General features: G+C 39.1%; 5 protein-coding genes and 2 pseudogenes across 5 annotated transcripts in view; 6 read left to right on the top strand and 1 right to left on the bottom strand.

Moving 5' to 3' along the window:
- The window catches only part of LOC118827711 (H-2 class I histocompatibility antigen, Q9 alpha chain-like), a 4,898-nt gene extending 2,933 nt beyond the window's left edge, over positions 1-1,965 (top strand). The window contains exons 3-5 of the mRNA XM_036599149.1: positions 730-1,002; positions 1,421-1,714; positions 1,829-1,965. Coding sequence (XP_036455042.1) covers positions 730-1,002; positions 1,421-1,714; positions 1,829-1,965 — 704 coding nt within the window. The remainder of the gene's footprint in view (positions 1-729; positions 1,003-1,420; positions 1,715-1,828) is intronic.
- Positions 1,966-4,093: 2,128 nt separating this feature from the next.
- On the top strand, positions 4,094-9,341 carry LOC118796661 (H-2 class I histocompatibility antigen, Q9 alpha chain-like). The gene is made up of 4 exons (XM_036555669.1): positions 4,094-4,142; positions 6,472-6,738; positions 8,527-8,796; positions 9,219-9,341. The coding sequence occupies exons 1-4, from the start codon at positions 4,094-4,096 to the stop codon at positions 9,323-9,325; spliced, it is 693 nt and encodes a 230-aa protein (XP_036411562.1). The 3' UTR covers positions 9,326-9,341.
- Positions 9,342-15,154: 5,813 nt separating this feature from the next.
- Positions 15,155-20,771, top strand: LOC118827710 (annotated as a pseudogene).
- A 1,220-nt stretch (positions 20,772-21,991) lies between these two features.
- LOC118827709 (H-2 class I histocompatibility antigen, Q9 alpha chain-like) lies at positions 21,992-28,679 on the top strand. Its single transcript, XM_036599148.1, has 5 exons — positions 21,992-22,152; positions 24,024-24,290; positions 25,572-25,844; positions 27,196-27,489; positions 28,654-28,679. The coding sequence occupies exons 1-5, from the start codon at positions 22,104-22,106 to the stop codon at positions 28,677-28,679; spliced, it is 909 nt and encodes a 302-aa protein (XP_036455041.1). The 5' UTR covers positions 21,992-22,103.
- Positions 28,680-32,715: 4,036 nt separating this feature from the next.
- LOC118827708 lies at positions 32,716-40,897 on the top strand (annotated as a pseudogene).
- Positions 40,898-44,298: 3,401 nt separating this feature from the next.
- LOC118827793 lies at positions 44,299-50,757 on the bottom strand. Its single transcript, XM_036599266.1, has 3 exons — positions 50,648-50,757; positions 45,813-45,940; positions 44,299-45,377 (listed from the first exon to the last, which is right to left on the bottom strand). Exons 1-3 carry the CDS (start codon positions 50,648-50,650, stop codon positions 44,678-44,680), a joined length of 831 nt encoding a protein of 276 aa, XP_036455159.1. The 5' UTR covers positions 50,651-50,757; the 3' UTR covers positions 44,299-44,677.
- A 2,884-nt stretch (positions 50,758-53,641) lies between these two features.
- Positions 53,642-62,887, top strand: LOC118827774. The gene is made up of 8 exons (XM_036599239.1): positions 53,642-53,753; positions 58,453-58,719; positions 59,357-59,629; positions 59,884-60,177; positions 60,884-60,970; positions 61,281-61,547; positions 62,185-62,457; positions 62,606-62,887. The coding sequence occupies exons 1-8, from the start codon at positions 53,705-53,707 to the stop codon at positions 62,884-62,886; spliced, it is 1,791 nt and encodes a 596-aa protein (XP_036455132.1). The 5' UTR covers positions 53,642-53,704; the 3' UTR covers position 62,887.
- Positions 62,888-72,089: the final 9,202 nt, after the last annotated feature.

Below are 72,089 nucleotides of genomic sequence, written 5' to 3'. Positions count from 1 at the left end.
TTCTTATAATTACTCATGTGTTCGTAATTTTTATTAGTTCTCTTGATAGAAAACAATATTAAACATGTTTGTCTTTGGTTTACCATGATGGTATTTTGTACTGTATTTGCCAGGACAGCTTGACTTGCTGCACTAAAAGTAAACACCTTGTGTCTTTAAGCTTAACAGTGGCTAACTGGTTCCTCAGTGGCACCTGGCAGAGCCACAGCCAAAACCATGCTAATTGCTGGCACATTATCGATGATGTGCTCATTGATACTACTAAATTTGCAAGACCTCAGTAATGGCTAGTATTATCAGCCATTATCAGAGTTTTCTCTTTTGAGTTGAAGGAAACATACAGTATATGATTTTTTTTTACAGATAAAGCTGTAAAATTAACAGAATCTTCTGTTAGAGTGACATAATTGTCTGTTAACTTTACAGAAAATGTACTAGTGATTTTCTGACAGTACATTTTCTGTTTTCTTTACAACAAAAAAATGACAAAATGAAACGTCTGCATGGTGACGGCCCTAATGAGCGCACTGCTTTAAATAACTAGGATAATTTAGCAACGTTTTTTATGATAAACCTCAGCCTGACGGTTATTTACCTTATAATGCTACAGTAAATAACCATTTTTAGGAACTGTGTAACGTGATACGCTGAACTGACTTTTGCCTGCTTTTTTTTGCCGGTTTTATTTCCTGTATTGTGCATCAGTTTGAAGGCTGTGTGTCTGTGCAGGAGTTCACACAGTGCAGTGGATGTACGGCTGTGAACTGGATGTTGATGGAACCAAGAAAGGTTCATACATGCAGTACGGCTATGATGGAGAAGACTTCATCAGTCTGGATCTGAACACTCTCACCTGGACAGCAGCCAACGCTAAAGCTGTTATTACCAAACAGAGGTGGGACAGTGAAGCCTGGGCGGCTCAGGTGAAGAACTACCTGGAGAACACCTGCACTGAGTGGTTACTGAAGTATGTGCGTTCCAGATTCACTCTGGAGAGGAGAGGTAAAGTGCACTCACTCCCATTACTGAAAACTTGCTGCACATTTACTAATTATTAGAGACGTCCTGTTTTCCCACCTGATCCAATCAGAGTCCTTTAATATCGACCAATAGTTGTTAGATGGTTGCGGTGGTATTCCAGGTTTTTACTCTGGTGCTGCTAGGTGGTTGCTATAGCATCCCAAGTGGTAGAAAGGGTGTTGCTAGGTGGTTGCTATGGTATCCCAGGTGGTTGAATTAAGGGTGGACACACAGCCTCCCAATGTGTTCCTGCTGCTGTAGCCACGTTCTTCATTTGTCAGCCTAAACATTCTGTACATCAGCGTTTTCAGTATCATTTTAATAAGATGTAAGGAAATGTAAACATTTCCATTGCATTTTCTCAGAACATTACAGTACAATGCAATGTATTTCTCTCCAGTGTTTCCTGAAGTAGACCTGTTCCAGAAGAACTCTTCTTCTCCAGTGGTGTGTCATGCTACAGGTTTCTTCCCCAAAGCAGTGATGATCTACTGGCGGAAGAATGGAGAGGATCTGGATGAGGATGTGGAGCTCAGAGAGACGCTACCCAACCAGGATGGAACCTTCCAGAAGAGGAGTGTTCTGACTGTCTCACCTGAGGAGCTGGACAGGAATTACTTCGCCTGTATCATTCTTCACAGCAGCCTGGAGATGGAGATAGAGCTGCCGGTGTCTGAGCGCAGAATCCTTCAAGGTAGTAATCTGATTCTGGAAAACATATTTAAAAAATAATTTATTTTTTTCATATCGATTTGACTGGCGAAGTAGAAACAGGACACTGACCCAGATTTAACACACTGTGTTTCAGACGGAAGCTCAAGTTTCAGAATCATCATCATCATATTTGCGGCTGTTCTTCTGCTCTTTGCACTGTGGATGATGATGAAAGACTGCAGTAAGGAAACACTGGAATCTGATATTAGTCTGTATGGAGAGACACACTGACAGCGTAAACACACAGTACTGTGAAAAAGTGTTCATACCCTTCTGATTCCTTCTATTTTTGCATGTTTGTCACATGAAACTGTTTCATATCTGAAAATTATCTTAAGCTAATCTATATACCTTACATGTGTTGCATTATGTGTAACAATGTTTATCTGTATTGTCCCTGTCAAATAAACACATAAAATAAATAAAATAAACAAAATTGAACATAAGACAGACAACATAAGTAATAACAGAATACAGCTTTTAAATGATGGTTTCATTAATTGAAGAAACACCCACCAGCCCTGTGTGAAAAAATAATTGCCCCCTCAATTACTCAGTCATCCAGTTAGCCAAATGTGGTTGATAATTGGGATCAATAGATGGGTTTCTGTGCAACGTCATCACAGAGATGCACCCACAACTAGGGGGCAGCAAGCAACAGAAAGCAGCACTGTTCACAGCATAAAGCAACAATGACAAGGAGTTGTTGTGCAGTAAACTCAACCAAATCACAGAGAAGACGGTTGGAGAACTTTTAATATTACGCCCATCACTGCAGATGACAGATTACTGATCCAAACAGACTCAGGTTATATCACAATACCTACATTTAGAGCTGGTTATTCATTCAACCTAATGAGAAACTGTAGAACAGACTCAGTTTATATCACAATACCTACATTTAGAGTCGGTTATTCATTCAACCTAATGAGAAACTGTAGAACAGACTCAGTTTATATCACAATACCTACATTTAGAGTCGGTTATTCATTCAGCCTAATGAGAAACTGTAGAACAGACTCAGTTTATATCACAATACCTACATTTAGAGTCGGTTATTCATTCAACCTAATGAGAAACTGTAGAACAGACTCAGTTTATATCACAATACCTACATTTAGAGTCGGTTATTCATTCAACCTAATGAGAAACTGTAGAACAGACTCAGTTTATATCACAATACCTACATTTAGAGTCGGTTATTCATTCAGCCTAATGAGAAACTGTAGAACAGACTCAGTTTATATCACAATACCTACATTTAGAGTCGGTTATTCATTCAACCTAATGAGAAACTGTAGAACAGACTCAGTTTATATCACAATACCTACATTTAGAGTCGGTTATTCATTCAGCCTAATGAGAAACCCAAAATCAAAATAAGACAACAGGGCAAACTAATGTAAAGCACTCCTGACAACAAAAGCCCACGTGACCAGGAAATATCACCTCAGTGTATCAACCACAGCAGCAAGAAAGGACAAACTGCTGCAGTCACAGCAGTTCACTGGCCAGGTTGGATAGCAGATAAAATGGTGATATCTGCAGTGTAGACACAACGATGTCTGGTTCCTATTACTACAACTGTAAACAACTTTGACCTGGTAAAATTTCTCTAGAAAGACAATAACACTCTAACACTGGTCTCAGCCAACATCAGACCAACATAGTTCCATCATCTAACACTGGTCCCAGCCAACATCAGACCAATATAGTTCCATCATCTAACACTGGTCCCAGCCAACATCAGACCAATATAGTTCCATCATCTAGCACTGGTCTCAGCCAACATCAGACCAATGTAGTTCCATCACCTAACACTGGTCTCAGCCAACATCAGACCAACGTAGTTCCACCATCTAACACTGGTCCCAGCCAACATCAGACCAACGTAGTTCCAACATCTAACACTGGTCTCAGCCAACATCAGACCAACGTAATTCCACCATCTAACACTGGTCTCAGCCAACATCAGACCAACGTAGTTCCACCATCTAACACTGGTCTCAGCCAACATCAGACCAACGTAGTTCCATCATCTAACACTGGTCACCAGCCAACATCAGACCAGCGTAGTTCCACCATCTAACACTGGTCACCAGCCAATATCAGGTCAATTGATAGATAAAGATAAATTTTATTTTGAGAGTTGATGTCTTTGCCTTGGTCCTTGTGCTGTCTTCAGCACTGTAAACTAAATTATGGGTAAAAGGAAGTGATTCTCATCATGTGCGGCTGGAAACCTCAACGTTTAAAGGAAATCCACATTCTGCTGTTCATGGTATGAAGAGCTGGACGGTTCTGCTTTCTATTTTTTGGCTGAAGTCTGCAGGGAGAAACACAGCACAGGAACCTAATCATGAAATCTCTCCTTTTTCTTGCACTTACTTTTAATCTGACATCAGCAGGTGAGTTCATGCTAATTACAACATACTGTATATGTAAACCTTAAGATTTAAAGGTTAAAGTTTTTTTGGAGGCTGTAAAGTTAGATACTCAGTGGTGTAGCCCTTAACTTCCTGATTACTGCTATTGCTGTAGAGCAGACCACAAACTGGTTTAATATTCCCACAGGATTTGAACAACCAGCCCTTAACTCACAGCTAAATGTACAAGAACTAGTTCTTTAAAGCTGCACTATGTAAGATGCCTGCAGCATGTTCCAAAAAAGATCATTTTTTGAAAATTCCTTTGGGCAGACTGCGCAGAATGTGGCTTGGTGTCACGCTGAAATAATCAGGGACGTCTCTGAAAAAATGCTGCATATCACTGCTGTCAGAAACAAAACCTCGTATCTCTGAAATGAAACCTTTACAATTTTTTTCCAAAATTAACACCCTGTGTAAAGGGCAACAGGCAGTTTATGTCAAAAACTGAAAAAGATGGAGATGCAAGGTTTCAACAGCAGTGATATGTTGTTCCCAAATGTGTTCTGCATTGATGGTGCTTTAATAGATGTGCAGGTTACCTGCTAATACCCTGTATACAATGACAGACCCTGGCTTAGACTTTACGCTGGTAACAGTCTGGATGGTCTTTTTTTCTCTTTGGCCCAGAGAACACAACATCCATTATTTCCATAAACAATCTGAAATGTTGACTCATCAGACCACAATACGTGGTTCCACCAAGCATCAGTCCATTTCAGATGAGCTTGAGCCCAGAGAAGTCGGCAGTGTTTCTGTATGTTGATATATGACTTCCACTGTGCATAGTACAGTCTTAACTTGCATTTGTGGACGCAGCAACAGATGATGTTTACTAACAGTTTAATTGATATTGATAGTTAATTTATGAAAGTGTTCCTGAACTCATGTGGTAATGTCCATCACAGAAGCATGCTGGTTTTTAATGCAGTGTTTTCTGAAGGGTCAAAGGTCATGTGAATGCATTTAAGTGAAATAACTCTTTGCATCTTTGAATGTTCTTCTTAAACAGTCAGACTCTTTGCTGATGCATTTCCTGTTAAAGTAGTGAGCCTCAACCCATCCTTACTCATAAAGGACCCAGCCTTTCCAAGATGTTAAATTCATCAACATAAACAGTAAATTCGGAAAAAAATAGTAATTGATTGTGTTTTCTGTACATGATGTGAACTTTTTTACACTTAGAAAATCAACCACTGCATAGAATTTGACCAGGAGCATCCAAACATTTGCATGTGACTGTATATGTGTAACTTTACAGGCTTACAGGTTAAAAATTGAGTCAAAAGAAAACAAATAGGCTGCAAACTCAGTTGACAGGCCTTAACTGCTAATGCTTTAAAGGAGACCACAAACAGCTTTAATAGTGCAGCTATACTGGTCCTTTGAAGCCATTCATTGTTTTTGGCTTATTAGGCTTAAGGAGTTTACAGAGCCTTCAAGGAGAACTCCACCAAAATTTCTGCATAGTCCAGTGTTTGTAAACAGAGTGATTCAGAGCGGTTTGGTGTGAAATGGTTCAGATGTATTTACAGTGGTGGTGATAGGAACCAGGGGTCGCCATGACTACAACACAAATATAGACATTTTATTTACTATCCACATAAACCTACAAGTGTTTTCTGAGTTATGTGGAATGATGATGATGGTAAAATAGTAATAAATCTAAAATGATAAGTTTTATTTGGGAACTATTTTGCCTCACAACATGCTGCATGTATCCCTCCACCATGAATGGATTTTAAGGCCAAAAAACTTCTCAGTGTCTCAGGCATTGGGTGGTGAATTCATAACCATTTCATGTAGTAACTTTCTGAGAGGGAGCTTTTAGAGGTGGACGTCTGGTTCCTATGCTTGGTCTGGTCATGTGGAGGCTGATGGCACAGGTGTGACCACTGGAACAGCCCTCTCCTCTTCCTGCAGTGCTGCAACAGCCCTTAAGTAACTGGAGCGCCCCCTTCTGTATCCAATCAGACCCTCCAGACACCAATCCTAGAGGAAAAGAGATTACAAAACAAAAAAACACCATACACCCCCAGGATCGTAACACTATAAGTTTCTCTAGAACAGAACGTTTCACACCAAACCACTCTGAATGACTCTGTTTACATCTCAATGGTTTAATTATATAGAACTTTTGAAAAGTCGGCGGATTTCCCCAATTCTGGCCTGAATGATCAACAAAAACCTCTGAAGACTTAGAACATATCAGTTTCTATTCGCATACATGATTATTGTGATTGTAACAAATTGTATGATTTTTCCTCAGAAAAATTTCAGTCATTCATTGTTTTCATTTTCATTTTTATAGCCACTTACTCTCTGCAGTACTTCTACACTGCAGTAACTCCAGGAATAAACTTCCCAGAGTTCTCTGTGGTGGGTCTGGTGGATGGACAGCAGATTGTGTACTATGACAGTAACATCAGGAAGATGATCACCAAGACAGAGTGGATAAAGAAGAGCGATGCTAAGGATCCAGATTACTGGAACAGAGAGACCCAGATTAGTCAGCATCATCAGGAGACCTTCAGAACCAGTGTGGATACTCTAATGCAGCACTTCAACAAGACTATAGGTAATTACAGATCTATTGACATTTTATAATGCAGCACAAAAGTTTAATTTTCCTTTTGTTCATAAAAAATAAACACTATAGCCCCATCATACGGCCACATTTAAGGATTATATCTGGTGCCATATTGCAGAAACATCCTATATTTGATCCCAAGTTAAAATCTGACAGAGAAAAATTTTTCATAATTTTGTATTACAGAAGGAAATCCTGTCTTAAGGACAGGATTTAGGAGGTTTAGTCTAGTTAGGATGTTTGTGTGATGCTGTTTTCTGATCTGGAGTTAACCTCTTATTCTCCAGGGTATATTTTGGTTTGTCTATCTGAATTAACATGACCAAATCGTAAGGCAAATTATTCAGCAAGTGCATGAAATAAATTTTTATTTTATGTATTTATTTTGTAAAAGCTCCCCTCAAATTAATAGAACATGTGTTTTATGATACATATTGCTATATGCTTACAATTTACTGCTGAAAGCCAAAAATCTTAGACGCTCTTTGTATTATTTTATAAAAATAATTTTTACAGATCAGATCACTGAAGAGACGCCACCTGTTTATAGTTTATAGCCCGGATTTGTGGAAAAATGGGTCGACTTTCAGTAGAAAAAAATTGTGACTTCAGCTTCTTTTATTATAAGGGTTTAAAATTACATCACCCATCTATTTGACTGGACAGAAGACAGTTACAGCTCTCATACGACCCAACCTTTAGAATGTAGATTATGAAATATGAAAGTTATGAAGAATATGACAAAGTGTATTTTGAGTTTTAGAAGTTAATGATGAGATTATGAAGTTAGGAACTGTTATTCTGTAATAGCTACTGTCCTGAATTCAGTCCGAACTGAAGTCGTCATGGAGACTAAACAGATAAGATTTAGGATGTTTCTGTAACACAGCCCAAGGAGTAAAACCAGGCCCATGCTCAGACAGTTTGTCACTCAGAGTTTCCAAAGGGCAACATGAATAAAACTGTTCAACTGTCAAGCTGTTCACTGAAAACCTGAAACTGCCCTTTGACCCAAATAACGTCAGACCAGCTGTGAAGCATGGTAGTGGTAGTGTTGTGGTTTGGGGCTGCTTTTCTGCCTCTGGGCCTCCTCACACTGTCATTATAGATTGAGCCATGAATTTCACACTGGACCAGAGAGACGTGTCTCATATCCTATCATTATTATTACTGGATGCACTGTGAGCACACAGTTGTTACACAAAATTAAAATTGCTAAGTGCTCATTATTGATTAACTACAGCAACTATAAAAGGCCACTTAAGTGTGAATTCTATTCCTAGTCATGTGTTTTAAAGTGTGGTTTGTTAATTAGCATTTAAATATCAAATAAACACAGCAACAGCATTCAGAAATGACATTATTAACAGAGGAAAGTAAAGTAAAGCAGAAATACTTTTTTGTTTCTACATTATTGTTAATCTACTCAAAGTGATTTCTGGTGACACCTGCTGTTGAACTGTTAGAATTACTTACTTTTTCTATTTTTCTTCAATTATTTTTAAATAAATTAATAAATAATTAAATATTAAGACTAAATGTCAAAATACACAGATTTTCATGGGAGGTACTTACTCTTTCACAGCTCTATAGTGATTCCAGTGACTGACACTGAATGTGCCTTGAAGCACGTCAAGGAAATAGAAAAATGGCATCTGTTTGTATTATTTTGCATCAGTTTATAATGCAGATGAATGAGGTTCACTGTTTCAGTAGATCACATGCTTTAATTTGTTTTATTATGCTCCAGCATTACATTCCTGTGTTTCTCTGCAGGAGTTCACACAGTGCAGTGGATGTACGGCTGTGAACTGGATGATTATGGGACTAGAGGATATAATCAGTACGGTTATGATGGAGAAGACTTCATCAGTCTGGATCTGAACACTCTCACCTGGACTGCAGCTCGTCATAAAGCTGTTATTACCAAACAGAAGTGGGAGAGTGTAAACTGGGCTGCTCAGGTGAAGACCTACCTGGAGAACACCTGTATTGAGTGGTTACAGAAGTATGTGGAATATGGCAGATCCACTCTGGAGAGGAAAGGTACAGTGATCTGAAAACCTGCTGATCATTTACTCACTGATTACTCCTCACTACATCTCACCGATGCCTCTCGTTACTCTCCCTCAGTAACGTAATACAGCAGACCCTCTGATTTCTGTAGAGGGTAATAAAACATTATCATGTTTTGATATTTTTTGTGCCACCAATGGTCATATGGATCTTAATCAGCCACTGTATAATATGTACAAGTGTTATGTTATGGCGTATTATTTAGTATCTATAATAGATTGTTCAGCACGTACTATGAATTATTCTGCATCTACTATGAATTATTCAGTAGTCACTATGAATTATTTAGTATCTACTTTAAATTATTCAGTATTTATTATTAACTAATCAACTACATGTCATTTCTCTCTCTCTCTCTCTCTCTCTCTCTCTCTCTCTCTCTCTCTCTCCAGTTCCTCCTGAGGTGTCTCTGGTCCAGAAGGACTGTGGAGCTCAGAGAGACGCTACCCAACCAGGATGGAACCTTCCAGAAGAGGAGCGTTCTGACTGTCTCACCTGAGGAGCTGAACAGGGACAAGTACTCTTGCATCATTCTTCACAGCGGTCTGGAGAAGGAGATGGTGCTACAGGTGTCTGACCGCAGAATCCTGTCAGGTAGGAGAATCTGATTCCAAGGTGGCAGTAAACCCCTCTGTACTCTCAGACTCGTTTGGTTGGTGAAGCAGCTGAAGGAGACTGACAGACTGGTGTTTCAGACAGAGGCTCACATGGAGGCTTGTTTGGTGTCGTCATCAGTGCAGTCCTGGCTGTTCTCCTCCTCTTTTCACTGTGGAAGATGATGAAGGAGTCCGGTAAGGAAAAGGAAGCTGCACACAACTTTCTTACAGGGAGACACACAGAGGTCAGACGTACGTGCGGCTGCAGTTTGAGGGCAGGCTGCACCGAGGATGACAGACCGCACGCTGGTGAGGTGCAGGGTTGAAAATGAACACTGAAATCAGACATAAAGACATTCAGGGCAAAAGAGAAGAGTTCAGTGATAAGGAGACAGTGATGTTAGGGGCTGCTCAGATAACACCTTTCTACACTGACCTGTCAGCAGGTCTCCTTGTGGCGATTCCTCCAGTGGAATGGAAACCAACCCATCAGATATTATTATTGATATAATCACATAAAATGGTTTAATTCCAAACTGTCTTAAAATATTTGAACTTTTTCAATGTAAATCAAATAAGTAAAACTCAGGGCTGGACTGGGGGCCTCCAAAACAGGCTGACATTGAAAGTTGGTGTTAAATGAGAGGCACAAAGAGTCTCATGAATCTCGTACATATCTAAAACATAGATAGCTAGCACAGCTGAGTAACCCCCCCAAAAGGCCAGGGACCGCCAGCAGGCCCAAGTTTTATTACTCACTTCTATAACCTGAGGCTATAACCTACAGTTCAGCGGTGAATAGGCAGGCACAGGTGCTTGGTACAGTCAAGGATCGCCCTTGAGATCCCTTTATTTTCTTTGTCTACATCGTGCGACACGTCCACATGTCTGTCAGTTGTTTCCGGTCCAGTCTGGATTTTGGAGGCGAGGCCCACTTGGCGTGTTGGAGTTTGAGTTGGATCTTGACACAAACCAGGTAGTGGTCTGAACTGCATTCAGGCCCTCTCATGGTCTGGACATCCTTCAGCGTCAAGCAGACTCAGGTGTTGATCAGGATGTAATCCAGTACAGCGGAATCCTTGCTAGATGGATTTCACCAGGTTAGTTGCTGTTTTGTCGGGTGTTAGAAGTAGTTGAAGTACCTAGAAGTAGGTGTTCCCGACAATCAAACTGTTTGAGGCAGTGAAGGATAGGAGGCGCAGTCCAAATTTATCCATGGTCGTCTCCCAGCCAGTAGGTCGTCTCCCATAGTGCTGGCGCATCGGCTGCCCCAGTTGTGGTAACATTTGTTGCAATCAATTTTAATTCAGAATTCATACGGTTGCTTGGCTAGTTTCCCCAATTTGCTGGTTCTGATCACCTCGCCAGAGTGACCACCTTCTTCCTTGCGTAGCCGTAGCCTTAGGACCGGCCTTGGTGGAGTTAAGTCAGGCCCAGTGTATTGTACCAAAGAAGTTCATTTTTAGGTTGGAACAGTTTTTAGGTTGGAACAGTTAAATGAGAGGTTCCAAAAAATCAGTTATTTTAGCCACATTAGCCTTTTTACCACAAATAGCTCAATTTGTTTTTTACGCCACATTTTGGTTAACTGGTCCATAATTAGTCAAAGTTTAGCTTAAACAACTTACTTCTATTCCCTCCTAATATTGGCCGTTATTATATCAATGTGTTCAAAGTTAGAGTTGAAAACACATCGACTTTTACCTGACTTCAGACTTAAACCCCTTACCTTATACCTTAATTATGTTTATTTAATGTAAACTAATGATTGAATTTATCATTTTGTCACTAACAAAACAAGCATAACACTACCAAAACTTTACCATATGTTTCAGCAGAACTAAAATACGCAGCCAGGACATGACTAACAAACACAGCTCTGGACAGCTGTAATGCTCCATCTATACAAATACTATATTTCATTTCAGTCACTTCTAGTAGCGTTATCAGCACAGAGTTCCTAACCCCGCCTCCCTCTCTCTCCTCCAGAACCTTCAGACGAGTCTGTGTTAACCAAGGTCATCTTCTCTCCAGTGGATTATGAGTCTGCAGGTCAGTTTGAGAGCTGAGACTGTATGAATGGCAGGACATCTTTCACCTGTGAATCACTGTTGTTTTTATATTTGTCTTTACAGAAATGAAGTAGAGAAGAGGAGAAGATGAAGAACTCAGATCAGATGATTTTTAATGACATCTTCACAGCAATCAGTATTGCAGTGTTGGGTTTAGAATAAAAGCTGCATTTCTGAATGTACACCTGATTCTACTGTAAAGTACAGGAAAAAGATTATCTACCACAGGCTTGAACAGAACATAGAAGTGAATTCAGTTTTGGGTTCAAATGGGCTAATTGGTCTTGAACAGTAAAATAGCCAAGTTACTTACCAAAGTTCTTTTAGTAACAGTACTGAGACTGTGTACTGTACAGAGAGGCCAATAGAGGGTGCCAGAAAACAGATGGAGAAGGTCAAACTATATACAGTAGAACTGAACACCTGAACACATTGATACAGGGAGATTCACTCGAAAGTGGCCCCGAATATTCTGTAATAACTCACTCTAGGACGAAGCAATCTGAACGAAACTACATGCACTGTGCTCCTCAGTATATGGAGCTTCCAACAAGCCGGGATGCTCCTGTGTCAGAACGATGAGGTAAGCGCCGGACACCCGTCGCAATGTTTAACCTCCGTTTGCAACTTCCAGGTGCATACCCCCCGTACCCCTTCATGTGTCTGGCAGAAAACAGAGATCACTTCCAGCATCACATGTAATGTAATCGATTACACATACGTCAAGGTATGTGGCGGATTTTTCGGTTCAGATGGCTTCATCCTAACGGGAGTTACAACAGAATATTCAGGGCCTCTTTCGAGTGAATCTCCCTGTATATTATCCAGTGGTGAACTGTCAGAGCTGTCAACTGTATAAGAGCTGGGCCTTCGGTTCAGGCCATAAAGGTCAAAAATCAGTGAGGACATGAGAAATATATGGATCACATATATACTGTCCGTCTGACACGTCTGATACAAACATACAAAGACTTTTTAAAGCAAAAAAATCAAAGTGAAATGAAAAACCTTCTAAACATCAAGCTAGTATATATGAGCAATACAGGCCGTCCATATATGATTGAAGTTTTCTATCAAATATTATTAAATATATCAGTTACACATACTGTATGTTTGTAAATGTTGATCTTTGACCAGAAATAAATTTTCCATATTCCAAAATGGCTCATTTCAAATAAGTTGGCATATATGACACATATACAATATGTCCAAATATGACTAACATAAGCTGGATATAAGGGAGATCCATATATGCTAATGTATGTCATATATCAGAAACCCATATACGGCCATATATCAGCTGCTACTACTAGCAGATACTGAACACCTGCAGAGGCTTTGAGGGAAGCGTGTGATGATGTAGACGTTCAGTTAGCCGTGACTTTGTCTTTCATTGTAATGAGGCCGTGAGGAGAAAACGAGGTTAAACCTGCAGCTCTTTGCTCAGTTTTTAACCACAAACTGTCTTGTGGAACTTTCAGTGGTGACGATTCTCATGACAGCACTGTACTCATAAAACAGCTACTGGCTCTCAGATTTTCAGACACTATAGTTAAATATAATAGTTAATCTTTTTGTGCTTCATTCCTGGAACATTTTACCCCATAAATTTTCAAAAACCTGAAAACCAGTTTGAAATCAGGCAGGTGGTGCAGGTTAGAAGACAAGAACATGTATTTATTAACACGCTGACTCTGATTTAATTGTTGTAGCTAACAGCTTTCAGAAGGTATTCAGTTTATTAGGAGGCCCACATGATCAAACAAGGCCATGTACCAAAAGAGGAATTCCAGTATTTTTTTAAATTCCACATAATTAAATATGTAAGATGTAAACAAAGCCGTTCAGAGTGGTTTGGTGTGAAACGCTCAGTTCTGGAGGAACTTACAGAGTCACATTGTTCACAGTGGTGGTGATAGGAACCAGACGTCCACCTCTAAAAGCTCCCTCACAGAAAGTTACTACAGTAAATAGTTATGAATTCACTGCCTGATGACTGAGACACTGTTTTACAGTACTCTCTAATACTGGATGGATACATGCAGGGTGTTGTGAGGCAAAATAGACCCCATTGAAAACTTATTATTTCAGATTTTCCACTATTTTCCATCATCAACATTCCATATAAACTCAGAAGACTCGTGTAGGTTCACTGGTGGTTCTGGATAGTAAATAAAATGTCTATATTTGTGTTGTAGTCATGACGACCCCTGGTTCCTATCACCACCACTGTAACGACATCGAGTACAAGTCAAGACCAAGAGTTTTAGTAGTCAAGCCTGAGTCAAGACTGAGATCAGAAATGGCCAAGACCAAGACAAGACCGAGACCAGATTAAGATTTTTTTCAGAAAAAAATACTAAAAATGAAATTTGTACATTTAGCATCATTACTTATATATACTATTATATACTGTTATATACTATTATATTATATAATGTAAAATCTAACATGAACTATATAGCTTATAATGTTATCAGATTGTCTGTTATGTGTTACACATAAAATAGGAAAAAACAGCTAAAAATACAGCAGAAAATAGATTAACTACAATTAATGATGTTCTACCAAGAGATCTGTAAACAATGTGATATGAACAGTAAACTACAGCTCTGTTACATTATTCTTTTGAATAATAGTCACATGAACAAATGCATGCTCACAAATTGTGTGATCACCTGTGAGAAAAACATAATCAAAAGCCAAAAACTGCAGTCATGTGAAAAAAAATGTAATCATGTGGAAAAATATGTGATCATATATTAAAAAATTGTAATTATGTGAAAAAGCCATTCCATGTGTAAAAAGGTGATCATGTGGAGAAAACCGTATGATCACATATGAATAAAAACAATCACATGCAGAAAAAACAATGAAAAAAAGTGACCACATTTCAAACAAAGGTATAATCACCTGTAGGAAAACCTGTCATAAGAAAAAATATGATACATGAAAAAACATACAATCAAGTGAAAAAACCTGCATGATCACACTGTGAAAACAAAACACATGATTATGTGAAAAAATGTATCGTCACATGAAAAATACGTGATCTCATGATAACAGTCATAAAAATCAGAAAATCAATAAAGCATGATTTTCAACCGGGGTGCTAAAATATTTGCACACAACTGTATAAAGAAGAGTGAGGAGACTATTTCTGATCTCTCTTCTGATTCAGATCAGTTCACAAAACTACGTCCTGCTAATGTCTTGGTGTGATATAGACGCCAAATTACAGTGGAATTCTTACGCTGACTTTGCAGACATAACAACATGTTTAAGATCTCGTGGGACCAACAGACGGGTTTAGTTTTTATTTTACATCTTAATAATTCAGAGTGAGATGCTACAACATGGTGTATTTGAGGACTGGACCGTTAGGGTCATTATGAGTTTGTCTGAAGACTGTAGGCCGGTCTCTGGACAAGAGTGTACAGGAAGAGTCTGGAAAGATCAGCGTGTAGTATTTCTTCTACAAGGAGATGATAAATTTATGCTTTTGAACAGCTGGGTTTAGATATTTATTGCTGTCTGAATAAGGGGGACGGACGTGACCCTCTTCCTGTAAATCTACCACACTCTAATGACGGCTGGTTGAAGCAGAGAGCTGTGAAACTCTGTCTGAGCTGAATAATCTGCACTAACATACAGTGAATCATGAAGTCTCTCCTTTTTCTTACGCTTAGTGTTCATCTGGCATCAGCAGGTGAGTTCAGTTTAGCTATATAGACAGTAGAGTACAAATCATACTAGTGTTTATTATATCTAAATATTAATTACTATGCCATATAATTGTGTAATACTTTGTGTAATACTATTACTAAATACCATATGTGTATTAAACTAAATGATATGAAATAGAACATGTTCATCATAGTTACTTTTTACCATTTTACTGCTTAATTACTATGTCATATGTCATGTTGTGCATCTGAGAAAATCACTTATATTAGAATAAATACGAGTAATATTAATACAGTAAGTAGTGACTGTATGTGTGTTAATGTGTTTGTTTAATGATTTCCAAACCTCTCATCGAGGAAGTCTGGTAATTCATTAATTATTAATTATAGTTATCATCTAATACCAGCTTTATCTAATCAACATATCATTACATTAAATCAGGTGAGCTGCTGGGATAATTTAACACATATATGTGATGAACCAAGATTTGTTCTAACTAGCACTCAAGACATCAGCCGCTTTCTGAAAACAAGAAATTCTTGTTACACTTAATAAATTTGACTGTATTTATTTTTATTTGTATTTATTCTAATGTTATATAGTGTTGTTATAAGTACAAACATAAGTATCCACTGCTGAGAAGATCAGTGGTTTTAAATGATGTGCTCTGGTTCCTTTTGCACAGCATATAATGAAGGTGAGCAAGTATTTAAAGATTTTTGATTTTGTGGTTTAATAAACTTCCAGCTTCAAATTTACACACATAATATCTTTTGAAATTGTAGTTTTAATATGATCAAATATATATATATATATATATTATATAGTATAATATAAAAATTGTATATATATATATATATATATATATATACAATTTTTATATTATACTATATAATATTTTTTTTTGATCATATTAATAATATATATCGAAACACGTTTCCCTTTACTTTGTTTTGTCACTGTGGAAATAAAAGCTTGAAAAAGTTCATCTACAGGAGATATAATAAGTCTTTTCAATCTCTGTTGGTTCGTTCTTCATGAAGTTTTGACACAGTGTAAACGGCAGCTTGTATGTTGGAATTATAAAAAATAATGTCAAAAATAATGTAAGATATGTATGTAATATGTTGTATATATTGTCTCTATTGCTCAAAAACCTCATATCTCCATTTTTGTCATTTTTCATTGTTTTGCATAATTTAAAACTCCAGCCATGTGTGTGTGTGTGTGTGTGTGTGTGTGTGTGTGTGTGTGTGTGTGTGTGTATCTTATTACTATTAATTGTATTTTTTTTTTCTTTTTACATTTTTAACATTTTGGCTCATAATTTCTTGTCTTGGTTCACTTTTTTGAAGTTCATCTTAAAGTATTATAAACTCTTTTATTCTCAACGTGAAACTATGATAAATATCAGTAATGAGAAACAGATATTGCAGTGTTGACCTTTAGGGCTAAAAGGCCAAATCAAATTTAAATTTAACTTAAATTTAATTTATTTGTATGAAATGTAAATTTTTTCTCTTGGCAGTGAGTCACTCTCTGCAGTACCTCTACACTGCAGTAACTCCAGGAATAAACTTCCCAGAGTTCTCTGTGGTGGGTCAGGTGGATGGAGAGCAGACTGTGTACTATGGCAGTAACATCAGGAAGATGATCCCCAAAACAGAGTGGATGAGGAACAAAGAGGATGAAGATTACTGGAACAGTGAGACCCAGATTAGTCAGCGTCATGAGGAGAACTTCAGAACCAGCGTGGATAATCTAATGCGGCGCTTCAACCACAGTAAAGGTGAACATGAACACACAGAGCTTTAAACACATCTAATACATAAAAAAGGATAATGTTCACTTCAACATACAGTTTGTATATAGAAAATGAATAACGCTTAACTGCACAATGTTCAACATCAGTATCATAAAAATGATTTTTGTGTTTTGAGAAATTATTTGAATATGTTTGTTGCCTACAAGCAACATTGTACAACAGTGGAATGGATATAGTTAGTATCAAGTGATGCAGCTGAGGGAACACTGCAGTTATTGTTTAGCTTTTCATGTTCCTTTAATTATTTAGAATTATTTTTGTGTTCTTGTTTATCTCGGAAATATACTCTCAGTATTTAATGTGTGTGCAGTACTAGTGGTTAGACGCCTGTTCTAGTCAATTCTTTAATTCAGCAACAATATTTTTTGCTACTCTTGTCAGTAGATCATATTTAGAAAAGGCTAAATATTTGAAAATGACTTGATTCTTTTTATGTTTAGTACAGTTCTTTTATTCTAGTACACTTCTGTTATTTGTGGTTGTCAGTGATTCTTTAGTGTGCAAGAAATCAAAACATTACTTCACACAGTTACATCATTTTAACATGGTTTCTTTGGAAAAAATTAAATAGATGTTGAAATAAATAGTTTTGGTATTTAAAGATCAAATAGTGTAGTTTCGCCATATTTAGATTAAAATTTTCTGTTTTTATATGACACACTTCTTTCCACTGAAGAAGGCAACATAACCCAAAATGACCATCTAACTCATGAAAAAAAATAATAATCAGGTCCATTTTATAAAAGAAAAGCTTCAAGAAGAAAAGAATCAAGCATTTTTTAAACATTGCTCTCTCATAATGCATCAAACTGAGGGTCGTATTTACAGTTTTTCTTTTATTTCAGTTAACAAATTTCCCAATTTACCTAAATATGAGTGTATTTTGACAAATAAACACACAGCATGAATATATTTTGTGCCAGCAGTGCACATTTATTCATCTAGACACAGAGTTGAATATTACAATACATTTTGTTTATATTGGCAATGACAGGCCCATTTACAGTAATGATAGTTTGGACACCCCTGGGTGGGTTGATTTTGATTTTCTAGGTGAAAATAAGCTAAACATCCTCTACAGAGACACACTTATGAACATTCTAATACGCAATTAAGGTTCAGTTACTGAATTTAGCATAAAGAAAAATAAAATATAAAATGTTTAAATAAAAAAAAACATAAAAAGCTTTTAAATTAAAACATAATTAAAAAATAACGGCACATTTGTTGTTGTATTTTCCCTGAAGGATGAGGATGTGTTAACTCATTTACACTTAAAAAATCAACAAGAAAATCAACATGAAATTTGACCAGGGGTGCACTCACACTTCACTGAGACTCTTGGAGAGCCCCCTAGTGGCAGGAACCCTGAAACCTTTCTCCTTTCCCCCTCTTATAGGAAGGCCTAACTGTGCAACAAAATATGTAATAAAATCCATTGAAGTGTCAACATGTCAGCTCTTACCTTTCATGCCCTCCACTGTTACTGTTAGTTCACTGTTAATGTGAATTTAATGGTTTAATGTGTGAAGTAAAGGTTACTCTCTGAAAAGTTCATTCTACCCAAAGCACTGCATTCAGTTCAAAAGGCAAATCATCTCGTCATGTTATCTGATCTGTTTTCCGTCTTGTCTGCTGTACTTTAATCCAGAAATGACCCCTGTTTGAGATGGTCAGGGTTAGTCAGGGTTTCTTTCCTGTATTGTGCATCAATATGAATGAAGTGTGTGTGTCTCTGCAGGAGTTCACACAGTGCAGTGGATGTACGGCTGTGAACTGAATTATCATGGAACCAAGAGAGGTTCATACATGCAGTTCGGTTATGATGGAGAAGATTTCATCAGTCTGGATATATTCACTCTCACCTGGACTGCAGCCAACGCTAAAGCTGTTATTACCAAACAGAAGTGGGAGGGTGAAAACTGGGCTGCTCAAGTGAAGAACTACCTGAAGAACACCTGCACTGAGTGGTTACAGAAGTATGTGGGTTACGGCAGATCCGCTCTGGAGAGGAAAGGTACAGTGATCTCACCCTCATCACTGAAAACCTGCTGCACATTCATTGATTATTAGAGACGTCCTGTTTCAATTTTTTTTACCCCCTGGACCAAATAATTGTAAATGTGGCTCTGAACTGCTTCAGTGTTATAATAATAATTTAATAATGTATGTAACAGGGTCATTATACTATTTGGCTAATTCAGTTGGCTGCAATATACTTTTAAATGCTGCATTTATGCATTTATGCACATCATGCCTGATATGTGCAGAATAATGTACCACCTTATGTCTTTTTTTGTTTTTGTGAATTGCTTATTTATGGGCACAGAGCTATACAGAACTATGGAAAAGTCAGAGGCCACCCTTCAGTTATTAAATTTCCAGTCAAAATAGCCTTTAAGTACAAGTTATTCATTATTTAGAAGATATTTCTGAGGAGATTAGATATAAAATAATTCACTTATACAAGGAAGAAGAAAGTCAAAACAGTAAAAGCTACTAAAGCTACAGACAAATGGGGCTTCGAAAACCACCTGCAACATCTGGTAGACCACCAAAACTGTCCCCATCAGGTAAACAATACTGAAAGCTTTCATCTTTGGTAGAAAGGCCCCCTGAACACAGGCCCGTATACAAGCACATACCCTGCACACCCAGACGCTACACCACTGATCACTTTAGTGAAACTACAGAAGTGCATTTCCTGTAGAAAATGCAGAGTGATGGCACAGCTTAAGCAATTTCATGGTATTGCTAGGTTGTTCTTAGGTGATTGATAGCGTGTGTATCTGGTGGTTGCTTAGCTGTTGCTAGGTGGTTGCTATGGCATACAAAGTGATTGCTAAGGTATTGCTGGGAGATTGCTAACTAGTTGCTATTGTGCCTCTGATGGTTGCAAGGGTGTTGCTAGGTAGTTGCTGTGGTGTTTCTGGGTGTGGCTACAGTGTTGCATGGTGGTTGCAATGGTCTCCTAGATGGTTGCTAGGGTGTTGCTAGGTAGCTGATAAGCTGTCCCAGGTGGTTGCTAGGGTGTTGCTTGGCGGTTGTTATGACATTCCAGGTGATTGCTAAGATGTTGCTAAGCAGTTGCAATGGTATCTCTGATGGCTGCTTGGCAGTTGTTAGGTGGTTGGTATGGTATCCCAAGTGGTTGAAATGGTGTTGCTTTGTGGTTGCTATTATATCTCTGGTGGTTGCTAGGGTATGTCTCGGCAGTTGCTATGGTAGTCCTGGTGAATTAATGGTTTGCATGCAGCCTCAATGTAATCAGTGTAAATATACAGTATTTATACCAACATGCTGAGTATTTCAGTTAAATGTAAAAGCTTCCACTGCCTTTTTTGTCAGAATATTACAATTATTATTAAATCTCTCTCTCTCTCTCTCTCTCTCTCTCTCTCTCTCTCTCTCTCTCTCTCTCCAGTCCGTCCTGAAGTGCACCTCTTCCAGAAGGACTTTTACTCTCCAGTGGTGTGTCTTGCTACAGGTTTCTTCCCCAAAGCAGTGATGATCTCCTGGCATAAGAATGGAGCGTAGCTGTATGAGGACGTGGAGCTCAGAGAGATGGTACCCAACCAGAATGGAACCTTCCAGAAGAGGAGCGTTCTGACTGTCTCACCTGAGGAGGTGGACTGGAATAAGTACACCTGCACCGTTTATCACAGCAGCCTGGAGACGTGGATACGGGTGTCTAAACGCAGAGTCCTTCAAAGTCAAAGTAAAGCGATTCTAAATGGGAAAAATCTGCTCTCGTTTTTAGAATGATTTGATTGGTGAAGTAGAAACAGGACGCTGACCCAGATTTAACACTGTGTTTCAGGCGGAAGCTTATTTGGAAAAATCTTCCTTGCAGTTGCAGCTGTTCTTCTTACTCAATCATCAATTTAGCCAAATTTAGTTAATAATTGGGGTCAAGCTGCATTTCTTTCAGCATAAATCAACAACGACAAGGAGTTGTTGTGCAGTAAACTTCACCAAATGCAGAAAGATTACGGATCCACGCTATCAAAAGGGTGGACTGGGGTCCCGAAGGTCCCAAAGGCAGCTGTGCAGCACTCCCTTCATATCCGAATGCAGTGTTTTTTGACAGGGTGATTGGCTATCAACACATCTGAACTTTAGTTTTAATACTCCTAGGATTTTCTGACTCCGTGTTTTAGATGAGGCTGAAGTCAGTTTCCAAATATTATGACATCTATCATTGAAATTATCCAGTAATGGTAACATGACACTGTTATATTACTGGACAAAAGTCATGACATCTGCCATGACATGCTTATCGCATGGTTATGTCAACATTATGTGGCAAGGTTACTTTAGCTTTGTACTAGCTAACAGCTAACTTAGCAGAGAAAGGCTAGTTTCCAAGGTTTGGTTAGCTGACAGCTTTTCACCTTCATTTCCTCCTGTCAAAATGAGAGGCTGACAGAATGAAAACTTCTGTCTTAATTTAATGTTAAATGTGACAATTATTACAGTTAATATACTGTAAACTAATGCTAAGTTCCTTATACCTCGTTTCATTTTATTTTTTGCTTTTTGCCACTGTGGTCCATCTTTTAGCACCTGAGTCATGATAACTGCTACATTAGTAAGCAATGCTAAAAGTATTGCACACTGCAGAGCAATCCTTGTTGTGTCAACCAGCCCCCCGAATTAGACTGCTGTGCAGGATTAAACAGGCCAATCTCTGCCCACTCTATGAAACCACTTGAGATTAGGTGATTACATCAGTTCCTCAGAACAATGTGGTTAAACTGCATTGAAATTATAACTGCAATAATACTATGAACTTTTAACTTATTATTTATTAGCAACTAGAATATTAGCATGTAATTTTTAGGTAATTATGACTTGTTAACACAATATTAGACTATTATTACCCACTTACTGCCAAAATACAAAGTAAAGTGCTATCGATTCTTTCACTTGGTCCTGTCCCCAGCGTTGCGTAAACAAAGTTATGCTCGTGGGTAAAAGGAAGTGTTTCTCATTGCGCGGCTGAAGATCTCACCTTGTGCTATTTGCGGGGTGAAGAGCCGGACAGTTCTGCTATCTCTTTCTTTGCGTGACGATTCACAGCGCAGGAACCGAATCATGAAATCTCTCCTTTTTCTTGCACTTACTATTAATCTGACATCAGCAGGTGAGTTAATATTAATTACAACATGCTGTATACGTAAACCTAAAGGCTTACAGGTTAAAGGATGTTTCAGAGGCCAGCACTGGTGATAGCAGGAGTCTGAAATGTTTGCTCAGTTTGTGTCTGGCTTATTGTCATATTTAATAGAGTAAATATATATTTTTGTGCTAGAATTGTCTTATTTTTTAGCAGTTTGCAGCCACTCCATTTTCAGTGGTGTAGCCCTTAACTTCCTGTTTACTGCTAATGCTTAAAGCGGACCACAAATCGCTTTAATGTTGCCACTTCATTTGAACAAACAGCCCTTAACTTGCAACTAAATGTACAAGAACTATTCTTCTAAAGCTGCACTATGTAAGATTTTGTAAGTTTTTCATGAAAACTGAAAGAAGTATCATTACTGAGCGAGGAGAATATAAACAGGCTAAAATGTGGTGAGTGTGCGCTGCTGCGAGTCGCCCTGTAAAGCCTGAAATAATCATTTAAAAGTCAGAGGTGTCAAGTTTTTCACACCATGTTGTTTGGTTTTACATAGTACCCTCACACACACAGCCTCAAAAAGAAGGTCCAGCTCGATGTTTAGGCCTCAAATCTCAAAATCAACTTTATACCGATGAAGATATGATGACAACAGTAGACATTTCACTCACATCCTCAGAAGACGCTCCTTCACAGAGTTTAGACTGAGTTCTCTTTAAATTCTCTTTCAATACTCAGATTCATCCCCTCGGGGAAGGGGGCCAAAGCTCAACCCCCACTGCTTGCAGTTACACATTTTCACCAGAGAGGTCTCCAAATCCGAAAAACTGAAATGCAATACTTGATGTTTCACCTTATGTCTGGATGCTCCTTTCTTTTTTAGCTCTCAGAACTCAATGTTGATTATTTCTATAATCTGAAAGGCTGACTCGTCAGACCACAAGACATATTATCACTGTTCATCAGTCCATTTCAGAGGAGCTCAAGCCCAGAGAATTCGGCGACGTTTCTGGAAATTGTTGATGTATTACTTCATCTGTGCACAGTACAGTCTTAAGTTTTGTGGAAGCAGTGATGGGCTCTTTATTGACTAAATGTGGTGATATCCATCAAGCATGCTGGTTTTTAATGCAGTGCTGTCTAATGGGTCAAAGGTCACAATCATTCAGTTGTGGTTTTTGGCCTTTTCCTTCATGCACTGAGATTTTTGTGGATTCCATATCTTATGGTGATATTACGCACTGTAGAAGATGAAATGACTAAAATCTTGGTCAATTGCTCAGTGAGGAACAGTATTTTTAACAGCTGTGTTATTCGCTGATGCCTTTTTTGGTAGTCTTAAACATCCTCACTTATAAAGAACCTTTCCTGGATGCTCCTTTTATACCCAAGCATGATTGCATCGCCTCTTTCAGATGATTTTCAAACATTTACAGAGCACATTTACATTTACATTTACAAAGGGGAAATCCACCAAAATGTCTGCAAGTTTCATAGTTGAGATGTAAACAAAGTCATTCAGAGTTGTTTGGTGTGAAGTGGTTGATTGTAGAGACTCAGATGTCTTTACAGTGGTGGTGACAGGAACCAGGCATCGCCATGACTACAACACAAATATAGGCATTTTATCTACTATCAAAACCACCAGTGAACCTACACGAGTCTTCTGAGTTTATATGGAATGCTGATGATGGAAAATAGTGACAGTCTGAAGTAACAGGTTTTAGAATAAGAATTCTTCTTTAACAATCATGGCATGAATGATCAATATAAACTATTATTATGAATCTGAATACTTTCAACATTTCAGTTTTATTTCATGAATATTCTGATTGTCTCAAATTTTTTTTCCTTTAGAAAAATTTCAGTCACTTTGTTCATTTTTATCCTGACAGCGTCCCACTCTCTGCAGTACTTCTACACTGCAGTAACTCCAGGAATAAACTTCCCAGAGTTCTCTGTGGTTGGTCTGGTGGATGGAGAGCAGTTTGTGTACTATGACAGTAACATCAGGAAGATGATCCCCAAAACAGAGTGGATGGAGAAGAGTGATGCTGATGATCCAGATTACTGGAACAGTGAGACTCAGATTAGTCAGAGTCATCAGGAGACCTTCAAAGTTAACGTGGCTACAGCAATGCAGCGCGTCAACCAGACTGCAGGTAATAACAATAAATGTTTTCATAAAAAATAAACACAATAGTCACATGACACAATCACATTTTTAAGAACATGTTACAGAGACTTCTAATCTTTGATCCTAATTTCAGATCTTTATTTTTTCAAAATTTCGTATTTCAAAAGCAAATCCTGTTTTAATTTAGAAAACAGATCTTACCTTACAAATTCTTATCTCCAGTTAGGAAATAAACTACTTGATCGTGGCCAGTCATGGTCATGGTGAGCGCCCCCTGCTGCATTTTAAACAGCAACACATTCAATTCAGTTGCCTTATTATTTACCACCATCACTGCAATATTTGTCACTGCAACATTAACACATGAAGGTAATGAGGAGGGAGGTTGGAGATCGTGTCCACAGGGATTTCTGAGTTGTAACATCTTCATGCTAGTTATAGTGAACATGTTATGCTACCTGTCACAGCTGTCTAAAAATGATAGAAACAGAAGACGTTAGGACACCACTGAGGTTATTACCTTCAGGTCATACTGACTAAACAGGTAAGATTTCAGAGTTAGGATGTTTCTGTATTACAGCCCCTGGGGGAAGAATGAAGAGGCCTCTGCTCTCAAAAAAGGATGTAGATGCATGACAGTGGTGTCAGACAAAACCCCTGAAGATAAGGACTATTGGTGCGATGTGTGCTCTGAAGAAAGAAGACAAAGGTTAAGCTGTTTGCTGAAAACCAAAACTGCCCTTTGACCAAAAGAACTTCTAGCCTGCTGTGAAGCATGGTGGAGGAAGTGTTGTGGTTTATTTCACACTGTCATTATAGATGGAGCCATGAATTTCCAGCGAGATGTGGCTAACCTTGTATTATTACCTTTAAATTCGCTGTGTGTGTACATTTATAACAAAAGTTTGATCATACAGTGCTTTTTATTGATTGCTTTAACCAGACGAACTATAAAAGGCCACTTAAGCATCAAGTATATTCCTATTTATGTGTTTTAAATAATGGCAGTTTGTTTATGTGCATTTACATACCAAATAAACGCAACAACAGCATTCAGAAATCAGACGATCAGATCAAAAGACAAAATACACAGATTTTCATGGGAGGTACTTTCACAGCACTATAGTGATTGCAGTGACTGACACTGAATGTGCCTTGAGGCAAGGAATTAGCAGAAAACTCCATCTGTTCATATTATTTTGCATCAGTTTATTATGCAGATGAATGAGGTTCACTGTTTCAATAGATCACATGCTTTAATTTGTTTTATTATGCTCCAGCATTACATTCCTGTGTGTCTGTACAGGAGTTCACACAGTGCAGTGGATGTACGGCTGTGAACTGCATGATGATGGAACCAAGAGAGGATACATGCAGTTCAGTTATGATGGAGAAGACTTCATCAGTCTGGATCTGAACACTGAAACCTGGACTGCAGCCAACGTTAGAGCTGTTATTACCAAACAGAAGTGGGAGGGTCTGCGTGAAGCAGCTAAACAGAGGGCCTACCTGGAGAACACCTGTATTGAGTGGTTACTGAAGTATGTGGGTTACGGCAGATCCACTCTGGAGAGGAAAGGTAAAGTACACTTACCCTCATCACTGAAAACCTGCTGATCATTTACTCACTGATAACTCATCAGAATGTGGAGGACAAACATCTCACTGATGCCTCTCTTTACATTCAGTCAGTGTAATACAGCAGAGCCTCTGATTTCTGTACAGGGTAATAAAACATTATCATGTTAGTTTAGTGTCTGTTAGGTTGCAATTTGCAGTAATTACTCTATTAAAATTCAGGTTGGATAAGCAGCTGAACTCCAGAAGAGAACAGTGTTTAAGTGACGCTGGGTTACTTCACCAAAGGATCCTCATTCCTCATATTTAGAGAGATCATTAGATTTCTGCATTGGCCCATAGCTCCCACATCAGAGGCTGCTTTTCCACTATTGAGCCAAATGGTTCTCAGGGCTGTACTGGGTGGTTCTGCGCTGGTTCGGACTCATGAGGCCGGTTTCTGTTTCCATCTGTTGAAACACTAAATCAGAACCATGAAATACCCAAGAAAACTATGTAAATGAGTGGCTAACTGCTAACAAGCTAGAACCGAGCCTGTATTGGGGTGGGAATGTACTGCACACTTGCTTTAGCTTAGCCTGGCAAGCTACAGCTTAAAGCACTACAGAACAGGGCAGATTTTAGCTTAGTGTCACTCCACCATCAACCGCTGTTGTAAGTTTTTATCATCTGTACTTGTGATAGCAGAGCAGTGAGTCGAACTGAACCTGCACTGGGGTGTTTGGATCTCTTCAGCTATGCTAAGTTATCTAGGAGAGAAGAGCTGGCTAGCATTAGCTTAGCTAGGAGGCTCCAGCTTCAGACACCGGAGGTTATTTCAGCTTTCTGTCCCTCTAACATCAGCCGCTCAACTTCTCTTCCTCAAAGCTGAGTCATTATCATCTAAACTTGTGTCAGTAAAGCTTTTGTTAGTCAGAATCAAACCTGCTATGTAGTGACATCATCCCAACAAATGGTTCTGTGGCCCTGAGTACGGTTAGCTAACCGTGCCAAAAAACTGGGCGAGCCTGGTTTTAAGTGTTCCGTGTTGGACGGCATCCATGTGGAAACGGTCACTCTCCAGAACCGTTTGGCCCTGCAGTGGAAAAAAGGGCCATAGAGTCCTTAGTGAGTACTATACCAGTCCCCATACTGCGCCGCTTTTTCAGGGACATCAGTCAGTCAAATTCCACTTTTTTTAAATATGCAAGTGAAAGTAAGTAACACACTGAGTTAACATATTGAAAAAAAAATGAAATGTGCCATAAGAACATTTTATGTCCTATTTTTTTCACAGTATGTTAAATTCAGTAAATAAACAGTATGTGTCATTTCTCATTTCTCTCTCTCGCTCTCTCTCTCTCTCTCTCTAGTCCCTCCTGAAGTGGACCTGTTCCAGAAGGACTCTTCTTCTCCAGTGGTGTGTCATGCTACAGGTTTCTTCCCCAAATCAGTGATGATCTCCTGGCAGAAGAATGGAGAGGATCTGCATGAGGAGGTGGAGCTCAGAGAGACGCTACCCAACCAGGATGGAACCTTCCAGAAGAGGAGTGTTCTGACTGTCTCACCTGAGGAGCTGAACAGGAACCAGTACAGCTGCATCATTCAGCACAGCAGCCTGGAGAAGGAAATAGTGCTGCAGATGTCTGATCTCAGAATCCGTCAAGGTGGGAATCGGATTCTGAAGGGAAAAAAGTCTTTAAAAGTTTATTTGTTTTTGACTGGTGAAGTAGAAACAGGACACTGACCCAGATTTAACACTGTGTTTCAGACGGAAGCTCAAGCTTTAGAATCATCTTCATTGTATTTGCGGCTGTTCTTCTGCTCTTTGCGCTGTGGATGATGGTTAAAGAGTGTGGTAAGGAAACCAGAGCAGATATCAGTAAACATGCAGTACTGTGAAAAATTGTTCATACCCTTCTGATTACTTCTGCTTTAGCAAGTTTGTCACATGAAACTGTTTCACCAATATTTAACATAAGACAAAGACAACATAAGTAAACAAGGAGTACAGCTTTTACATTATTTCATTTATTGAAGGAAAAAAAATGGTTTAACACCGTCCAGCCTCAACTGTTCAAACAGCCAAATTTAGTTTATAACTGGCATCAATGGATGGGTTTTGTGCAACATCATCACAGAGACACGAGCACAACTACAGGACAGATGGCAACAGAAAGCGGCGCTCTTTATGGCAGAAATCAACAATGACAAGCAGCTGTTGTGCAGCAAACTTCATCAAATGTTTAATATCACGCCCTACACTGCAGTAGATTACTGATCCAGGCCATCAAAAGGGCAGATTGGGGTCATGAGGGTCCCAAAGGCAGCATAGTCTGTGCAGCGCTAACTTCATGTCTGAATGCAGTGTTTTCTGATAGGGTGATCAACACATCTGAACTTCACTTTTAATACTGGTAGAATTCTCTGACTCAGTGTTTTAGAGAGGTTGAAGTCAGCTTCCAATTCGCCAGCTTCTTGTTTGTATTTTTCCATTCCACCTTAAATGGTGCCTGAGCGGGCAGTGACCTGAGGCACCAGAATGGACCTGCTGCACCATTTAAGGTGGAACGGGAAAATTCAAACAAGAAACTGACCTCAGCTTCATGGAATTTAGGCTATCGAAATATCCTGGATACAGTTTTACACAGAGTAAAACTCAGGTGGTCTCATAAAGACTTAGTTGTAAAATGTCCACCTTGTCTGTGCCCTTTGTTTATATTTATAGTAGTTTAAGTATGATCACCTACAGTCTGTTGTCATCAGAAATTTGGATTGGTGTCAGAGTAAACTTTATAATCCCGCTGTTGTTTTTACGTTTGTCTTTACAGAGAGGACGTACAGAGGAGGACAATGAAGATGAAGAAGATTCAGCATTTCAGCAAGTTCAAGCTTTTCTTTCAGTATCAGCATTTTTTATTTGCACTTTTGTGGTCAGTCTCACATTTTTAAAACATGTGTTTTTTGTTATGAAAAGGCAACATTAACCTTTGTTATCGGAACATAAAGACATACAAATAAAGTCTGTAAATAAAGTCATGAATCATTTCTTCCACTCTGATCATTCATGATACCAATACTGCACTGGGTTTATAGTAAAGGATGAAGTCTTGATTTTTTATATTAATTTTTTTAATCTTTGATGGATGACGTCACATATACTGAAATAAGTTTCCATGAATTTAATATAGCAGTTTATACACGCCATTCTGTCCACCTGGACCGTTAATCAGATCACAGCTCAGCGAAGAACTGTAGAAGCTTATAAATAGGCTTACTAATCATGATTTTTGCAACCAGAAATCAATACCAGCATTAGATATAAATGAATTGATGAGCACTGTGGAAACTGCCAATGAACACCTTAACACCTTTTTCATTCAATCAGTAGAAGAACTTGCAGCAAATGTTCAATAGTAGCACCATCAATGAAGGATACATCAATGTATTTTATACATTATGCAGGCAAATCAAAGTAAACTTTAGTAAATAACTCCAAGGTCGGAGCTTCTGATCAAGCTTGTAACTACAGAACAATATCAGTTCTTTTAGTTGTACTTGAAAGCCGATGCCAGATCACCGTCAGTTGGCTCTCATTAAGGGCAGCATGAGCACCTGAGCCGCCCCTGCTCCTTGGCTTGGCCACTGGGATTGAATATGAGGCATACTGAAGTGGCCTCACTGCAGGACCGAAGGCAGTGCCTGGAGGTGGGGCTTGGGACTCGCGCACCATCCACAAATCCCTCGTTGATCTCAAATCCCCGCCATCGTTGTGAGGCTTCGTCTCACTTGGGGTTCGGGCCTTCCCGCCAGCTCTCTTGTTCAATACGGAACACGTCTTTTAGTTTCCAACTAAGGTAGGATTTTGTATTTTACAGGACGGCTGGCGACCCTATCTGGCTATTACACTTAGCCAGCTATGCTAGCTGAAAGCTCATCGCTAACACTAACACTGCCCACAAACAAGTTAGCCTTCACCGTTTTTACCAGCTGGATAATGTATTGGTTTAAACAGAGCTTTTAGATGTTGTGTGAATTTATTACACAGTGCACTCATGGTGACATGTGTGAGTACAGAAACCACTCAAACACAACTCAGTGGTTCTAGATACGTTTTTATTGACTTATTTAAGGGAGAAATCTCACTCACTCACTCCTTCACTCGCATCCATTCCTTCAGGGCCTTCTTTATTTCCTTCTCCCAAATCTCCTCTTTCCTGAGCTCTTTTCCTCCTGCGGCTCCTTCTTCCCCTCTTTCTTCCCTTCTTTTTTCTCTGCTTTCCTCTCTTTCTCTCTTTCACACTCCAAATTCCTTACCCTATTCTCCTCCTCTTTTATCTGCTTTTGCAGCTCCTTACCCTTCTTTTCCTACTCCTTCCTTTCTTTCTCCTCTACTTTCCTTTCTTTCTCCCTTTCACGCTCCGAATGTCTCACCCTCTTCTCCTCCTCTTTTATCTGCTTTTCAGCTCCTTATCCTTCTTCTTTTCCTGCTCTTTCTTCATTTCTGTCAGTTCTTTCTCATCTCCTCTCTTTTCTATTCTCTTTTCTCTTTCTCTCTCCAGATCTCTCACCTTCTGCTCCATCATGGCCTTGTAGCCACACATGGCCTCCATGAAGTCCTGTGCTGTCCTCATTATCTCCTCCTTTTCTGCTCTCCACGTCTCTCGTTCCTCCTGCGTCTGCTTCTCCATCCTGGACAGCCTCCAGGTCCCTCACCTTCTGCTCCATCATGTATCTGTTGCTGGACATTTTCTTCATGTATTCCTCTGATCTCCTCATTATCTCCTTATTTTCTGCTCTCCATGTCTCACGTTCCTCCGGCATCTCCAACTCCATCCTGGATAGTCTGTCTTTCATCTTACGGTTTTCTCTCTCCAGGTCCTGGCAGTTTGTCAGGAGGTCGAATTCTGCTCCTCGTCCGGCCTCCTTGTGCTCCTTTCCCTGCGATGCTGTCGGCTCCTCCACATGTGCCAGCAGGCGGTGTTGCACGACCACGTTCTGCTCTTCCTCCACATTTTGAGTGATCTCACTTTGCTGCTCTGTCTCAAGGCATCTCACTTTTTCCAGGACCTTCTCCAGTTTCTCCTGGGCTTGTCTGTAAGCTGCACGGCATGTCTGCACTACATGAGCTGTGTTCTGTAGCGCATCACCAATAACAGCTGTTAGGTCTTCTATATAACCCGTATCCATTTTTCAGGACACTGCGCTGTGATTCATTTTCCTCCAAGGAGCCGAATCTCTGTACTGTTTACTGATACATCCCCTGTCCACTTTACTGCGTCCACTCACTGCTCACTGTACTGCAGTGGGGATCCTCCAGAGCTCTAAGGTCTAATGATTTATGTAAAGTTCTAAAAATAAATCACCATTCTGTGACTTCTAGTTTATTTTCATTCGGTTTTACTCATTGCGTTCAGATTCTGCACATATTATAGTAATGCTCGAGTTTCATTGTTAAGTTTTGGTTGGAAACAAGAGGGTTAAAAAGGGGAAACTGTCCAATGAGGATATTTTTCCTCTGCGCTATCTGGGTAGAAACAGTCAGGGGCGCTGCTGGGCTGGATTTAGGGGGGGTTTGGCTGCCTCTGCTGTGCCTGAACACCATAACAAAGAGGAGACGGCAGTCTGGCTGCTCAGTGCCAGAGAACTGGGGGAAAGTCTAACGTACTGGTATTCGTATAATGGTATTGTGATTTTTTCAGCAACAGTCAAACAATGTTACCGCCCCCTGATGACGCCCTACTCGTGCTGCGCTCATAAATATGAAAGCATAGGACCCTGGAGCAAGGAGAGAACCACACAAACACGCCGGTGTTGCATCCGATTCATGTTTCCCTTCACAACTCACACTCTCTGGCACGACTCACTGAACAGACATCAACAGCAAGCAACACTGGAAATACGGAAAGCGAAACAGTTCAGGAAAGGTTAACGACCAACACAGCTTCACTATCTAACACTGGTCCCAGCCAAGATCAGACCAACATAGTTCCACTGTCTAACACTGGTCCCAGCCAACATCAGACCAACATAGTTCCACTGTCTAACACTGGTCTCAGCCAACATCAGACCAACATAGTTCCACTCTCTAACACTGGTCTCAGCCAACATCAGACCAACATAGTTCCACTATCTAACACTGGTCTCAGCCAACATCAGACCAACATAGTTCCACTCTCTAACACTGGTCTCAGCCAACATCAGACCAACATAGTTCCACTATCTAACACTGGTCCCAGCCAACATCAGACCAACATAGTTCCACTCTCTAACACTGGTCTCAGCCAACATCAGACCAACATAGTTCCACTATCTAACACTGGTCTCAGCCAACATCAGACCAACATAGATCCACTCTCTAACACTGGTCTCAGCCAACATCAGACCAACATAGTTCCACTATCTAACACTGGTCTCAGCCAACATCAGACCAACATAGTTCCACTATCTAACACTGGTCTCAGCCAACATCAGACCAACATAGTTCCACTATCTAACACTGGTCTCAGCCAACATCAGATCAACATAGTTCCACTCTCTAACACTGGTCTCAGCCAACATCAGACCAACATAGTTCCACTATCTAACACTGGTCTCAGCCAACATCAGACCAACATAGTTCCACTGTCTAACACTGGTCACCAGCCAACATCAGACCAACATAGTTCCACTGTCTAACACTGGTCACCAACCAACATCAGACCAAAGATTGATAAAGATAAACTTTGTTTTGAGAGTTGATGTCTTTGCCTTGGTCCTTGTGCTGTCTTCAGCACTGTAAACTAAATTATGGGTAAAAGGAAGTGATTCTCATCATGTGTGGCTGGAAACCTCAACGTTTAAAGGAAATCCACATTCTGCTGTTCATGGTATGAAGAGCTGGACGGTTCTGCTTTCTATTTCTTGGCTGAAGTCTGCAGGAAGAAACACAGCACAGGAACCTAATCATGAAATCTCTCTTTTTTCTTGCGCTTACTTTTAATCTGACATCAGCAGGTGAGTTCATGCTAATTACAACATACTGTATATGTAAACCTTAAGATTTAAAGGTTAAAGTTTTTTTGGAGGCTGTAAAGTTAGATACTCAGTGGTGCAGCCCTTAACTTCCTGATTACTGCTATTGCTGTAGAGCAGACCACAAACTGGTTTAATATTCCCACAGGATTTGAACAACCAGCCCTTAACTCACAGCTAAATGTACAAGAACTAGTTCTTTAAAGCTGCACTATGTAAGATGCCTGCAGCATGTTCCAAAAAAGATCATATCTCTGAAACAATAACTTTACAATTTTTTCCAAAATTAATGCACAGTGTAAAGGGCAACAAGTATTTTATGTCAGAAACTGAAAACTGACAAAGATGGAGATGCAAGGTTTCAACAGCAGTGATATGTTGCTCCCAAATGTGTTCAGCGTTGATGGTGCTTTAATAGATGTGCAGGTTACCAGCTAATACCCCATATACAATGACAGACCCTGGTTTAGACTTTACGCTGGTAACAATCAGCACGGTCCATTTTCTCTTTGGCCCAGAGAACACAACGTCCATTATTTCCATAAACAATCTGAAAGGTTGACTCATCAGACCACAATACATGGTTCCACCATGCATCGGTCCATTTCAGATGAGCTCGAGCCCCGAGAAGTCAGCAGTGTTTCTGAATGTTGATATATGACTTCCACTGTGCATGGTCTAGTCTTAACTTGCATTTGTGGACGCAGCAACAGACGGTGTTTACTAACAGTTTAATTGATATTGATAGTTAATTTATGAAAGTGTTCCTGAACTCATGTGGTAATGTCTATCACAGAAGCATGCTGGTTTATAATGCAGTGTTGTCTGAAGGGTCAAAGGTCATGTGCATGCATTTAGGTGAAATAACTCTTTGCATCTTTGAATGTTCTTCTTAAACAGTCAGACTCTTTGCTGATGCATTTCCTGTTAAAGTAGCAAGCCTCAACCCATCCTTACTCATAAAGGACCCAGCCTTTCCAAGATGTTAAATTCATGAACATAAACAGTAAATTCAGAAAAACATAGTAATTGATTGTGTTTTCTGTACATGATGTGAACTTTTTTACACTTAGAAAATCAACCACTGCATGGAATTTGACCAGGAGCATCCAAACATTTGCATGTGACTGTATATGTGTAACTTTACAGGCTTACAGGTTAAAAATTGAGTCAAAAGAAAAAAAATATGCTGCAAACTCAGTTGACAGGCCTTAACTGCTAATGCTTTAAAGGAGACCACAAACAGCTTTAATAGTGCAGCTACACTGGTCCTTTGAAGCCATTCAAAGGAGAACAAATTTTTGCATAGTCCAGTGGTTGAGCTGTAAACAGAGCCATTCAGAGTGGTTTGGTGTGAAATGGTTCAGGTTTACAGTGGTGGTGATAGGAACCAGGGGTCGCCATGACTACAACACAAATATAGACATTTTATTTACTATCCACATAAACCGACAAGTGTTTTCTGAGTTTTATATGGAATGATGATGATGGTAAAATAGTCATAAATCTAAGTTTTATTTTGGGACTATTTTGCCTCACAACGTGCTGCATGTGGACCTCCACCATGAATGGATTTTAAGGCCAAAACCTTCTCAGTGTCACGTGTGGACGTCTGGTTCCTATCACGACCACTGTAAACAATTCTGACTTGGTAAGTTTCTCTGGAACAGAGCTTTTCACACCAAACCACTCTGAATGACTCTGTTTACATCTCAACAGTTTAATTATGTAGAACTTTTGAAAACTCAGTGGAATTCCCCAATTCCGGCAAATTCTGGCCTGAATGATCAATAAAAACCTCTGAAGACTTACAACATATCAGTTTTATTTCTGTTTGCATGCATATGATTCTGACTGTAACAAATTGTATGATGTTTCCTCAGAAAAATTTCAGTCATTAATTGTTTTAATTTTCATCTTTACAGCTACACACTCTCTGCAGTACTTCTACACTGCAGTAACTCCAGGAATAAACTTCCCAGAGTTCTCTGTGGTGGGTCTGGTGGATGGAGAGCAGATTGTGTACTATGACAGTAACATCAGGAAGATGATCCCCAAGACAGAGTGGATAAAGAAGAGCGATGCTGATGATCCAGATTACTGGAACAGAGAGACCCAGAGTGGTCAGCATCATCAGGAGAACTTCAGAACCAGTGTGGGTAATGTAATGCAGCGCTTCAACCAGACTGCAGGTAATTACAGATCTATTTGCATTTTAGAATTCAGCGCAAAAGTTTAATTTTCTTTTTGTTCATACGGCCACATTTAAGGATTATATCTGGTGCCATATTGCAGAAACATCCTATATTTGATCCTAAATTAAAATCTGACAGAAAATTTTTCATAATTTTGTATTACAGAAGAAAATCCTGTCTTAATCCAGATTTTTTCTTACAGCATCTTATCTTATGTTTGTAAATCTTAAACTACTTGACCGAAGTCAATAATCAATTGTTATGTCTGTTACTTACAGACATGCACAGCTAAAATGTAAACATGTAAAAAATGTCAGTTAAAAACATTAAAAACTAAACTAAAGTGTGATGAAGTGGATGTAAGAATGTTGTGACAGCAATGTTAAATACAGCTTCGCCGTCTTCAGTTTCAGTCTCCATTTCCCAAACGCTTTAGCCGAGTGCGCTAATGTTACTGCTCCTAATAAACAGACACACGTTCAGCTCCATCTCCTCATTATTCACCACCATCACTGTTATATTTTATCATCAACGTTAACACGCGAAGGTGATCAGAGGGGCGGTGGAGATCGAGTCTGCAGCGTCTGAGATCTTTAAAACGCAGAGTTAGAAAAGAAAAACATCTCACAGTGAAAGCAGCTTTATACAGTACAAATAAATGGAGCTCATTATGCTGGTAGTGAACTATGCTGCTGACACAGCTGCCTAAAAACCATAGTAACGGACCTTAAACAGAAGTGAGGACCCTGTTGGGGTTCATCCTAAAGTTAGGACAGGATTTAGGAGGTTTAGTCTAGTTAGGATGTTTGTGTGATGCTGTTTTCTTATCTGGAGTTCATGATGAGATTATGAAGTTAGGAACTGTTATTCTGTAATAGCTACTGTCCGAAATTCAGTCCGTACTGAAGTCGTCATGGGCAGTCAGGGGTTCCAAAGGGCAACACGAATAAAACTTAATGCAATTTACTGTATATTACAGTTACTCTTATATTATTAGTGTAATTATAATAAAAAAGTATGTAGCAAAGCACCTCACAGCCAGAAAGAATATCAACAAGACAACAAGAGTCAATGTTAGCCTTTTTAAAGTCTACATGTTTTAGAATTAACATTATACCTAATCATGAGAGCTCCTATGATGAAACATTTCTATCCTGATGGGAGTGGTCTCCATTATTTTTGCCAGCTTTGCCATAAAAGCTCTCAAAAAAGAGAGTAGATGCATGCCTGCAAATTGTCAGACAGCACCGTTGAAGAATGTGTGCTCTGAAGTTGAGTTGTTCACTGAAAACCTGAAACTGCCCTTTAACCAAAATAACATCATAACAGCTGTGAAGCATGGTGGTGGGGGTGTGTTGTGGTTTGGGGCTGCTTTTCTGCCTCTGGGCCTCCTCACACTGTCATTATAGAGTGAGCCAGGAATTTCACACTGGACCAGAGAGACGTGTCTCATATCCTATCATTACTATTATTGGATGCACTGTGAGCACACAGTTGTTACACAAAATTAAAATTGCTAAGTGCTCATTATTGATTGATTTAACTACAGCAACTATAAAAGGCCACTTAAGTGTGAATTATATCCCTTTTCATGTATTTTAAAGAGTGGTACTTTGTTAATTTGCATTTAAATATCAAATAAACACAACAACAGCATTCAGAAATGACTGGAATTGCTTACTTTTTCTATTTTTCTTCAATTCTTTTTAAATAAATTAATAAGTGATTAAAAGTCAAGATTAGATGTCAAAACAAAATTTTCATGGGAGGTACTTACTCTTTCACAGCACTATAGTGATTCCAGTGACTGACACTGATTGTGCCTTGAAGCACATTCAGTGGCATCTCTTTGTATTATTTTGCATCAGTTTATGATGCAGATGAATGAGGTTCACTGTTTCAGTAGATCCTGTGCTTTAATTTGTTTTATTATGCTCCAGCATTACATTCCTGTGTGTCTCTGCAGGAGTTCACACAGTGCAGTGGATGTACGGCTGTGAGCTGCACGATGATGGAACCAAGAGAGGATACATGCAGTACAGTTATGATGGAGAAGACTTCATCAGTCTGGATCTGAACACTCTCACCTGGACTGCAGCCAACGCTAAAGCTGTTATTACCAAACAGAAGTGGGAGAGTACAGCCTGGGCTGCTCAGGTGAAGAACTACCTGGAGAACCCCTGTATTGAGTGGTTAAAGAAGTATGTGGGTTACGGCAGATCCACTCTGGAGAGGAAAGGTAAAGTGCTCTCACCCTCATCACTGAAAACCTGCTGATCATTTACTCATTGATCACTCATCAGAATGTCACTGATGCCTCTCTTTACTTTCACTCAGTGTAATACAGCAGACCCTCTGATTTCTGTAGAGGGTAATAAAACATCATCACGTTATGTTATTATTTTAGTGCCTCCACTGGCCATATGGATCTTAATCAGCCACTGTATAATATATACATGTTTTTTTTTTTTAAGTTATTAATGTTATGACTTATTATTCAGTATCTTTAATGGATTACTCAGTATCTACTATGAATTATTCAGTTACTCCTATTAATTATTCAGTTACTGCTATTAATTATTCAGGATCTACTATGAATTATTCAGTATCTACTATGAATCATTCAGTATCTACTATGAATCATTCAGTATTTACTATTAATTATTCAGCGTCTACTATATTTTTTTAGTATTTACTATCAGTTATTCAGTATCTACTATGAATTATTCAGTATTTACTATTAATTATTCAGTATCTACTATGAATCATTCAGTAGCTATTCAGTAGCTATTTTTCTAAGTAACTGCAGTTTGCAGTTTGGCCAAAAGGCAATAATTACTTTATCAAAATTCAGGTTCGACACGCAGCTGAACTCCCGGAAAGCAGAATGTTTACACTGGGTTTCTGCACTAAAAAATCCACGTTTTATATATATTGTGATTCTAATGGAATAAATATTGTATTTCTCTATAATGCTGATCCAGGTAGATTATCAATATGGAGATCATTAGATTTCTGCTTTGGTCCATAATTCTCATATCAGAGAGTCTTTCGTGTTTAAAATACCAGCTGGTAGAGTCCAAATGCTGCACCTTAGCTTGTTCAGGATCACATCAGTCAAACATTTACTTTTGTTTAATATGCAGTTGAAAATAAGTTAAAAATGTGCCATAACTTCAGAACATTTATGTCCTATTTTTTCCAGTGTGTTAAATTCAGTGAATAAACAGTAAGTGTGTATTAAAATGTGCTGGTCTGTGTCTCTGTAGAGGACGTGTTCACTTACTTAGAAAATCAACAACAACATGTTATTTCTCTCCCTCTCTCTCTCTCTCTCTCTCTCTCTCCCTCTCTCTCTCTCCAGTCTCTCCTGAGGCATCTCTGTTCCAGAAGGACTCTTCTTCTCCAGTGGTGTGCCATGCTACAGGTTTCTTCCCCAAAGCAGTGATGATCTACTGGCGGAAGAATGGAGAGGATCTGCATGAGGAGGTGGAGCTCAGAGAGACGATACCCAACCTGGATGGAACCTTCCAGAAGAGGAGCGTTCTGACTGTCTCACCTGAGGAGCTGAAAAAGAACGACTACAGCTGTATCATTCAACATCCTGGAATGGAGAAGGAGATGATGCTGCAGGCGTCTGACCGCAGAATCCTGTCAGGTAGGAGAATCTGATTCCGAGGTGGCAGTAAACCCCTCTGTACTCTCAGACTCGTTTGGTTGGTGAAGCAGCTGAAGGAGACTGACAGATCTACCTCACTGGTGTTTCAGACAGAGGCTCACATGGAGGCTTGTTTGGTGTCGTCATCAGTGCAGTCCTGGCTGTTCTCCTCCTCTTTTCACTGTGGAAGATGATGAAGGAGTCCGGTAAGGAAAAACTGGAAGCTGCACACAACAGTCTCTATGGAGACACACAGAGGTCAGACGTACGTGCGGCTGCAGTTTGAGGGCAGGCTCCACAGAGGACGGCTGACCATGCGCTGGTGAGGTGCAGGGCTGAAAATGAACACCGAAATCAGACATAAAGAAGTTCAGGGCTAAAGAGAAGAGTTTAGTGATAAGGAGACAGTGATGTTAGGGGCTGCTCAGATAACACCTTTCTACACTGACCTGTCAGCAGGTCTCCTTGTGGGCATTCCTCCAGTGGAATGGAAACCAACCCATCAGATATTATTATTAATATAATCACATAAAATGGTTTAATTCCAAATTGTACTTGTACAATTGTACAACTTTTTCAATGTAAATCAAATAACTAAAATCAGGGCTGGACTAGGGGCCTCCAAAACAGGCTGATATTGAAAGTTGGTGTTAAATGTGAGGCACAAAGAGTCTCATGAATCTCATACATATCTAAAACATAGATAGCTAGCACAGCTGAGTAACCCCCCCAAAAGGCCAGAGACCGCCGACAGGCCCAAAGTTTTATTACTCACTTCTGTAACCTAAGAATAGCTCAACCAGCTTGCATTAAAATCCCTGTACTTACTGAATAATAAGCCTTAGTATGTAAGGAGCCTGAGATTTAAAGGGGTCAACAACTACAGTGCTACTGTCATGTTACCCAAGTAAAAAAGTAACCAACCGCTCCTTCAGTTTGTGTTCTAAGTGTGTGTTTCCATCTAGCCGCTGTGTGTAGCCACAATTAAAGAAACTCCCCCAACACCTCGCCTCTGAGACACCACTGATAATTTACACCTGGTTTAAAAAACAGAAAAATCCATGTAAATCCGACTAGGGCACGCGACTCAAAATTTAGTAAATTAAGTGGAATTTGTAATCAGCCGCACGTCCAGTAGCTCCGCCCATTGTCTGAGTGATCCTCTCACATTTTGTGTGACTCACCCTCAAATGCAAATACTCGAGGAAGACATTTTGTGCTCTTCTTTACACACAACCTATAAACTGCACGTTTAGACTTGTGCACCAGTTTCATACAAACATGCTGAAAGAATGCATCTGATTTACTCCTGAAACTGAAAATCAACCAGTATATTGTACAAAAAAGTTCATTTTTATGTTGGACAGTTAAATGAGAGGTTCAGAAAAATGTCATTTTGCTTTATTGACAGTTATTTTAGCTATGTTAGCTTTTTCCCACAAAGAGGTCATTTCTACATTTGTTTTTACATCACATTTTGGTTAACTGGTCCACAATTGGTCACAGTTTGGCCTAAACAGCTCACTCCCACCCTCTCCTAATACTGACTATTATTATACCAAATCTGAAGTCAGAGTAGAAAACATATTTGGGACTTTTAACCGACTTTAGACTTCAATAATTTTGCTTTGTGTGACTCTATACCTTAGTTATGTACATTTTATTAAAACAAATATTAAAGTTTACCATTTTGTCACTACCAAAACAAACATAACACACCAAACTCTCCCACATGTTTCAGTAGGGACAATTTTAGTTCATTTTGAGCAGAACTCAAAAACACTAGCCAGTAAATGACCAGCACAGCTTTGAACAGCTGTACAAACAATCATAATATTTTTATTAAAACACCAAAAGGTTTTCTTAATTGTATAAAGTTCTGGATAAGGTTCATTGTTTTTTTATAGTTTTTACCCTGCAGTTTGAACTAATTCAGTACAATTAATTCAGAATATCATGTTTATTTTTGGTCATTTCAGTTTAGCAGCATTACACGCTATGATTGGTATCAGCACAGAGTTCTTAACCCTGCCTCCCTCTCTCTCCTCCAGAACCTTCAGACGAGTCTGTGTTAACCAAGGTCATCTTCTCTCCAGTGGATTATGAGTCTACAGGTCAGTTTTAGAGCTGAGACTGTATGAATGGCAGGACATCTTTCACCAGTGAATCACTGTTGTTTTTATATTTGTCTTCACAGAAATGAAGTAGAGAAGAAGATGAAGAACTCAGACCAGATGATTGTTATTTTATCTTTATAGTGTTCAGTATTGCAGTGTTGGGTATATAATAAACAGACACTTGAAGCTTATAAAAGTAATTCCATATGTTTTATCTGAAGATTGTAAAAGACATTGTCTCTATTCCTAACAACTAGCCAAAAACTGCTTAGACTACGGCTCGTATTTACAGTCGTTAAATGGATCCTATTGTAAATCAAAGCGTGATTGGTTGATTCTACTGTTCGATTCTTGTGTTAATCTAGTGTGTAAGGCCTTCAGTTCAGCTCCTAAAGTCCTAACCAATGGGAGAGCTTGCTCGGCCTTATCTACCTAGATACCACAGAGAACACAAAAATCTGATTGGATGATGGGAGCACAGCCCAGCTTGGAGGAGGAAAGAAACATGCAGCATCTCACTACACCATTAAAAAAGATGGTACTTCAGCGCTTCTTGACTAAAGACAGTGGTTCTACATAGAACCATGAACACTCAGTGAACCATTTGCATGATTAAATGGTTCTTTGCATAGAGAAATTATTTTTCAGACTGATGGAGAATGTGACTCAAAGAATCATTTGCAGGATTAAGTGGTTCTTTGGTAGGTGAAGTGATTCTTCAGATTGATCCAGAATGTGTTGTATTTTGAAAATGGTTTTATATAGCACCAAATGGGTTCTTCTATTGTTATGATGTCAAGCTTGTTTCAATAGAAGAACCTCCTTTGGAGCTACATAGAACCATCGTTCGAAATACGTCACATTCTGCATCAATCTGAAGAATCATTTCACCTACCATAGAATCATTTAATCGTGCAAGTGATTCTTTAAATGTTCATGGTTCTGTATAGAACCCTTGAAGAACCCTCTTTTTAAATAGTGTAATACTGTATATGCATGTCTCAGAAACTGGCCTGAAACCAATGTAATCAAACCCTGCAGTTGAGTTTAACAGCCAGCTCAGGATGTGCTAAATGGCTAATAACAGGCTAATCCAGTAATATTCAGAGTTAGGCTTTATGTTTAAATATTTGCTTCATGAATAAAATATGACATCAATGTAGGATCTGCTAACAGGATAACAGCTACCTGCCAACAGGCTAATTAGGCCCATTCAGAAGTATCCAGTTACAGGCTTTAAGTTGAAATCTTTACTGAAAGGGTTCTGCAATGAACTGCTTGGTGAACCACAGTTAGCCTGCTGCTCGCAATAACGGAAACTGGCAGTATGCTAGCGGTGTGAGTTGCATGAAGAAAGGTTTAACTGCATTAAACATGCTTGGTGTGACTGACACACGGCTGTATCCAAGTATCAGCATAAACAAAATTAAAATGTTCATTAAATTACTGAAATATTTGCGGCCTAAAAATGACAGAATGGCTAAGCATAGCATAGTGTATGAGCTGCCCAGTCAGTGTTGTTGTGCTAGGTTGTTGCGTACTGTCTCCACATCCGTGTAACACACAAATGAGTCTTCAGTATCCCAGTGTTTGACCTCCAGGGACCTGGCCAGTGCCTGAAATCATATTCACTATGTACTGATACACTACATACAGAACTAGTGAGCGAAACAGGACACAGCCAAGGTTCATTCCTACTTAACATTTACCCCAGAATTTCTCATGGCTGTCCCCAGATGTTCTCACGTTTAGCCCCATAAAATAAAGATATCAATTATGTTGATTATGTATATGAAACTTGAAACATATCAATTACATATAACAATTCAGTTAACACACTTATGCTTTTCCTGTACTTTTAATACACGATGACTCTTTATTGGCAGAATAGATAGATGGAACAGAAAAACTCAGGCACACACTGTGATCAATGCTGCAGTATTTATTGAGTTTTATGAGTAACATATTGGCAAAGCATGAACTCCTGTCTACTAATACAGAGCAAGCAGAGATAACATAGCTTTTATATAATGTGAAAGTCAACTGTTTTACGTCAACTGTTCTATATTTCATGTACTTTAATGTGATATGTATGGTAAAAGGATCTGCTGCATTCGTAGTGTACAGTCGAATACCACAACATGTTTCCCTAAACTTCACTCACTGACAAATAAAGATCATGAGCTGAATTCAGTCTGTAAATATTTATATGAAACAAGTTTTGTAGAAGAATTTCATGAATTCTTCAAATTTGACAACTGCACTTTTGAATTAGTGTTACATGGTCATTTGCTTCAAACGCTTCTTATTGGCTTCTATTACAAGTGAGTTTATGTCAGCAAATTTTCTGCTCTTCTCCACTGTAAATGACTGAAAATGAGGTACCTTATTACATTTCATAAGTTAACTCAACCTAGAACACCAACTCAAACGTCTTAGTCTAGTCCGCGGTTCTCCTAACAGGTTAGCTAAACAAAAAAGATTGAGATTCTTTTTCATCACACAATCCCACCTAGTATTTCCTCCTCTTGGGCTCCCACTTACGGATGGCTGTGGCATCACTGGGGTTTAAACTCAACGTCAACCACTTGAGAGGCCCTGACGCTTCTCATGTTCCATACAGATGTAGTAACAGGGAGTGCAGCAGTCTAAATATCAACCTCACCATTAAGGGTTTGTGAGTTTAAAACCCAGTGAAGCCACAGCCATCCATAAGTGGGAGTCCAAGAGGATAAAACGCCTGGTGGGATTGATGGTTCCAGCTAGTGGGAGATTTACCTAACAGAATTAAAAATGTGAGAACCTTTGACTAAGAAGTTTGAGTTGGGTGAACTCAAGTGTCCTCAAGTTAACTCAAGAAAAGCTGTGTGAAAATTATCATTTTAAGTTGAGCTGACTTTTCATCTGTATGTGAATTCAGGCAAACATGCTGAAATGACTGTTCATGGTAGATGGAGGGGATGAAAAACATCCCCTCAGATTGAAAGCTATTATGTAACAGACAAGTAGAGAACTGTAACTGGCTGTAAGTTATCATAGGAAGCAATCTGGTAGAAATCTGAAGATGAAATTTTGTAAGTAAGTTTTTAACTTCAGTTTCCAGAGATACCTGTAGAAGCTCTTTCCAGGTAAACAATCATCTCTTGTGACCCTGATTGCCATATCATACTGAATGCTGTCACGATTCTGAGGCTGATCCAATTGCTGATCCAGCTGCTATAGCAGATGCTAAAGAGCATAGAAGATGCAGTTTTGCATTGCATAAGAAAATAAAGTTTCATAGTACGGTCCTGTGCAAAAGTTTGGGCTTACTTGTCAAATGACATGTTGTTGATTTTCGAAGTGAAAATAAGTTAACACATCTTCTACATTATCCTTTTTTAATGCTCAAGTGCTGTTTATTTGCTGAATTTGACATGCTAAGGAAAAAAAGTACAACATAAAATGTAGCCTGTGTAAAAGTTATAGCTCATATTATATTTTGTGTTTTATTTTTTCCCATGTTAAAATAGACGATATGCACTAAAATTTGCAGAAAAGTACAAATATTTAGGTGTTCTCTGTAGAGGATGTGTTCACTTATTTTTACCCAGAAAATCAACACGCTATTTAACCAGCTGTGTTCAAACTTTCGCATACAGCTGTAATGTTAAAGGTCTTTAAGCTCAAGTCGGGGAGATGCCCATTCAGGCAACACGTTGCATATAATATGGAGCCAGGATACGTTTATGATCATCGCCTAAATATCTGTTAGCTTGAAAAAGCTACAATGCTAACAGTGCTAACTGAGCAGATAATAGCATTGAGGTCAAAGCAGGTCTGTTCATCATCGCTGGATGTGGTGTTTAATGGAGATCAGATAAACAGTGTCCTATCCAGCCAGATCTGCACCTGCACCTGCACAGTATTCATTATCCTGCCCACAATGCCTACACCTATTGTTATTATCACACTGATACAGAGGAATCTGATCTGCTATTTTCCTGAAGCAGTCTGACAGCTCTTCCTTGTCCACGTCTTCTCTGTAGATCTGAGAGAAAACGAAAGCCCTCGGCCCTTGGAGGGAGTTGAGCTCATCAAGATAATTATAAATACACCTGAAAATTCCTGTTAATTTTTTTCCTTTTGTCGTTTGTTTATCATGAATCTTTCTTGTTTTCTTGTCTGCCTCTTCATTTAGGCACCTTTTCAAACAGGGGGAGTTGTATGTGTAGAAGATCACACAATCTTCATCATTTCTTCCCTGTTTGCTCTCTAACAATTGTTTTATCACCTTCCGTTCATTTTCTATTAACAGCTTGTACTCTGAATGTCTTTCATTCTTAGATCTGGCCGCAATGACCATTTGTCCTTCATACACATCTCTCGTCTCCGGGTTGTTCTTGAAATTACTGACTTCCGTTTTAAGAGGTTCAAGACCCTGTTCATTAAAACCTTGTAGACACTGATTTTTTGCGATCCTGACTGCCATAGCATACTGAAAGTCTTCTCGACGATTTGATTGTGTTACAGATGGTGATCCAGATGAAGATGACGATCCAGATGAACGAGATGCCGGGTCTTTATTGGCACTGCATAGAAATAATGAAGGATTACACTCTGGTAAGAAGAATGTCACTGTGGAACATTTCTCATCAATCAGGGTTAAAATATTTATACTATTATGACTCTATTTAACTATAACAAAACTATAACAAGATACAAATTACAAAAAAGTGACCAAGGAAAAAGAGACAGGAAAAATCTAGAAATTAAATCGCAATGTTTTTATGCTTTTCCATTTTTTCTTACAGTACAACATGAACATAAAACAATTCAGTAACTATTCAGGTTTAGATAATAAACGCCATAAAACCTGCTTTTGGGGCACTGCCTTGACCTACATGAACCTCAGAGACACTACTAAAAAATGAAAATGTTTTTCTTATTTATGATGTTAGGAAGAAACATTGTTATATACACAGAAGCTTCTGTGTTGTCTTGTAGATCAGTCAATCACTACTTACTGCACATTTATCACACTGACTATGTGCTTCAGTGCGGTCAGGTCTATGGGTTTCCGGGTTTCAGTGTTGCTGATTCCTGAAGAGGGCAGAGAGAGGAGGAGCACTGCCCTCAGCACACCTGTCCACACCTGCACACAGTTTCAAACACTCATAAACAACAGAAGCAGGGTTACTTTCAAAAAGCATGTCATTACTGATTACCGGTTAAAATATATATAACTGTTACCTAATTCAGAGAATTTCTATATTAAAGTAATCTGACTAATTACGTTTGGATGACAAAAATAGATTATTGACAGATTACTTAAATATTGTGTCTCCCTGTAACAAAGTGGCTTTATTTGGGGCAGTCCAGTACTCACAGTCACAGCAGGCAGGGGTCAAAACTAAGGCAGGCAATGTAAGAGTTATATATCCATAATCAATCAATCAGAAAGCTAAGCAGCAATCAATATCAGTGGTGCTATAGGAACACCTACAAAGCAAGCATTGTAAGTTTTTTTTCTTGAATCCATATTAAGGATGTTTAGTTTTTGAATGAAAGAAATTGATTTTTGATACCATTGTTTAAAGTATTATAAGTCACATAGTATCCACCTGAACTTAAACCCATTTAATGTCATATCCTGTGTGACTGAATGTGTTAGCTATCTATAGTAACTGTTTTTATGTGAGGGTAGTTGTTCACTGATATCAAATGAGACCCATATGTTGAAATATAGTGGAAGAAAGAAATAAAAACCACAAATAATAAAAGGCACAAATAAGCTAAATTTGCTAAAGTGTAGTGTTACTTTAACATGTTACCTAACCTATATTAATAAACAATTGTTATAAGGCTTTTTTAACTCTGTTTTCATTTAAGTGTAATGGTCGCCTGAGAACACAGTAGTACCTCTTGTTTATTTTGTGTACATATTTGGTGATTTAAGCCATCAGGGAGAAGCAGTAATGTAAGTAATGATGCAGAGTTACAAGGAGCAGAAGTCACTTTAGATTATTCACTCTGGATTTATGAGCACTTTATAACATTTCATATATGCCTAATTTCATTATAGACTATACATTACGTGCATATGCACCTTTGGCAACAAGACATTTGTTAATGTGTAATGAAAAGGTTCAGTAAATCAATCACAATGATTTGTTTAGAAATCCCCATTTATATTTATATATACATTAAACCCACATTCCCTGGACACACTTGCTCTTGGAAAAGAAAATGAGAAGAAAGTCTACATTGAAACTGAAGTCCAAAAGTCCTTTATTTATTCAATGGGATTTTAATTTTAGGGCAGAAAGAGATGCTTGTACACATAATAGGCAATACAATAAATAATCAGACATGTAATGAGTACATAAAAGCAGTAGTGAACAAAAGTACAGTACTTCAGTAAAGTAGGTGTAACATACTACTTGACTAAAAGTATTCTATCTTAAGTAAAAGTACAAAGGTACTTGTTTGCTGATGAACTTAAGTATCAAAAGTACATTAAGGAGGCTGTAAAATGGTTAGTGGTTTTTATAGCTAGCATCTATTGATTTTAGCCAGTTTTACTGTTTCAAACTCATACGAAGCAGAAATAAAATTATTAATGTTATGTGTTTAAAATTCATTTTATTATTAGCATTTATGTGTGTTGTTGGACTGTTTGCTTCCATCATTCAATATATATGTATATGTATGTGTATGTATGTATTAGAGATGAAACGGTTACCGGTTTCACGGTAAACCGCGGTAAAATTTATGACGGTTAGTAGTACCGTTTGAACTTTACAGTATCGTTAAAACCGATCGATTACCGCGGTGTGAAAAACTCGGAGATTCGGAGATATTTCAGCCTTCTAAGAAGACCAAGTCTGACGTTTGGTCATATTTTGGGTTTTATAAGGATGCAGAAGGAAAGTTAATTGAAGATGACCACCCTGTCTGCAGAACAGGCCGAAAGAAAATAGCGGCGAAACGGGGCAACACATCAAACTTTATGAGTCATCTTCGCGACCACCACCCGCTACCTGCAAGAATGCAAGGTTAACTTTAACGGAGAAGTCTGTGGGGACTTCGAAATAGAAGAAATGTCACAGTTTGTGTGGTTTAACTTTTGCTTATGGTTCGTTAATAATGTTAAATGAAGCTTTTAGCGTCAAAAAAAAAGAAAAAAAAAAAACAAACAAACGGTGAATCAACTGTGAATCGAAACTAAAGCTTGTAACACACATTTCTGTGGAGCAGAGTCTCCAAAATGAGCTCTGAGTTAACAGTCATACAAACTCTGGAACGAGACACTGCAACAGTTCAATCTGCACAGCTCCCCTTCCTCGTCTCGCTTGCAGTGTTTACTGTCTGAGAAGAGAATAACACCGTCTCAAATCACTCAGTGTCCCCTACATAGGGCACTACTGTTCAAACAAACATGATCATCATTAACAAGCACTTGAGCTTTAAATAGGGAATTTGTAGCCTGTTGTTAATGTTGATTATAGATGACTTAGTCGAACATTTCTTGCACTCTTTGGGTGAAGGATTTGCTATTTCATGATCCACGAAGTGCACTAGATAGGGAAGATAGTGTGCTTTGAGACGGGACCTCGCGCGTGTAAACACTGTGTGCTGATTTTAGAGAAAGCAGAGTTTCAGAGATTAAACTGTAGGAGTGTTTCTGCCGCAGCTGAGATGCATGTTAATTTTAAGTTATGTTTTAGTTTTAAATGCTTTTAGAAAAGCAGCTCCACAGGTGAAGACACGCTGTGTGAGTTCTACACTGTCTGCAGCTCACAGCGCGGTCACGCAGTTCCTCTGTGAGTTTGGCTGTTTTTCCTGGTGCACTGTATTGATTAGGGGTTCAGCGCCACAATGGCACAATAATGCTGCAGTTGCAGTTCGGACAGAAATCCCCCGAGTGCAGCACTTCTTAGAAGTAGTAATTTTCCATTAAGACCCGCCTCAGAGTTGGTCCAGATTTAATACTCTATGCAGGGAAATCCCTAGTTATTGTAATTATTACTACTACTACTACTACTACTAATAATAATAATAATAATAATAATAATTACAACAGTAATAATAATAATAAGAATAGTAATAATAATAATAACAGTAATAATACATTTGCTATTCTTTTGTTTACAGAGTATTACAAGTATTGTAAGTAATACAAAAGTAATACTAAAATTGTATTGACCTTATTTTTTAATGTTTATGCAAACAAAAAGTGCATATTGCTGCCAATTCTATTTGTGTTAATATAAAAGTTGGTGAAACGAGTTTCAGTTTGTGTATCAGTATTTATTTTTTAATTTATTTTACTTTTCAACACATTTGAACATATCGCGATAATACCGATAATCGTGATAATTTTGGTCATGATAATCGTGATATGAAATTTTAATATCGTTTCATCTCTAGTATGTATATATATATATATATATATATATATATATATATATGTGTGTGTGTGTGTGTATATATATATATATATATATATACACACACACATATATATATATATATATATATATATATATATATATATATATATATATACATACATATATTCCATGGGGAGATGAGGTAATGCCAGTAATGTTTATGACCAATTTGCATGAGATACATATGTAGAAAAGACAGAGATGGGAGCGGCGACTCAATTTGCACTCCATCTTCACTCCAGAAAAGAGCAGAAAAGATGTTAAAATACTTTCTTTTGATTACTCATTATCATTTACTCAGGACTTTTCCTTGCTGTCTGAAATGCAGTGTCAGTGTGTCAGTGTGTCACGGCCAGTCGCTTGGAAATTCACAACAAACAGTCAACTTCATCTCATATAATGAAAAGAAATTATGTCCTGTAATTTGGACATGTTCTGAGTTGTGCACGTGAGACAGGACAGTGACTGGACAGAACTGCCCATTCCATGCCGTTCTTCGCGCTGTGTCGCCGATGCGCACGCGCAAACGTGGTTGCTGAGATGCAGGCAGACGCAGCCGCAGCTGGAAGCTAAACGAAAGTGAAAGTTTCAGTGCCACATCTTTACAGTCACCCAGTTCGCCAACGTCTTCAACCTCTTCTGAAATAATATTTCTACCGCATTTCTGCACCATTCTTCGTTGTAAACACACGAGCCACCGCCGCCGCGCGTCTTCCCGGGCAGCGCTGTGAGCTGTGAGCCCCGCTAAGCTGGACTGCCACGTTTCAGTACAACACGAAAACGCAGCGGTCCTGGGGTTCACGCTGTGGTCTGAGGCGTCCAGTTTATTGTCCAGACAGCGGACGTTGGAGAGGAGAACAGATGGTACAGACGGGCGGCTAGGGTTAGCATTTAGCTTAGCTCGAACCCCCGAGCGTTTACCGCGTTTCCACTTTCTGCCACACCGTTTGCGACGCGTCCTCCCCCGGCCAGAGGCGTCACGCTGTCCCGAGGTCCCGAGGCCTGGTCGCGCAGCGCCTCCAACAGTCCGTCATTTATCATAGCAGAGCTCCGTTTTCCAGCATCATACTGGGTGTGGCGGTAGTGGACGTGTTCACCAGGGTGTCTGGTGCGCATCTTAGAAAGAACTGTTTCCAAAACGGACTACAATAAACAAAAAGCACAATATGTTCGTATTTTCCCAGAAGCAGCCGCCGCCATCTTGGACGGATTCCGTTACAACCCCACCCAGTACAGAAGTGGAAAAGGCCAATAAACACAAAGCGCAGCTCATTTCTGTAGATCATCACTTCTGCTCGATGAACATGGTGATTTAACACCTAATCTGTGTTTGAAGAATTCAGAAGAAGCACTGAGAACGTTTAAAACAAGCAGAAACTAGGAGATTTTCCTAAAGAGCTTCTTACCATGATGGGCCGAGATGTTCGCAGACGTGCTGAATCTTCTCAGTTTGGCTGGAATGTGCAGGGGGGGAGGAAGACCCCGTATATATAGCGTCCAGCAGGCAGTTCCTTTCACTTTCATTTCCATTTACTGCAAGATGACGTTTCAGATCAGAAGCCATTATTAAAGTTATGGTCAAGCTTGATTTCTGTGTATTTATTTTAAATGACTGCTAACAAGCAGCTTTACTACTCAGTTTTCTTCTTCGAAAGTCCTCACACGGTTTGCACAACAGTTTAGATCAAAGCAAGAACATTTTTCTTTGTTTGAATACAGAATACATTCAGTGAACACAATTTCCCAAATCCTTAATTCTCTTCTCACTCAGTCTCGGCCTTTAACAGAACTGTGTAGCTCAATCTGGAAATGCTTACGTACAGTGCTACATATCTGACATAGCCATGATTCTGCTGTGGGTAGTGCTCTTTAAAACCAGCAGAAAGAACACACATGGCAAAAGAACCCCACTCCCACCCCCCAAACCCAGGGTGCCACATTACCATGCCACCCTGCCAAAACTCCGTCCACCCCAGTGCCCCTGGTATCTACTGTGAATTATTCAGTATCTATTATGAGTCGTTCAATAAGTACTATGAATTATTCAGTATCTACTATTAATTATTCAGTATCTACTATGAATTATTTGGTAACTACTATGAATTATTCAGTATCTACTATGAATTATTCAGTAACTACTATGAATTATTCAGTATCTACTATTATTCAGTATCTAATATGAATTATTCAGCAACTGCTATGAATTATTCAGTATCTACTATAAATTATTCAGTATCTACCATGAATTATTCAGTAACTGCTACAAATTATTCAAGTAACTAATATGAATTATAAAAGTGAGTTTATCTTCAGACAAGCAGCTTAAAGTAAAGGTTCAGAAATATTTAGAAGCATTCAGGATTTTGACATTTTTACTACTACAATACACTTTTATTACTACAATACTTGCAGAGTTTAAATACAACAAGTATGATGATGTTATTAAATAATACTGATCTTTCTCTCCCTGCAGTGTTGAGGTGGCGTCCTTCTGCTTCATTTTCATTACATCATGTCAGATTTTTACACATTAAATAGAGATAATGTATTCAAACGGGTTTGTGTAAGCAAGCAACAAATAGAACCAACAAAATGGAAAGAACAAAATATATATTTATGAAAGATGCTGTTCTTTCTATATACAAGGATAAAGTTACACATGAATATATAGTCATGTGTAAATGTTTGGGCGCCCCCAGCACTCAAAAAAATATTTAAGCCCAAAAGTTAAACGTATGTATTTTAATTACATGTCAATTTTCCATTCAATTTAAATACATTAATCCAATGTAAAAATGGTATTTTAATGTATGTTTCTCCATCATCTTCCATACACTTGAATTAATTAAATAACATTTATATTAGAAGTACTTGTAGGATTTATGCAATTCTTTTACATAACATTTATGTATTTCTAAAGAGTTAACAGTACTTTCTGTATTCACAGCACAAATACTTAGACTGTGTAAATGTTTTAAATGAAATACATGTTAAATTCATAAACATTTATTGTAGTCCAAACTGTATTAAACAGTATTTGCTGAGTCACATTACACGACACATGTAAACTTTAAAGTCTAACGTGAAAGAAATAAACATAACTTTATATATTTCAGCTGTGATCAAATTCCCTGGTTTAGAATTTCTATTCACTCGCAACTGAACTACTAATTAAAGCAAATGTTTATGTGCACAACATTCCTATTGAGGTGCAGCTCTCATGCTAACTATCATGCAAGTTAGCTAGCTAACGCTATCAGTCACTTCATGCCATGCTAACATGTCGAGGTCACCTACAGTTACAAAAACCATGAACTGTTGATTTGAATATTAATGGAATTAATCTTTATATACTGCTTCACAATAAATCACTGCCATTGTTTATTTAATCTACCTTTTGTACCCGGTAACATGACAGCAGACCTAGCAAGGATGCTAGCTAGCTAGTTTGCTGGTGTTGTCTAGAGTATCTCTCAAAATAAGCCAAATGAAACATTAATATATGATCAAAAACATTAAAAACACAAATTAAGTTAATGCGCATCACTATTTCATTGCAGGATGGCAGGAGATTGTAAAAAATAAAAAGAGCCATTTCATGTCCACCATGCCAGCTGAAGCAATTTCCAGTTGATGATGCGTTTCCTGTTACTATAGCACATGCATACTGCATCCTAATAAGATTTAGTGGAAAAATCTAACAGGTCTTATACGGTTCAATTAAATCAGTTTTGGATTTATCCTAATTGGGTTGCTTCTAATGAATATAAAAAAGTAAAGTATATTTTTATGTTTTTTTGAAAAAATATTGGCTTAATGTTTGTGATGGCCATAAATAATTTTTTTGAGTGTGGTCAAATTCTGTGTCTTGTTGATTTTCTAGGTGTGAATAATTTAACATACCCTCTACAGAGAACACATTTTAATACACAGTAATTGAATTTAACATATTGGATAAAAAAAACACATAAAACATACTTTTTACACACATTTTGTGTTTCATTTTTCCCCCAACATGGTCAATTCAGAAAATAAACAGTAAATAATGAAAATGTGTCCACTTATTTTCACTTTTGCATGACTGTATAGGCTCCTGTCAGTGTTATTAGGCTGCAGAGGTATGATGTATGTGTCTTGTGGTACATGTTGAAGACTTTTTTTGTCTTCTTTCTGAAATTTTGGATGCATTGCTAGTCAATTAAAGACATGAAGAAGCTTTGTTTTGAGAACTGATTTTTTTTTTATTTTCTTTTTTTGACTTGGTCCTCGTCCTTGCCACCAGAACTTTGTAAACAAAGTTACGGCCATAGGTAAAAGGAAGTGACATTCATCATGTGTGGTTGGATATCAAAGAATTCAAGGATATCCTTCTTCTGTTGTTCGTGGGGTGAAGAGCTGGACAGTTCTGCTTTCTCTTTCTCAGTTGAAGTCTGCATTAAGATACACAGCGCAGGAACCAAATCATGACGTCTCTCCTTTTTCTTGCACTTACCATTAATCTGGCATCAGCAGGTGAGTTCATATTACTTACAACATAATGTATATGTAAATCTAAAGGTTTACAGGTTAAAGATTGTCTTAGAAGCCATAAAAGTTCAGTGCTGCAGTTGTTAACTTGCTGTTTTCCGAGAATGTTTTAATCCAGCAGCTTGATTTGAGTGAGGAGAATAAAAACAGGCTAAAATATGGTGAATGTATTCTGCTGTGAGTCACCCTGTCAAGCCTGAAATAATCATTTACACATCAAAGGCATCTTTGGACCTGAATTACCCACCTCTATATATAACTCACATTCTTATTTTTAAAAAATTAACTATGATACCAACCAACCTTCTTTATTTGTACACTGTTTGGTCTTTTTAGCCCGCAGCCCACCACGCACATTGCACTTTGACCACCAAGACCAAACGTTTGGGCACCCCTGAACTAAAATCTGGGATTACACTAAAGAACTTAAGATATATTCTTGGAATCTGGAGGTTCTCAGTGAAAGTTCGTGTAATTTCAACTTTATTTATCTAAGCATCTGAAGGTAAAGGTTGGAGATGTTCCTCTCTGTTCAAGTTCAGTGACAGGCTAGCTAACTGTTTCTTACTGCATGTGTGAGCGCTGTTCCTGCCCGATGTTACCCTCATGAAGCTGATGATGTGAATCAGGTCTTTTAGAGCAGGGGAACATTCAAATGTGCAGGGCAGTGGCTCATACAAGAGCAGAACTAGAAAACAGTGAGCTACAAGCAAGTGCTGAGGGTCAACAACCTAAAGCACGATTGGGGAACTTTGGATTCCTGCACTGTTTGGTGATTTTTTTGTTTAAACTTTTGGTTGAACACATTCGTTGATTGCCAGGTTTAGCTGTATTTTTCATGTTGTTACACATGTCCAAGTAGAACATGCTTTTGGTCACCTTCTTGTCTTCCCACAGCAAACTCATCTGAGAATTTTCACAGTGATCCGACAGGGACTAGATTCACCTGGAAGATTTTTCCATCAGTTTAATGGTGGCTGTAACTCAGACTCTGCTAGTCTCAAGTGGCCAGACGTAATCTCGTAGGATGAGCATCTGAAGACAACCATGAGGAATTTTTAGCTAAATATGGGAGAGACCATACACTTTTTTGGGAGGAACAAGCTGAGAATGAAATTTCTAAAACAATCCAACACCCCATGAAGGTAGAGCTCACAGTAGGGGGCGCTGGTGCGTTCGTCAACCTTGTCCAATGCACAACAAGCCTGTCGTTCGCACATGAATGTAGTTTAAGTCATATTTGAAAGGTCCCTCAAAAAACTCCAACTAAGCATGTAGATGTGTAAAAAAACAGTGAAAAAATGTTTCGTTAGCTGACGTTAGCTTGGCTTGCTTGTAATTAATTGAATTGAATCTATTTATTAAAATGTCTTCATATTCTGTACACTTGAGTATGTTTACATGCTGATACTTTTTGGCTTTCACTCAAGTATATTTTTAGCTCCATACTTCTGCTTTTAACTGAGAAAGAGTTCAACACTCAAACTTTCACTTCAGTACCGTTTCTCTGGACTTTTTACAGCCCTGTCCACCAACACGCTTTATTGAAGTCATAGTCACATTATTGACAAACTTGTCGCCCTTCAGTGAAATTCCTGGATATGAGTGTTAAATATGCCCCTCATATGAACTGAGTGGATTGAAAGAGTTTCAGGAGCTGCTGGATAATATTACCTTAGCTAAAGTCACTGGAAATCAGTGCTTTAATGGTACTGCTAAATGAAGCCTCTTCTGTGCAACAGAAGTTTATTGAGCAGTTGGTTTCATTTGCACAAATATGATATCATTCTTCTGTAGTCTTAGAATGGTGGGTGTTAAAAGGCTAGTACGACTAAATTATTATTGTTCGCAACCAAGACAGTCAGGTACCACTTTGTTTTTGTCTGAAATTGATGTAGAACACAATGATTTCTGTGGACTGTACTCTCTATGAGAGCTAAGAGATCACCTGCAAATTACATTTCAAGTGGCGATCATAGGGGTCCAAGCATTTCACAACTTATGGCACCAGCACAGGCCTTTCAGCAGATAGAACATAAGTGACAGTGATGCCAAATTTTGTACACACTGGCGTTGGTATGGTAAGCAATAAGTCTCCACAAAAATTTCAAAATATCTGAAAGCAATATAGTTTTTGACATGACTTGAATTGCCATAGTCGTTGAGGTCTATCAGCCTGTAGAGTTTAGCTCCAGCCCTTATATAACACCCTGGCTCCAATTAATAGACGAAAAATAGACACAGCGATGTTGGATCTGACCTCTGGATCTCCAGCACCAGAAATGGTCCCATCTGTTCTACAGCAACTACCTGTTTCTCTATATGAATGCATAATAATGCTTCATTTACATTTGAAAATAACTAAAATTTTCTAAGCTAAATGTTCCAAGCCTCAGAAACCTGTACAAGGGGTTGGTTTCTGAACTTGTCACATTTTTCACTGCTTATAAGTTTGCATGTCTGTTTTTGGTAGGTGTGAAATTATAAGCCTAATGATGGCATTTTACCATGTCTGCTGCTGAATGCAAAACACATGAATAATACATTATATGGACAAACCATATTGGGTCACCTACACATTACACTGACAGGAGCTTTATGAAGCCCGTTCTAAATCCATAAGCATTAATATGAAGTTGGTCCCCCCTTTGCAGCTATAACAGCTTCCACTCTTCTGGGAAGCTTTCCACAAGATTTTGGAGAGTGACTGTGGGAATTATTGTCCATTCATCCAGAAGAGCACTTGTGAGGGCCAGTCACGTTTTTCCACACCAAACTCACCCAGTCATGCCTTTATGGGCCTTGCTCTGTGCACTGGGACTCAGTCATGCAGGAACAGAAAAGGTTCTTCCCCAAACTGTTCCCACAAAGTTGGAAGTGTACAATTGTCCAAAACAATCGTCTTGTTCTGCTTAAGCATTAAGATTTCCCTAAACTGGAACTAAGGGTTCTAGATCAGCCCCTGAAAAACAACCCCATAGCATCATCCCTCCTCCACCAAACTTTACAGCTGGCACAGTGGCAGGTAACATTCTCCTGGCATTCGCCAAACCCAGACTCGTCCATTAGACTGACAGATAGAGAAGCGTGATTCATCAGTGGCGGCATGCTTTACACCCCTCCACCCCGACATTCGGCATTGTGCATTTTGATCTTAGGCTTGTGTGCAGCTGCTCAGCCATGGAAATCCATTTTGTGAAGCTCCTAATGTGCAGTTCTTTGCTGATGTTGCTTCCAGAGGCAGTTTGGAACTCTTTAGTGAGTAATTCAACAGATGATAGACACTGTGAGCTTCAGCACTCACCAGCCCCACGCTGTGAGTTTGCGTGGTCTACAGCTTCGTGGTTGAGCTGTTGTTGCTCCAAGATGCTTCCATTTCAGAATAATAGCACTTACAGTTAACAAACTACTGCCATTGTTTGTCTATGGAGACTGCAAGGCTATGTGCTTAATTTTATCCACCTGTTAGCAATGGGTGTGGCTGAAACATCTGAACTCAATAATTTTGTCCATATAGCATATATGTATGTATGTATGTATATTATGGCAAGCCAAACAAGAAACATTTCATGAACATCGATATATATATACAGTGAACATTGATGAGAATATGGAATGAAACTCTGAATATATGGAATGAAAGTCTGAATATATGGAATGAACCTTGAGAATATGGAATGAAAGTCTGAATATATGGAATGAAAGTCTGAATATATGGAATGAACCTTGAGAATATGGAATGAAAGTCTGAATATATGGAATGAAATCGGATGTCATCGAAGAACTTGCGCCGTCTTGATTTTTCGATGTGTGATATCTGAAATCTAGGAGCAGTGATCCTGAAGAGTGAGGGGATAATTAACACCCTGGTGAACGGATGTACTGCCCAAAATAACACTAGAAAGAAACAAGCCTTTCACCTCACAGGAGCAGCCCACAAGCGGCCTAGAGTGCAGTAATGAGTAAAGAGGGGTTGTAGGGATGGGGTATGGTGTTGGGGTTCCACTTTAACCATGATGTCAAGGGGGGGCTATCCTCGTTACAAGCGATCGCATCCCGACGGGGTGGATGTCGAGGGCTATCCCCGTTACAAGCGATCGCGTCCCGGGGGGCATCTAACGTAGCATCCAACTACATAGCTAGTCCTAACCCACACCATAGCCTTGGGGCCTTTCAAGTGAACGGGTGAAGATTTTAGGTAGGGTCGTTGTGAGGTGCTCTGGTGGAAGGCATGTTTCTTTCCGCATTACCGTTTGCCTGATAATTGTCTGGCCTGTGAGGTTCACTGCATTCTTCCACAGTGAAACAATGAATAAAGTTCACAGTATTAAATACGGTTACCGGTATTATTTTCACCAGGGTGTTAATTATCCCTTCACTATTCAGGATTACTGCAACTACATTTCGTGCTGACTCAGTCATAGCGTCGCACTGCCGGCGTCCGTACGGAGTCTCACATATACGAAACACAAGATGGCGCTAGTGCCTTGATGACGTCAGATTTCATTCCATTTTCTCAAGGTTCATTATGGAGTTTCATTCCATATTTTCAGGTTTCATTCCATATATTCAGACTTCCATTCCATGTATTCAGCGTATATATATATATGCAATCAATAACGAATTAACATGATAAATTAACATGATGTTTACTAATTGAGGTACTGCTTTTTCATCCGGACAGCCTCCCATTCTCTTCACTACATCTACACTGCAGTAACTCCAGGAATGCAATTCCCAGAGTTCACCACAGTGGGTGTGGTAGACAGGGAACAGTGTGATTACTATGACAGCAACATCAGGAGAGTGATCCCAAAGGCTGAGTGGATGAAGAAGATAGACGCTGATGATCCGGAGTACTGGAACAGAAACACTCAGACTCTGCTGAGTGATCAGGGGACCTTCAAAGCTAACCTGGATACTCTAATGCAGCGCTTCAACCACACTGACGGTGAGCGCTCAGAGCTTTGATTACATTGTACTCCTGCAACTGCGCCAGTCCCTGTGGTGGTTACAGTGGTGGTGATAGGAACCAGGGGGCACCATGACTACAACACAAATATAGACATTTTATTTACTATCAAAACCACCAGAGAACCTACACGAGTCTTCTGAGTTTATATGGAATGATGATGATAAAATAGAAAATCTAAAATAATAGGTTCTCTTTTGGGACTATTTTGCCTCATAACAACCCTGCATGTATCCCTCCACAATTAATTGTCTAACACATCAGGCAGTGTGTTCATAACCATTTCATGTAAAAACTTTCTGTGAGGGAGCTTTTAGAGGTGGACGTCTGGTTCCTATCACCACCACTGTGAACAATTCTGACTCTGTAAGGTTCTCTAGAACAGAGCGTTTCACACCAAACCACTCTGAATGACTCTGTTTACCTTTCAACCGTTTAATGATGCAGAATTTTTTAACAGTTGCTGGAATTTCTCTTCTATTTCATGTTCACTCACAGGATGAGAGGCTCATTTTTACAGTGTGTGTGTTCTTACAGGGTATGTTGATCTAATGGTGTCTAATGTGGTTTAATTTCTCATATTGTGCATCGGTATGAAGTGTTTGTGCTTCTGCAGGTTTTCACACATTCCAGTGGATGTACGGCTGTGAACTGGATGATGATGGAACCAAGAGAGGATACATGCAGTTCGGTTATGATGGAGAAGACTTCATCAGTCTGGATCTGAACACTCTCACCTGGACTGCAGCCAACGCTAAAGCTGTTATTACCAAACACAAGTGGGAGAGTGTAAACTGGGCTGCTCAGGTGAAGAACTACCTGGAGAACACCTGCACTGAGTGGTTACAGAAGTATGTGGGTTATGGCAGATCCACTCTGGAGAGGAAAGGTAAAGTCTGTGGTCACAGCTGTCGGTCAGATTGGGTTCTGAGTTCTTCCAGATGCTCTTTTACTGAGTGGACACTTAAGCAGTAGAGCTAAAGTTTTAGAAGTCACCTATGTTTAGGTTAATGTAAAAATGGTGTAGATTTGATTTTCTTTCTGAACTATTGCTTTATCAATAATACACAAATATTCAGTAGTCAAAATATTACACGGTGAACTGTCTTTATCTCTCTCTTTCTCTTGTCTCTCTCTCTCCAGTCTCTCCTGAGGTGTCTCTGTTCCAGAAGGACTCTTCTGCTCCAGTGGTGTGTCATGCTACAGGTTTCTTCCCCAAAGCAGTGATGATCTACTGGCAGAAGAATGGAGAGGATCTGCATGAGGACGTGGAGCTCTTTGAGACGCTACCCAACCAGGATGGAACCTTCCAGAAGAGGATCATTCTGACTGTCTCACCTGAGGAGCTGAACAGACACAACTACATCTGCATCATTGAGCACAGCAGCCTGGAGAAGGAGATGGTGCTACAGGTGGCTGATCAAAGAGTCCAGTCAGGTAGCAAAAACTGATTCTGTAGCACAAAATGTGTTAAAGTCAAGAGACGTTTAGACGCTAGCTCTAAAATGGTGTAGCATCGCTCAAACAGTCAGCCCAGAAGCCTCGTAGCTGTAGTGTAGCACTGTTAAAGTAGTCGGCCCAGGAAGCCTTGTAGCTGTGGTGAAGCATCACTCAAGCAGTCAGCCCAGGAAGCCTTGTGGCTGTGGTGTAGCATCGCTGAAGCATTCAGCCCAGGAAGCCTTGTAGCTGTGGTGTAGCATCGCTCAAGCAGTCAGCCCAGGAAGCCTTGTAGCTGTGGTGTAGCATCGCTCAAGCAGTCAGCCTAGGAAGCTTTGTAGCTGTGGTGAAGCATCGCTCAAGCAGTCAGCCCAGGAAGCCTTGTAGCTGTGGTGTAGCATCGCTCAAGCAGTCAGCCCAGGAAGCCTTGTAGCTGTGTGTGAAGGTGTTGCCACCATTTGTGAAGGTGTTGTGGGTAGTTGCAGTGGACAAATGGCCTAAAGGCTCTCAATTCACTATGCAAGGACACTCTGATCTCCATGTTCCCAGTGCTCTGAAGTTTATTGTAGTCACACAGAAAAGTATTTACAGCCACAAGAACAAAGCTGTAAGGGAATGACTTCATGAATGACAACATGCACTCGTCTTACATACATAAGTTAGTGATCGGCTAGCATCATCTACTAAAGCTGTTCTCATTTTACAGCCACCTCAACAGGCTTTTTTCATTTTATTGCACTTGACCCTTCTGGACCCAGCAAATCAGGACCAACCAAGTCAGCACTCCAATCTGGTGAATATGATTTATTTGTTTCTTTAAATGTCTTTGAAATAATAAAAGTCTTTTCAGTGTCCCTTGAGGTAAGTAGTATAATATAGTTCTGGAGATTTGTTAGAGTGTCCTAACATCACCACACTGTGGTGTAGCATTGCTCAAACACCCGACCCAGGAAGCCTCATAGCTGTGGAGTTGTATTACTCAAGTAGCCAACCTGGGAAGCCTTGAACCTGTGGTATATATATATATATATATGCGCATTAATATCGAATTAACATGATGTTTACTCAGAACTAATTGAGGTACTGCTTTTTCATCCGGACAGCCTCCCATTCTCTTCACTACATCTACACTGCAGTAACTCCAGGAATGCAATTCCCAGAGTTCACCACAGTGGGTGTGGTAGACAGGGAACAGTGTGATTACTATGACAGCAACATCAGAAGAGTGATCCCAAAGGCTGAGTGGATGAAGAAGATAGACGCTGATGATCCGGAGTACTGGAACAGAAACACTCAGACTCTGCTGAGTGATCAGGGGACCTTCAAAGCTAACCTGGATACTCTAATGCAGCGCTTCAACCACACTGACGGTGAGCGCTCAGAGCTTTGATTACATTGTACTCCTGCAACTGCGCCAGTCCCTGTGGTGGTTACAGTGGTGGTGATAGGAACCAGGGGGCACCATGACTACAACACAAATATAGACATTTTATTTACTATCAAAACCACCAGAGAACCTACACGAGTCTTCTGAGTTTATATGGAATGATGATGATAAAATAGAAAATCTAAAATAATAGGTTCTCTTTTGGGACTATTTTGCCTCATAACAACCCTGCATGTATGCCTCCACAATTAATTGTCTAACACATCAGGCAGTGTGTTCATAACCATTTCATGTAAAAACTTTCTGTGAGGGAGCTTTTAAAGGCAGACGTCTGGTTCCTATCACCACCACTGTGAACAATTCTGACTCTGTAAGGTTCTCTAGAACAGAGCGTTTCACACCAAACCACTCTGAATGACTCTGTTTACCTTTCAACAGTTTAATGATGCAGAATTTTTTAACAGTTGCTGGAATTTCTCTTCTATTTCATGTTCACTCACAGGATGAGAGGCTCATTTTTACAGTGTGTGTGTTCTTACAGGGTATGTTGATCTAATGGTGTCTAATGTGGTTTAATTTCTCATATTGTGCATCGGTATGAAGTGTTTGTGCTTCTGCAGGTTTTCACACATTCCAGTGGATGTACGGCTGTGAACTGGATGATGATGGAACCAAGAGAGGATACATGCAGTTCGGTTATGATGGAGAAGACTACATCAGTCTGGATCTGAACACTCTCACCTGGACTGCAGCCAACGCTAAAGCTGTTATTACCAAACACAAGTGGGACAGAGAAGCCTGGGCTGCTCAGGTGAAGAACTACCTGGAGAACACCTGCACTGAGTGGTTACAGAAGTATGTGGGTTACGGCAGATCCACTCTGGAGAGGAAAGGTAAAGTCTGTGGTCACAGCTGTCGGTCAGATTGGATTCTGAATTCTTCCAGATGCTTTATCAATATTCAAAATATTACACAAATATTCAGTCAAAATATTTCACACTGAACTGTCTTTATCTCTCTTTCTCTTGTCTCTTCCTCCAGTCTCTCCTGAGGCGTCTCTGTTCCAGAAGGACTCCTCTGCTCCAGTGGTGTGTCATGCTACAGGTTTCTTCCCCAAAGCAGTGATGATCTCCTGGCAGAAGAATGGAGAGGATCTGCATGAGGACGTGGAGCTCTTTGAGACGCTACCCAACCAGGATGGAACCTTCCAGAAGAGAAGCGCTCTGACTGTCTCACCTGAGGAGCTGAAAAAGAACGAGTACACCTGTGTCATTCTGCACAGCAGCCTGGAGAAGGAGATGGTGCTACAGGTGGCTTATTGAAGAGTCCTGCAAGGTAGAAAAAACTGATTCTGTAGGACAAAATGTGTGAAAGTCAAGAGATTCTACACCACGCTAGCTCTAACGTGGTGTAGAATCACTCAAACAGCCGTCCCAGTAAGCCTCGTAGCTATGGTGTAGCATCGTACGAGGAGTTGGCCCATGAAGCCATTGCTTAAGCATCCGACCCAGAAAGACTCTTAACTGTAGTACAGCACTGCTCAAGAAGCCTGCCTAGGAAGCCTCATAGCTGTGGTGTAGCATCGCTCAAGCAGTCAGTCCAGGAGGTTTTAATAGCCTTGGTGTAGCATTGCTCAAGTAGCCAGCCCAGGAAGACTTGTAGCTGTGTGTGAAGGTGTTGCTACCATTTGGAAGCCTCATAGCTGTAGAACTGTATTGCTCAAGTAGCCAACCTGGGAAGCCTTGTACCTGTGGTGTAGCATTGTTCAAGCAATTTATGTGCGAAGCCTTGTAGATGTAGTGTGTCACTGCTCAAGCAACCGGCCCAGGAATCCTCGTAGCTGTGGTGCAGCATAGCTTAAGCAGCCTGCCCAGCCTGCTCATGTTCCACCAATATTAAATTATCATACATTAAAAAGATCATGTTAATAAAGATCGTCTTCCCTCCACTGGATTATCTTCTATGGCTTTTCTAATACTATGTTAGCACTAAGCTAATTGTAATCGTAACCTTCATTAACATATTTGTATCGGTTTTAAAGTGACTCCTTCAATAAATGCCACTGTTTTCCATTCCTAACAACCACCTGAAACCTGCTTAGACTACCGCTCTTATTTCTAGACAGTGACGTATCTAGAACCTCCAAAAGTGACAATGTTCTCACAAAATTGATCTCATTGTAATCAAAACGTGATTGGTTGATTCCTCTGGCAGTTCGTAAGTATGTTGGAAGTTAGTTTAACGTGTCCAGCTCCTGAAGTCCTAACCAATGGGAGCTCGCTTGGCTGTGTCAACCTAGATAACATTCCTATCTGGATACATTTCCATTTCAAGATTTTAACCCTTTTGTTTCCAACCAAAACTTAATAATGAAATTAGAGTATTACTACAAAACTTCCAGAGTTTGAGTACAAGTAAGATGCTGCTAAATAATAACAACTGGAATATAAAAGTGACAGTGTGGCTAAAGCATAAGACAATGATGGGCTTCCAGTAGTGTTGTTGTGCTACATCATTGTGTACTGTCTCCGCATCTACACCATGCGTATCCAGTGCCCAGATGTTCTTGTTACAAGATCTTTTTTAGCCCAACAAGATGAATTCAGTGCAAGCAGGGATAAAATAATATGTGTATGAGGTTTCAGAGGTAACTGTTTTATAATTCATTGTTATTAATTTGACACATAGGTTGAAGGAATTTTTTGCTCTCCATCTTCTGCATCTGTAGTGCACGATCAATTATTGTAAACAGATTAAGAAAAAAAACAATTTACTTGACATTTATTTAGTTACCATTTACCCTAACCACATTTTTATGAAATATTATCAGTAATTCTTCAGTGAAAGATGAAAGTAACTGGAACTACTTTTTTACTGGATTGCTCCAGTGTTGTAAACCTACATAACAACAGTTTTGGTAAGATATTTTTTCAGTCTGTCTACCCTGTGCTGTTGAGTTGGAATGGCTTGAGTTTGGAATTTACGTTATACACAGTTGCATGCAAAAGTTAGTGCACCCCTGGTCAAATTCCATGTATCGTTGATTCTGTAAGTGAAAATAAGTGAACACATCCTCTACAGAGACACACACTTTTGCACACTTTAATACACTTTAATAACTACTGAATTTAACATATTGGGAAAAAATAAAACAAAATCAGGACTATGCAAAACTTATGATACATTTTATGTTTTATACCTCAGACTTTATGCAGAAAAATTACATATTTAAGTTTGTTCCCTGTAGAGGATGTGTTAACTTATTTTAACATAGAAAATAAACAAAAAAAATGTTTTTTGTAATGTAATAAGAGCATTCAAATCTTTGCATGCAGCTGTAGTTACATATTTGTTACAGGTTTATTCATGGAATTCAGCAACAACACACTGGCCACACCAAATACAGATGGAACAGAACTCAGGCGCAAAACTGTGATCAATGCTGCAGTATTTATTACATTTAATAAATAACATATTGGCAAAGCATAAACTCCAGAGATAGATTACAAATACAGAGCAGGCAGGGATGACAAAAGTCTTTATTGTTTACATAACTAAGATGAAGAACTAAAAATATGAGTTAGCAAAACTTATGACTAAACTAAGAAGTTTGAGTTGGGTGCGTTCTCAAGTGAACTCTTGTCTAAATCTGTGCGAAAATTAAAATTTTTAGTTGAGCTCACTTTTATCTGTGTGTGAGGTTAGGGAAACATGTTGAGTATTGTTCATGGTAATGGACTGTACGCTACAGAGGAAGCAGATGGAGATTAGGCTGAAAAACACCTGTTTTCTTTTAACCCCCAAACTGGTAGCAACTGTGTATCAGAATAGACATGTAGAGTATTGTAACTGGCTGTAACCAATTATGAGAGGCAATTTGGTAGAAATCTTAAGGTAAATTTTTAAAGTAATTTTGTTAAAGTAAGTTTTTACCTTCAATTTCCAGAGATAACTGTAGAAGCTTTTGGTTAAAACCTGGTAAACAATCACATCTTGTCATGGCGACAGGATTCTGAGGCTGATCTGGGTACAGATGCAGATGCTGCTGAATTTTTATTGGCACTGCTTAGAAGATATAATTGTAAAGTATATAGTTTTCATGTATGAAATTTTGGCTACTCCAGTCAAATGGTATGTTGTTGTTGATTTTTTTGAAAAAAAAGGCAACACATCCTCTACACTATATTATGTTAATGCACAATTACTGACATGAAATGTGGCCTGTGCAAAGGTTATTATTTATCATTTTAAAACATATCATTTGACCAGGGGGTGTTCAAACTTTTGCATTTGACTGTAATGTTACAGCTGGAGTCACTCATTCAGGAAACCCCTCACATAACATGAAGCTAGGACACATTTATGATGCCATCACCTGAATTCCTGTTGGCTTCAAAAGAAAACTACAATGCTAACATTGCTAACTGGGCGGGAAAAAACTTTGAGGTCAAAGCAGGTCTCTTCATCCATGCTGGATTTGGCATTTAACAGAGATCAGATCAGCACTGGTCTATTCAGCTGGAGACAAGCCTGAAGCCTGAAGGTCATTAAGGGCACAGAAACAGTTGCTCATCTCACAATGCTGACACTTATTATTGTTATCACACTGATACAGAGGAATTTTTTCATGTATCTTCATGAAGTCACTCATAAGCTCTTCTCTTTTGTTACTGTTTTTTCTGTAGATCTGGTTGAAAATAAAAGCCCTCGGCCCTTTGGAGGACTTAAAAAAGTCAAGAGCAGGATAAATGCACTTTTTATTATCTTCCTCTTCATTTAGGCATGTTTCCAAACAGGGGGAGTTGTATGTGTAGAAGATTACACAATCCTCATCATTTCTTCCCTCTGTTATCTTTAACAATTGTTTTATCACCTTCCCTTCATTTTCTACTAACAGCCGGAACTCTGAGTGTTTATTGCTCTTATACTTGGTACCAATTACATGTTGTCCTTCATACATTTCTCTTCCACTTTTTAGTTTACTTTTTAACTCATCTATTTCTTTTTGGATTTTTTCATGTTTTTTAAAGTCTGATAGACAACCATCTTTTTCAATCCTGATTGCCGTGGCACATTGAAAATCAGCCCGATGACCGGAGTCAGATACTGTTGCCAAACGAGATGCCAATTTAGATGCTAGTCTACATGCCAATTCAGCTGCCCATTCAGATGCCCATACAGATGCCAATTCAGATGCCGATCCAGGTGGGAATATAGATGCCAGTGCAGACACCAATCCAGATGCCAATTTAGGTACCAATCAAGATGCAAGTGTAGATGACGTACCAGCAGATGTACCGGCACTGCATAGAAATAAAGAAGGATTAAAATGAGAGGTAGTGCACTCTTCATGAACTCCACTCTGATTACCAGAACATTACTGTGGAAATTTTTCAATCAGGTACAAAACATTATTATTACTTCAATTATGTAACGACATACATTTATTTAAAACTTTAACCATTCGAACCTGAGGACAAAAAAATCTTTTCAATGAATTTATTTTTCATTATACTTACCTAAGCTTTCAACTAAGTTTTCAAATAACAACTACCATAAAATCAGTGCTTTTAAGAAACTACTTTAGCTTTTTTAAGTTCAGCATTGGTATTCGGAAAACTGATCATCTGAGTACTTGAAGTAAAATCTTTTTGTAAAGCATTATATTGTGCTTTACACAATATAATGCTTTACAAATAATATAATATATAATATAATATAATATATTATAATATATATATAATAAAATATAATATATTTTCCTTGCTAAATGCCTATCACAAATAGAAAATCATAATGGGAAAAATATATTTAGGACATATATGAGGAATTGTTCTTATTCATGTCTAGTTTTGTGGATCAGACTATTGCTACTTACTGCACATTTATTATACTAACTATGTGCTCCAGTGCGTTTAAGTCTACATCATTCTTTTCATCAACCCCGATTCCTGAAGTTATAACGGAGTGTGTTACACCAAACCACTCTGAATGACCCTGTTTACATTTCAAACATTTAATTATTGCCCTTTAATGAACTGACTGTGAAATTTGGACACATATAACCTATTTTTCTATTCAAATAACAGAGGTTTTACACAAAATCTATCTTTGAACACTTAAGAAGAAGCACAGAGAATGTTTAAAAACAGCCAAACAAAGAGGACAGAGAGATTTTCCTGAAGATCTTCTTACCATGATGGGCTGAGATGTTTGCCGACGTCCTGAATCTTCTCAGCTTGGCTGGGATGTGCAGGAGGACGAGGAAGACCCGCACATTTATCACGTCCCAGCCACTCATCACGCAGGCAAATCACTCTCATTTCCATTTACTACAAGATCCCAGATAAGAGGTCATTTTATGAAAATGAGGTTATGATAGAACTCCATTATTTGGTAGAAGACCTATGACTTCAGTAAGACCTTCTGAGAATATTTTGAAGAGTCCATATGATGAAAACCTGAATTTTTCTTCCTTTTTTCATTTTTTCATTGTAAAAGTTTGGTGTTGTGTGTAAACAATATTGAAGTTTCAGAATGAACCATTCAAAAACAGCCTGTTTTTAATTTTTGTTTTTTATGATGTCACAAAAATTGACATATTTACATATATACAGCAGCTTAGCTCCACTCACTCACACTGCAGTTATAAAGAGTGTTTTGGCTCAGACTGCATTTTGAATAAGGCACAATACAGGAAAGCCAGAACAGATCTCTTACCTATTTAAAGGTGTAGTAACAAAAACAGTTTGTTTAATTCTAAAGGATTAAAAAGATTCTGGAAAATGGTCATATAGAAATGAATTATGACTAATTTTGGTATATAGAATCACACAAACATCACTAGCGGACATCAGGAGGAAAAACAACAAAAAAAAAATATGAAATGAGCCCTTTTAAAAACCATTACCAGCCTAAAGGGGAACTTTGTTTCTGCAAAATTAAATGGTTATGGTGAAGTTCTAGAGAAACGTCAGAGTCAGAACTGTTCACAGTGGTGGTGATAGGAACCAGACATCCACCTCTAAAAGCTCCCTCACAGAAAGTTACTACAGTATTGAAAGTGTTAATGTATTGTTCTTCACTGGTTCTTAACCCTTCAGCACCTGATACTGAAACGTTCTAGTGAGATCAATATATTTTAGCACTTTAAAATCTATTTTTGAGGTAAATGTGTTAAACCTTCAGGCCCTGCCTCAGCTGAAGCTGCTCATTTTAATAACTGCTGTGCTGCATTTACATGCCATCTCCCGCTGTCGCAAAGGAGCTTCAGTCTAATCTATGGACTTTAAGACTTCTAACTGCAGGTATTTGAACATGGAAATGTAATGTAATGTGGTTTAAGACAGTTATCAGAGTAGAAAACGATGGTTTTCACTTACTGCTTCCAGTGCATACAGACAGAGGTAAATCAGGGGTTTAGTTAATGCAAATGAGTCTCCTTATTCTCCACTGCTATTGGCTGCTGTTAGAGTTCAGTATATATAGCAAGCTCTGCTAATCAGCTCATCTAAACTGTAACTGAAATATGGCAGTATAATTAACATTATGAATTCTAGAGCTACTACAACACCATTTCCAAAAAAGTTGGGACGATGTGTAGAATGTAAATAAAAACAATATGATGTGCAAATCATTTAAACCCTATACTTCATTGAAAATAGTACAAAGACAACAAGTCAAATGGTAAAACTGTGAAATCGTATTGTTTTTTGAAAATTTGCCATTTGATGCCAGCAACACATTCCAAAAATGTGCAAAACAATTATGTTCCCATCTGCATAGGAGGGATATACATGAAAAATTTCAGTCTGGCTTCAGGCCTCACCATAGTACCGAAACAGCGTTAGTGAAAATTGTAAATGATCTTTTATTATCCGCTGACAAAGGAAACATATCCTTACTGGTTTTACTCGATCTTAGTGCAGCTTTTGACACAATTGAGCATTCCATTCTATTAGACAGGCTTGAGAAACTAGTAGGAGTGACAGGTAAAGCTCTTTCGCAGTTCAAATCTTACCTTAGTGATCGCTTTGAGTTTGTAAATGTAAATGGTGAACCATCAGCTCTCACAAGAGAGAAGTATGGTGTTCCACAGGGCTCTGTCTTAGGACCCATGTTATGTACCTTATATATGCTACCACTAGGTACCATCATTAGAAAACATGGCATCAGCCTTCACTGCTATGCCGATGATACACAATTATATATTTCAGCTAAACCAGAGGACAAAACTGAACTTAATAAGATAGAGGACTGTGTGAAAGACATTAAAAAATGGATGTCAAGTAACTTCCTTTTACTAAACTCGGACAAAACAGAAGTTCTTCTTCTTGGTCCAAAAGCTGCTAGGAATAATCTGCCTACGATTACTCTTAATCTCGATAGTTTCTCAATTGCACCAGGCACATCTGTAAAAAGTCTTGGTGTCACGATCGATCCCAGTCTGGCCTTCGATGAGCATATTACCAATATTACCAGAATAGCTTTCCTCCACCTGCGTAACATCGCTAAATTAAGAAATGCACTGTCGCTACAGGATGCAGAAACGTTAGTTCACGCCTTCATCACGTCCAGGTTAGATTACTGTAACGCTCTGCTTTCTGGTTGTTCCAGCCAAAATCTTAACAAGCTTCAGTTAGTCCAGAACGCTGCAGCCAGAGTTCTCAGCAAAACCAGGAAATTCGACCACATTAGCCCAATTTTGTGTACCTTACACTGGTTGCCAGTTAAATTCCGCATTGAGTACAAAATTCTTCTGCTGACATATAAAGCTCTGAATGGCCTTGATCCTCAGTACCTCAGTGACCTTATTTCCTATTATCAACCGACACGCCCACTTAGAGCACAAGGTGCTGCTCATTATTAGTACCCAGAATAAATAAAGTTACGTCAGGAGGAGGAGCCTTTTCATACAAAGCCCCCCAGCTTTGGAATAGCCCACCAGTCTGTGTTCGGGACTCAGACACAGCCTCTATCTTTTAGTCTAGGCTAAAAACTTACCTGTTTAGTCGAGCCTTTGGTTCATTAGTTTTCCTAACTATGTCCCTCAAATCCCCCCCTCCCTCCTCCCCCCTATCCCCCCCTCTTTCCCCTCCCCCTCTCCCTCTCTTTCCCTGAGCTGAGCGGCTGCCTGTCCTAAGAGGGTCTGACCTGAGATGCGGCTGGCGCACTGCACAGTGGTGTTAAACTGTATCCACTTATACTGCTTTGTGTCTGTCCTCTTATCCGGTGTCGACCAGTGGAGGATGGGTTCCCCTTTTGAGTCTGGTTCCTCTCGAGGTTTCTTCCTCCTGTTGAGTGAGTTTTTCCTTGCCACTGTTGCCAAGGCTTGCTCACTGGGGGCGTGGACCCGGATTCTCTGTTAAGCTGCTTTGTGACATCTGCTGTAAAAGGCGCTATATAAATATGGACCCTCACAGAGCAGGTACTATTTGGGTGGTGGGTCATTCTCAGCACTGCAGTAACACTGACGTGGTGGTGGTGTGTTAGTGTGTGTTGTGCTGGTCTGAGTGGATCAGACACAGCAGTGCTGCTGGAGTTTTTAAACACCTTAGTGTCACTGCTGGACTGAGAATAGTCCACCAACCAAAAATATCCATCCAACAGCGTCCTGTGGGCAGCATCCTGTGACCACTGATGAAGGACTAGAGGATGACCAACACAAACTGTGCAGCAGCAGATGAGGTATCGTCTCTCACTTTACATCTACAAGGTGGACTGACAAGGTAGGAGTGTCTAATAGAGTGGACAGTGAGTGGACACAGTGTTTAAAAACTCCAGCAGCACTGCTGTGTCTGATCCACTTGTACCAGTACAACACACACTAACACACCACCACCACATCAGTGTAACTGCAGTGCTGAGAATGATCCACCACTCAAATAGTACCAGTCACTGCTGTTTCTGTAGAGTCATCGCTGATTCCACACTCCAAAACTTGAGAAACTATAGAGGACCTCAGTGTCCGCTAGTTACGAACATGGCGGGCGCTGATAACGAACTGAAGGCTTGAGGCAATGACAAATAGCAATGGTTGCTAAGCAGTGATTGCTGGGCTGAGCAAGGCAGAGCTTGGCAGAGAGCATAATTAGTTTCATTGTTCATTATACAACAAAAAACAAATCAGATTTCATTATCTTAATAATTCTCATCTGATTGTGTAGGCCTGTTGTAAGTGTGGGTTCACCCCTGAGCAGGCTACAGCTTTATCAGAGCAGAACATTATCACTGTTTACACATTACATTTCATGAACGTAGATCCATTAAAAAAAAGAAAGAAAAAAACCTGAACTCTGAAACTACTGAGGTTCAGACCTCCGTGTCCCCATAGCTAGATATGGCCACAACACCACGGCCAACTGATAAAGAAGATCATGTAAAGCATGTGCATTTGTTTACACTCTGCAGTTTTCTAGTTTTTGATTGCATGCATGCAGTGTTTCTTTCTCTTTCTTGCACTCTTACTCTCTCTCTCTCTTAAGTCTTCAATCGAGTCAGGTCAAAACATGTGTAATGTTAGCAT

Source organism: Colossoma macropomum, unplaced genomic scaffold (genome assembly GCF_904425465.1).
Source record: "Colossoma macropomum unplaced genomic scaffold, Colossoma_macropomum, whole genome shotgun sequence".
NCBI classification, from domain to species: Eukaryota; Metazoa; Chordata; class Actinopteri; order Characiformes; family Serrasalmidae; genus Colossoma; species Colossoma macropomum.
The sequence above is the reverse complement of the archived record's forward strand: the minus strand, read 5'-3'. Positions and strand labels throughout refer to the sequence as shown.

Coding starts and splice junctions, on each gene's coding strand:
- LOC118796661 (XM_036555669.1), top strand. CDS start 4,094: ATGAAATCTCTCCTTTTTCTTGCACTTACTTTTAATCTGACATCAGCA. Junction 4,143..6,471: donor TTTTAATCTGACATCAGCAG/GTGAGTTCATGC, acceptor TCATTTTTATAG/CCACTTACTCTCTGCAGTAC. Junction 8,797..9,218: donor ATCCACTCTGGAGAGGAAAG/GTACAGTGATCT, acceptor CTCTCTCTCCAG/TTCCTCCTGAGGTGTCTCTG.
- LOC118827709 (XM_036599148.1), top strand. CDS start 22,104: ATGAAATCTCTCCTTTTTCTTGCACTTACTATTAATCTGACATCAGCA. Junction 22,153..24,023: donor TATTAATCTGACATCAGCAG/GTGAGTTAATAT, acceptor TTATCCTGACAG/CGTCCCACTCTCTGCAGTAC. Junction 24,291..25,571: donor GCGCGTCAACCAGACTGCAG/GTAATAACAATA, acceptor GTGTCTGTACAG/GAGTTCACACAGTGCAGTGG.
- LOC118827793 (XM_036599266.1), bottom strand. Junction 45,378..45,812: donor GTCAGTGTGATAAATGTGCA/GTAAGTAGTGAT, acceptor ATTTCTATGCAG/TGCCAATAAAGACCCGGCAT.
- LOC118827774 (XM_036599239.1), top strand. CDS start 53,705: ATGACGTCTCTCCTTTTTCTTGCACTTACCATTAATCTGGCATCAGCA. Junction 53,754..58,452: donor CATTAATCTGGCATCAGCAG/GTGAGTTCATAT, acceptor TCATCCGGACAG/CCTCCCATTCTCTTCACTAC. Junction 62,458..62,605: donor ATCCACTCTGGAGAGGAAAG/GTAAAGTCTGTG, acceptor CTCTTCCTCCAG/TCTCTCCTGAGGCGTCTCTG.